Source organism: Arctopsyche grandis, chromosome 4, assembly GCF_051622035.1.
Source record: "Arctopsyche grandis isolate Sample6627 chromosome 4, ASM5162203v2, whole genome shotgun sequence".
Classification (NCBI taxonomy): Eukaryota; Metazoa; Arthropoda; class Insecta; order Trichoptera; family Hydropsychidae; genus Arctopsyche; species Arctopsyche grandis.
In genome coordinates this window covers 5,867,593-5,939,681 of record NC_135358.1, presented here as the reverse complement: position 1 = coordinate 5,939,681, position 72,089 = coordinate 5,867,593, and the positions used below count along the sequence as shown (strand labels likewise).

The following is a 72,089-nucleotide window of genomic DNA, read 5'->3' as shown; positions in this document are numbered from 1 at the left end:
ATGAAATTTTACCATCAAAATATCCGCAAGTCGTAGGTTGATTATTTTATTTTTATATTCATATATATATAACAGGAAGACCTAACAGGTAGACCCCAATGCGCCTTCCTGGCCAATTACAAAACAACTAAATACAACTTATATATTAATTTTAACAGAGCAACAAGATTAATTTTATCAGAGCAATAAGATTAATTTTAACAGAGCAACAAGATTAACTTTAACAGAGCAACAAGATTAGTTTTAACAGACCAATAAGATTCATTTTTAAGGATAAATTTTTGATACACTTTTGGAGCATCCTTTAAAAAACCCAAAGAAAGTGTACATATAATCTGGTGTAACCGTAACGACTCTTACGTTACGTTATCGTGGCTCTTACGCTATTTTAATTGATATAACTGTTTTTTTTTTGGATAGACATAAATCAGAATATTCTTAGTAAAAGTTTCCCTTCGACGGAACAACTGTACATAATGCGCCCCCAGCATCGCCCCCTGCGGCTGCGCCCGCGACGGCGCTCCCTGCGGGGAAAAGTCGAATCGGCGCCTATGAATTGAAAAAAAAAAAAATCTAATTTTGTGTTCCCACCCACCCAATATACCAGCAAACAACCAATGTTACATACAATGTACATGCAAAGTCTCTTTCCAAATTAAATATATTAGATTACAGAGTACATGTACTCTAAGTGACGCGTTAGAGTACTCTGTAACGTCACTGTGGATTATTTGTTAATACATGTAGTATTTTTTAATTTTAGGTAAAAGATTTTATGGGACTAGCCTATTCCTTCTAGTCCAATAACGGCACCTCACTGGTAGGTTCATATGTTAAGATATAAAAAACAACAACAACAAACAAAACAAAAAAATCCACTTTTGCTATTTTTATAAGAATTTATTAAAATAACAAAACGTAATCTCATTTATTATACTTACGTATGATTAAGAATCAAACACAATGGCTAAATAAGAATCATTTTAGTCTAAAAAACTAACTTTATTCAATCTAGTATACATATGTACATATGTATTATATGTTATCTAGTACGACGAGCCATACTAGCGTGCGTGTATAATCATACAATAAAATTTTTAATCACATCATTCGAGGCCGAAAGCAGATTTGTACACACGGAATATTACCAACTGCTAATATATTTAGTGGGCAATAATTTATTATACACAACAATTATACCCGCGCACTCGGTCTGAAAGCTCCGTGCGATTTTTCTCTGTAGATATCAATTTCCAAAGCTCTTCATAGCCGCTCCGGCTGAACTTCAGAAACAATAATAAACAGTTAGCTTTCGGATAAACCCTCCTTCGCCAACGAAGAAGGATGAGGGGTTAACAGCATCTTGCATGGCGGTAACTGAAGCCAGTCAATTGTTCGCACAGCAACGGTTATTATATTCGACTGCTCAAAGTAACTTTATTGTATTTGTTGAACTCGACACCTGAACAAAATTGAAAACATCTGAAGCGTAGAAGACATCGGCTCTAATGTCTTGTTCTAAGCAATCTGTATGAAGTTTCAAACTGAAATTGTAATATTTCAATACAACGCCACTGAAAATGGTTCGGTTAGTTGTGGGGGCTAAAATCGAGGGGGTGGAATTTTCCGGACATCTTTTCCGGGCGCAGGGATCAGTCTCGATTTTGTCTGAAATTGATGTGGCGCTTAGGACACAGCGAGCGTGGAATAATTGTTTCGTAAACAACATTAATCTGACTGATTGGAATTGCCGACATTTTGGGGTTTTCGCACAAATAAAAAATGAGCAAGTTTCGAACAAAACACAGCTCATTTTCTACGTTCAACCGTCTGTGAAATTAATGCGCGATGCCTACTATGGGTGTATAAACAAAACGAGATTGGAAACAACATGACTATTATTCATCGACTATATGCACGAGTATATTATATAAACTCGTGGAATGTATTATATAATATGTATTGGGTTAATGTTTTATTACACAGAATTGAGATTGGAACTAAGCTTATGCAATCATGTAAAGTGAACATTCATTGTAATATGAATAAGCTTCGAGAGCTCTATAATGCAAAAATCAACTCGACACAATGATCAAATTATTACATAATACAAAATTGTCCCAACTGATGTTTATTTTAAAATTCGCTAGATAATTGATTATAAGTATTTAAAAGTAATTAAAAATCACAATCAATGGAAAAAACATCCAACTATTGATAGAGATACTCATTTTTGGCACAGCAATACTATAATAGATTTTGAGTTTATGACTGCCAAAGCCAAAAAACAGTCAAAATTAGGTATTTTTAAGGTTATCTCTTAAACGAGAGCAAACCATCAAAAATCACTGTAATATTCGGATTCAGTGGGTAAAGATTCTTGGTCTACGTTTTTATTTTTACTTTATTTTTTTTGCTCAGTGGTATTGTTTAAAAATATTAACCTACACACAATTGAAACGTTGCTTAAATATTTAAAAGATGTATTCGATTACATATCGATGGCTTAGTGCACAGATATTGTATGTCAATTTTTGAATTTCTATCAAATTTTAAGTTGGTAATTTATGTGGTATACATGAATTTCTTTGAAAGGAAAAAGCTGAATTATTCCAGCATCTACAATCTTAAAATTCGATAAAAATATTTACTTTAATACTAAAATAAAATTCAAAAATAGAGATACAATATCTGTCGATATAAAAATAATATAAAAATTCTATTCTTATCAAAGTTTTTACTAAAAAGATATGTGAAATTGCTCTGTTCTTAATATTTTTTTATTATGAGTTACTTTTGTAAGTATTATACATTGTATATCTACGATACTGAAGTAGAAAACAAAATAAATTGCTTAAACTTCCCTAATTCGATCTTTCGAGAGACCTTAATTAAAATTTTAACAGAGGAATTCAATTATTTATTCTGATTAAAACATGCAACTCGAATAACGACTAGTCTGTTAAAAAAAACGCTTCCATTTTTTGTTAAAATAATTTAATTTTGTGAAATGTACAACTTGATTTCAAAATACAGATATTTTTGGGCCTTGCGAGGCTTAATAATACATATGTAAGTATATTGTTGATTTTTTTTTATTATTCCGAGAATACAATGGAACTATCATTATTAATATTTCCCTTATATTATATATTTTTAATAAGAGTATTTATTTAATAGTCTCGAAAATATATAAAACACATAAAAACATAATTATTCTGCTATACACTTTATAAATTGTATGGTAGTGTTACGTACGCCGCGGATTAAGCGAATAGAATCCCAGAGACTATGTGACCGTTCAAGGGTTATCTGTTATCGGACTAACTAAGTGCTTGCACTTAGACCAACGGATATCTGTTATCGGATTAACTAAGTGCTTGCACTTACTTCCAGGATTATATCCGGACTCTAAGTGCATTTAGGCTAAACAATGACCGTTATTAGGCCTTTCTCAGAATCGGTACGGGGAGACCCAATGTCGTGGAAATACATATCCGAATACGTGACTATACAACAGGTAAACAGATCAGACGTCCTGAATGATCTACCCTTTATAAGGCGGTACGTAGGCGATATCATGTAATTCTGGACTGAGCACTGACAGTGCGTGTATCTCCTTAATCATCAATAAACGCTGTGAAACGACTGTTGGCCTTTTACTTGGATCCTCCACCCACCCCTACGCAACAGTAGTAACACATAGATATTTAAAATGTATTTTGAATATTTTCTTTCCACATTATAATTTTATCTCCAAAATCATAGTAATTGATTCAGGCGAAAAAAAATCTTCAATTAATGTCTGGGTTATTCTTAATCTGAAGGTCACTTTTAATTATCTACCAAAAATAATAAATGAGATAATTTTGAATAATTTGAAAATCTAAGCATTTGAAAAGTACATTGAATGTATCTACTATACCTACATGTACATATATAAAAATACAACTTGTTCTGTTCAAAATAATTATTTAAATTGCAAAACAAAGTGGTCTAAAATAAGAATAAATTACAAAACGAATAAACAAACGTCTAATTTGACTTCGAAGGCAACTGGCCAATATTTATCAAGTATTTCGTCTATTCGCCGTTTCGCATTTACGTAACTTTTCGCTTCTACGGTTGCGCTGTAAATTATAAAGTTTGGCCTTTGCTCCATGTAGATCATCCGGGCGCGATATCCGTATTGCACAAACAAAACACTTAGTCCATATCCAAAACTTGAGGATAAATAATAAGGTAATCTTCTCCCCCCCCAGGTTATACTTCGCGCGAATTTATACGCCTCGCGGATTGAAGATCGGAGGGGGGGGGGAGGAAAACTGGGAGAACTAAACAAGATAAACATTAAAGGGATGCCAGCAGTTATATATCAAAAGGCAAGTTAAACAAAGAGGACGTCTAGATCGCCACCGCGAGCTTCTAATGGTCTTTATATGTCTGCTTTAAATCTTGCCCCGTTGAACGTGCGGACAGAGTTCATACTACGTGTTCGTGTTTTTTATGTCACATATGTCTGAGACAATGGCCGTGGAGGGATGCAAGACACTAAGAAAACCCCATAGGATAAAGTGTAGATAAACCGCCACAGTCTTGGGGTTCAGGGGTGAATTGGTGACAAGAATAAGTTTTAAATCCATTGTATGTACATGCAAGCTTAATGTGACTTAAAAGAATTTTAATTCAATATTTAATTTGCCATGTCTGCCATGAGTACATATGATATCTCGTGAATTATGTCTCATAGTAGATGTAACTATCAATCAAAAAACTAAATAATGTTCTTCTTTACAAGCTTTTTACTAGCTTCACTCTGTTAGTTCAGTGAAATTCCTGCCCGTCAAAAAATTGTGATCTGATTTTCTTCAGATCGCTTTAATATCTCACCGACATACGAGGGTTAACTAACATTGAAATAATCTAATATCTCCGACATGACATGATGATTTAACTCCTCTAGGGGTTAAATCATCAACGAACTCATTAAAATAAACATCGGAATCTTGTGTCAGATCGAAGCGATGACAGTTAGCAATCCAAACGCGGCTTTCTACCACTCCTTCACAATTCACAAGCTAAACAATTAAACAGTTATGACAGTTACTTTTGTCAATCTCATTTTTAACGATGTTTAAAATTACTTTTGACATAGAGCTAAAAGCGGCCATTGTCAAAATACATATATGACCGCTAATACAAAAATATATCCTTAAAATTTGCTATAAATCCAACATTATCTCTTATATACATAGCAATGGTTTGAATATCATTGAAAAATAGAACAAGAAGGTTGAGACACACTTGAGATTTCTTTAGATAGTTTTACACATATGTATAACAAAACGCTAGTACTTATAATCTATTCCATCACAATCCTTGGCAAAAATCACCCCCTAGAGTGTTTTCGGTTATATTTTATGTTTGTATTGACAATGATTTCTATATTTGAAGAAATGTAGGAGAAACTTGTTATAATTATAAGATCGTGCGAATTAATAATGACATGAAGATACGCCCATGTCAGGTAGAAACCACGAGCACGTCCCATGCCGCACTTTTCAGTGTGTTAACATAATATGTTAGAAAATTTCAGTACATATATTGTGTAGAGATTTATCGTATTTATCACAGTTCAGCAAAAATTTGATTAAAAATCTTATCTAAAATTGATAAATGTTTTTAAAATCGTGCCTTTTCCCAAGAAAATAGTAAACTACCCCGCTGGGATATTCCAGTGTCCAGCTTGTCTTATCCAACCCTGTGGAATGGGGATGCTTTCGTGGAGGTACGAATAAACTTTTACATTTCTTATCTAGAATGGTCACTCGCAGATTTGCGCGTTGTCTTCGCGCAAAATTTCAACCGATCGAACCGCCCCATTCTCCCACTGACGTTAATAACTAGCTACAGATGGTTCGGAACAAACAATTGACTGTGGGAAAGATGAAAAATTCCGAATTGTTCCAGCGGCAGGCAATTTAAATCTCCGATAGTGGCAGAGTTGAAGACAAGTGATACAAAATAGTTAAGGGGAAGGAGACTTTCCCGTTTATATTAATATGCCGTCGGCTTCTCCGGGAAGATTCTCAACATTCAGTGAGACCTTTATTGCAAAAGTTTCACCGCTCTGTGTGCTTATTAACTTGTGAAGAATTGCGAAAATAAACCGACTCCTTCGTCGGATGAACGCAATCCCCGGAAAATCTTATAGACGGGAGCCGAATGAGCTTTAGAAAATAGTCAATTAGCCGAAGTAAACACAATTCAGTTGAGTGAAATTGAAGATTCACTCTTGGATAATACGTCAAAATTGATATCGTGCTACGACTAATGATCAACACGTGTAAATATAATGAATTAATCGCATATACATATGTGAGGGTTTTATATAGCAATTTAATTTTAATTAATACGAAATTTGACATGAAACAATGCCAGATTAGTTTTGTTATATTCATATAACTTTTTAATTGGATGTAATCAAATTCTGAAAAAGATCACATAGATTTCTGAGAATTGTCTTTTGATAAAATCCAGGAACAAAAACAAATATTCGGCATTGTGAAATCCTTGAAAATTATCATATTAGGTATGTAAAAACGACACAAGGGAAAGTATCATATAATAATGTTTAATCAACTCTCTAGAAATGTTTTTCAAGGACTGAAAAATATTAATAGCATCAGCAGCAACAGGAAAAGGTGAACTGGCCATGCCCTTATTGCCGGGTAACCGTTCATTAGGGATTGGGATACACGCGAAGGTAGTCGTACATACTTTATCATCATTTGTAACTCTAATCCCGGAGCAAATAAATTTTCCCGCTGACCGAAAGATGCGGGCATTTTGTGGGCGTTTTCCCCGGAGGAAAATTCTACGCAATCGCATTTTACAATAAATAAATACATACAGCACGCATATATGTACCTCGTCTCGATCCAAATCTATACTTCTTAACTACACAAAGGTTCATATAGTACATAGTAAGATGTTACTAAGAACCTTATAAGAACCTCTCAATGTAGTATATTATACATCATATTCAAGATTTATCTATTTTTTTTACAATTTTTCAAAAAAAGACGGACAGTATTTTGCCGTATGTTTATTTATGTACATATTTTTGTTACAGTTACATTACAGAATACTCTAACGCGTCACTGTGACCAGAAATATAAGCATAATACAAATACTACATACATATATGTATATATAACCAGTAGCATGGACTATTGGTTAGCATATCTTGCTATGGTCAGTGTGGTTACGAATTTAAGTCACACTGATTGCTGCTGGCCAGACCTTGGTTTGTGACCAGATCGGTCGTTTCCTATCAGAGTTTGCCAATTTTGCCAATTTTCATTGAAACGATTCCTGCAAAATTGGCTTTCTCTCCCCATTTCTCACTCAAAATCTTGAGTTATTATGATATATCTCGAGGTTCGCCGGGTTTTTCCCCTTAGATGTCTCTGTGGATGATTATTATATAAAAATTCGTATTGTTGTATAACTGTTGTTTTTGTTTGCTTTGCTATGTTTGACCATAGATGTCATGCATAATTTTGAATTATGTAATAATTACACTGTTCGACAAATGACGACTTTTTTTGGTTCAGAGACAAGATATGACTTTTCTTATATATCTATTCTCAGAGATATTCTTCGGAGATATATGTGTTTTTTAAATCGCGCGATTTTTCTATATCTTGGTGTTGTTCGGTCGATGTCTCAAAATCTGTCAATTTCCTGTTCAAAATGAATATTTGAATCTACGTATATTGGGTTATTTATCTTTCATTTTGCAGTACTTTTCAGCTTTTAAATCTCTCTAAGTAGTCGTGCAGTTCAAATCAAAAGTCAAAAGTACGTATTTTTACTTGGGATTTTTTTCCACTGTTAATACTATTGTACATATATTGAGTATTTTCTATTGAAACATATTTATTGGGATAATGTTCTGGGCACACTATTTTTTGTTTTCGTTAAATGGGTTAGTTAGAAGTGTGCTGAATTTTAAATCTGTAAAATTTCGAGCTAAAAGCTCGTACTACTATTTAGTATTACCCGGCGACCTCTCGTTGCTTAATATCAACGCAAACACCGAGCAACGCTGCTGGCTAAATACATATGTATGTATGTATGTTATAAGTATTCGATACTGGTAATATTGATTGTTTACTGAATAGTATATAACTTTATGTGTAGATTAGCGCTTTCGCCGCAAATGTCGAGTTGAAATCTGCGAAAGTTCGACAGAATTTTAATCGAATTTCGCAATATCGAAAGTCCCACGGAAAAGCACATACACACACACACACAAAATAACGGTGTTTCGGATATATTTTATACGGGTTCAATAATTATTTTCGTATCACAAAGTCTTTAACACGTTCGCCTTTCGGCTCTTCCACGGCGAATCTTCCGCATTATAATCCAACGCGCGAAGATTCAACAACAAGCTTTTCCGCGATAAAGCACGAAACCTGTTTCCATTGACAGCGCAAAGGGAATCATAAACTTTTATTAAAGTTCAAAGTGTTGTCGACTTGCGAAAACGTTTATTTTTCATTTTACGACGATAGCTTTGCGCCAAGGCCGTATCATATCTGCGGATTGTATTCGCATTCGAATAAATTCGAATATCGAGTATACACTGTGGTTAGCAAAATATGTGTAAGGATATAGGAAAGATTTTTGAACGTGCAGAGCGAGCAGTTAGCAAACGTGCCTAGTGTGTATGGATGGAGTGTGTGCACTAGCTAGCGTGTAACTACATTTTGTTATGTACCTCGCTTATCAATGTAGTCGACAAACCAGTAGGGATAAGACACACCATTGATTTGTGGCACACCTATTTTAATAAGTAGCACCATTGATTTGTGGCACACCTAATTTAATAAGTAGCACCATTGATTTATAGCACACTTTAAACACTGACTAACCGAAATTGAACGACACATGTCTTCAATACTTTATTTGTTTTAAATAATAGTATATAAACTCATTACTGATAGAATTTAAGTTAGTCATCATCATCGAGACTTCAAGAGTAGCAGTCAACACATCAGCAGCAGAAAAAAATAAAATAGTGAAGCAATGTTAAAGTGAAACAGTTCTACGTATCTCATTTAAATTCTCCATTCCATAAGATAAATTAGACGCTTTAATAATAATAAAATTATCTTGGTTAGTTAACCAAGTAGTTTTAAAAAAGGAAAAATTATTTAACCTTTGAAGGACAGAACGTCGAGATCGAACGAGTGTCCCGAACCGGGGTCGAGTAAGACCCCAGAATTTTTTAATCAAAATACAGCTTTTCTCAATACAAATGGGTTCAATATATGTACATATATCTTATTAATTATTTTAGACATCAACATAAAAAAGTTTTCTTTATATAGAATGTTTTTGACTATTTTTGTATTAAAAAATAACGGCAAACATCTACGTGCGAACGTATATAGGTAAGGCCAACAGGCGACTGCATGACTCAATAGCTACGAACCAAAAGCGACGAAAAAAATAGCTTACGAAAATATAACTGTCTCTTTCTCTCGCATTGATTCATCGATCAACAAGAATATACAAGCGAACAGTCAAAAACATGACTTACCGCTACCGCCTTTAAATCATACTTTGGAACGTATAAATGTATAAATGTACTTTTTTACGATGTACCCCTTTTCTAAAACTTACAAAATCTATTAAAATAAATTTATTGTGGTTCATTCTAGGAATGAAAGAAATATAGGGTGTATAACTTTGAAAACCAAATAGTTATGACGAAAAATGTAAAAATTGGGGCACTTGCATACCTCACTTCAGTGAGGTATGCAAAATGGGAGGGTTATTCTTTCATTGGAACGTGACAATTTGTATAAGGCACTTGCTTTTTGCAAACCGTTTGATATAATCCACCTGCATCATTTAGAATCCCTCGTGATCCTACATCAATTATGAGTCAATAATCAATTATTTGCATAAATTTTGGTCAGCAAATTTTAAGAATGCCTACCACTGCGCATCTCAGCGTGTGCAAATCGGAAAGTCCATGTCCAACTTCCATATGGAATAAGAGCCGTTTCAATTGACTGACGTACCATAATCGAGTTAGGAACTCCCACTAGTACATAATAGCTGCTTAATAAGTACACTCTTCAAAGCGTACACTTTTCCTCGGGGATTTCATTACTCGTCGAGTTTTCGCCTCGTTAAAAAAAACTCTGTTAAGCACTCCTTATGCTATCGCATTAACGAAAGCGCGATTGGTTGCCGCAAACTCTTTTCCATTTAATAGCCAGATAAATATGATATAATATTTAATACTCAACGTTTTGCAAGTAATCGCCCACTGGCGAAATCGAGAGCTCTACGTATTACGTCCTTAGAGCACAATGATGATGTCGACTATTTAGCTAAATTGAATTATATCCGTTTGATATTCCCTCAGATATAGCAATCTGGTGACTTTTCAAAAACGTGGAATTACATACTTAGCCGACATATACATTACCTGGCATTGCTCAGGCATTATGAACATTGATTATTGTTTAGCATGTCTTGCTATGGTCAGTGTGGTTGTGAGTTTGAGTCACACTGGATGCTGCTAGCCAGACCTTGGTTTATAACCAGGTCAGTCGTTTCTTATCAGAGTTTGCCAATTTTTCTGATCCCCATTGAAACGATTCCTGCAAAATTGGCTTTGCATTCCCATTTATCTTGCGAAATCGTGAGTTATTGTTATATCTCAGGTTTCGCCAGATTTCTCACCATAGATGTCTCAGTGGTTGTTTATCGAATCTAAAAATTCGTATTGTTACATGAAAAATGTTATTAATCGTATTTATACGATGTTTGTAATATCTGACCATAGATGTCAGGTATTGTTTCGATTTACATGTGTATGTATGTATTAATTATGTATTTAGATGTCTCATTAATTATGAGTTTTCAATATCTTGTAATAAATTAGCCAAAGTGACGACCTGGAGCTAATCTGTAATGTCACTATGGTTAAATTGTAAAAAATAAATAAAATAAATAAATAAATAACCTCAAATTTGTAAATCGATCAGTTTCAATTATCTCCTGCACATTTACATTCCGCGTTGGCCCAAAATTAGTTTTAGAATCGAAGTATTTTTAGTATAAAGTTAAAAAACTGTATTTCACTACAGTTTTTTTAACTTTTTTAAAATGTTTTAACACAAAAAAAAAGGTTTTTTCATAAAAACTTTATATTATCAGCTTTCACGCTTTCTCGTGTACGTTTTTAATTCACTAACAGATTATTATATTCAATCCCCTTGATTTATAACACTCTTTAAAATATTCCTTGATTGAGTGGGTACATTTTGCTCTACATAATTGCGCCATATGTATGTACTCGTATGTGAAGCGAGTGTCTAACCAATATGCGTTTGAAATTTCAGCCATATTCATTTCGCACACAAAAGTTTTCCGAAGACGATGAAGCGAGGCTTTAATCCAAAGGCTGTCACGGTGGATTACATTCGTCGTTGGCGGATTATTCATCCGGGAGCTGCCCGAAGGGATTCTGCCAACGTCATACGTATGTACTCTCTGCCCTAACCGGTGTGTTCTTCTGACGGGGATTTTCCGGGAATTTTTCGAATGCGAGTAAAGTCATCTGTCGTCGGTTGGAATTTGATTTGAGTCGGGAATTTCCTCCCGGTTTTCCGCTTACGTATTGACGACTTTTCCGAACAATGTACGAGCCGAGAGATGTGATGCATTCCGTTGCTCTCGTTTCATTGCGATAACGAATATGACGGTGCATATCGAAAATTTTACGATGCAATTTACTAGATATATACATAAATACATACATACATATAATATATCATGGTTTTATTTTACAGCAAAAGGCAGTTTACTATTTACGCTCATTTTCCAAAACTGTTTGAACATTTTAACAAAAAATAATATAATTTCATGAAAAAGTGTAGTTGATAATATTTTGTAGCATCATCCAGCAGTATGGCTCGGTAGTTTTTAAGTTTTTACTAAACGCCGAGAGGTTAGCAGGTTAGATCCCATGCTAATATTTAATGCTGCTAGTCAGACTTGGATTTTTGTAACTCCAAGTCGATCGTTTCTTTTTAGAGTTTGCCTATTTATCTGATTTCATTGTTGAAACGGTTCCTCCATTAAATTGGCAAAATCCATTCTACCCTCTATGTCACCAATATCTGAATTTGATTTATTTACGGTATGATAAAATGTATTTACAAGTCTAAATCCATAGATGTCTCTATGGATTAATTCATTAGTTAATTAATAGTTAGTTTCGTGTTCTTCAGAATGTGAAAATTCAGCGATTTAGGTAATGAAAAATCCTGCAGTGTTATAATTAGCAACAATTAATTACAATAATTAGCTAGGAATGCTCATAAGGGTTTACCTGCTTAGCCATCCTGGTATATATGTATGTATCTTTGCAAAAATAAAATAAAATATTACATACATACATAAAATAATTAAATCATTATAACATTTTAAATATCTAAAAGAAAAATAATTATTTCCCATCAAAAATGCAAAGAGGAAGCTTTTTTTAATTCAACGTTTCAATTCATTCAAAATGTATTACAAAATACATGAAATAGATTCAGAGGTTATTTTTGCGATTAAATTTAAATTTTTGTTATGTGTTTTATAAATAGTTTGCCATCGTTCAAATAGCTTTTAAATAAGCTGAGAAATCTATAAATAAATTTAAATACTAGACTTTTCATAATATTTTATTTTTTCAATGAGTGTTCCAATTTAAATATTTATAGAAGCATCTGAACCGTATGAAAGTTAAAGAATAGCATTATAAAAGTTATTTCTGTATCACATCATATGAATTGCAAAAAAATTGTTCTCGCACGTCGCGATATCGTCCTTTTTCGCGACGAATTCCATGAAAATTTTCAGCTAAAAATGTTCGGTCACACCCAACTGTATAAATACTCGTTCTGTTTGTTTCTGTTGGTATTCATGAACTACTTTTTTCCGGTGGCACGTGTTCAGAGACGAGAAAACTACCCACTAGAATTGACTACGACAAATGGAAACTTCTAAATGTCTCCTCCTTACCTTACATTTATGTGAATAATGTAGTTTATGAGCTCTTCTCTTTACTACTTTTTGGCAATTTGGGTATATTCGGACCATGCCTCGTATATTTTACGACCCCCTCCCCATATAAAGCTATCTACCTACCCCTTAATTTTCAACGTGTTTCGCATGCGTGCATCTCGACAAAAAATGGGGATTTGTATAATCAATTAGACTATTTTCAAAAGAATATTTACGGGAAATTATTCGAAAGCTTTTTAATTTTTAAATATTCACGAGCTTATTATTAGCTTCTACCTGTTAGTGCAACAACACTCCTACCCGTCAAAAAATTATGATTTTATTTTGAACCGCTTCCACCCTTCAGGTCGCATTGATATCTTACCGGGGTCTGCTCTATGTAATTTAGTAATTGTTTAAGTTAATTAAGTAATTGTTTATGTAGGTTACTGGTAAGGCAGTTCGGTCCCAAGTAATTATGTATAACTAGTACTAGATAAATAATTACTTGAGATTGAACTTTATTACTCCTAACTACATGAATAATTACTTTCTAGCAATCGATCTCATGTTTTTAAACCAGCTAGCAAACGATCGACTTAACTCTAGAGCGAACCAATCTTACCGACACACAGTAGTTAGCTAAAATTGAAGTGAGCTAATGTCTCCGACATGAAGCTAGAGGAGTTTAATCATTAACGTACTCATTACTAATTACATCTGAATCTTGTTTATAAATATAACGGGAACTTTTTTAGCGCTTACATACTTTGTAAATGTGCATACAATATTTATGAACATGGTTCATTCGGATAGAGTATAATAATCGGAAAACGTACGATGTGTAAAGTTTCGAGGTGCTAATATGAACTTTTATTCCGTTGGAAAATTTCGGATCCTCTTCGGTAGCACAAGAAAATGAGAAATGTTAGATAATGTAAATTTTTATATCGCCTTTTTTTGTTTTTGTTTCTGAAACACTCATTTCTTATACTGTTGGGAGCTAAGGTCGGAGGGAGTCTATCAGGAGACTACTTTCCATTTTCCCTCGACGTTCCTAAAGATGAATTGCTCTGTTGCCATGGGGGAATATTTACATGCCCTTACTTTGTATAAAATAAAACACATACGATTTTCATTGATGAACATATACAGACACTAAAAATAAATTGACGCATAACGTTCGCCGGCATAACCGAAGTTTAATTGCCCCAATTTATATGCAAGTCTAATCGTATCGTTAGTTCAAACTATCGTTAGGTCTTAACGGCGTTATTATTAATTATCCAACAATGTTTGGCTTCCCCACTTACTAGCCCTCGAGCTCATTTATGAATTTTACAAAAGGAGAGCCGGTTATCTGCGACTCGGGATTAAACTTTCGTGGTTCGGAGCCCCACATATTATGTATTAAAAATTACCCAGTCCGCGATGACTTACAAAATAAAGCAGAGCTGATGTGCCCATTGTCGGTGCATGTTTGCTCCGTAACGTGAAAGCCTCCGGCGTTTCGGACAGAAAATCAATGATGAAAGATGATATGCATATTTTTCCGTCGGGAATCTGTTTTCATGTCAGTTATTAATGATTTTTCCTTCCCTTCCGACCCACTTATTACCTCTTATCGTTTTAACTACATCTACTTACCTTTGGAAACATAAAGCCGACAGCGGCGGGGGGAGTCGAAGGAATCGCTTATCCGCACAGCGACCTTTTTTTCCTCCTCCAGACAAGATGTTCTTGGTAATGTACCATGAAATATTTTGTACGATAAGAGACTCAATATATTTGCGACTGTGTCATCAATCTTGTCCTAATTTCTTGGCTTGCCGCAGAGGTTGAACATGTTTCGCTTAATTTTCACGTTGAAATCGCTCAGCCGTACGACGTATCTATCTATTCGGAGTCTTCACAATTTCATTCACCTTATAAGATATTTTTCAAACCTGATATGTACATATATACTTTGACATCTTAACTGAAGAAAATATATTTCGTAAATAAGATTACCTGTAGAACTTACATATACGACATATAAAATCTAATCATTTTTAAATTTATTATATGATTCATCATCAGATTTCGACACAACACTTTTACAAATTTCAAAATCATATATATTCGTAGATACCCCCCGACTTTGGCGCGAGAGACAAAACCGCTCCGACGTAACCGTCTGGACATAACCGCGGGACAAAACCGCGGGAGACAAAACTGCGAGAGACAAAACCTTTAATTTTACTTTATCTGTATATGTATTTGAGATAATTGAATCCAAAAACTTAACAAGGCAAGGTAAGAAGAGGTACGTAAAAAAAGGGGACACCTATAAGGGTAGATGCAATTTCCTGTCAACTTAAAAATTTGAAAAAATTTACGTCGTGTCGATAAAAATTTCAATCTCCGATACTAAATTTCAGTTCGATAGGACTAACGGTGTTCAAAAAATCCCCAAAATACACGAACACACAGACACACACGCATTTTTTCTAGATCATGAAAACGTGATCAGTAATCGATTCTGAGTTCCAATCAGTTAAAATTTCGAGTTCTAATTTTCGCATGATCACAAAACTTAATGTATTGTTACTACGTACATAGATAAAGTACAAATAGATGAAGTGTTGTCATCATGCGAGAATTCGAATTCTAGATTTTGAATGATTCAAACTCAGAATCGATCACTGATCACGTTTTCATGATCTAGAAAAAATGTGTATGTGTGGCTGTGTATTTTGGTGATTTTTTGAACATCGTTCGTCCTATCGAACTTAAATTTATATAGTATCGGTTTTTAAAAATTTTATCGAAACGACGTTAATTTTTTTAAAACTTTTAAGTTGACCGGAAATAGTATTTATATGTAAGTGTCCTCTTTTTATAAGTTTTTTAATTAAATTATTTCCCAAACCGCTAACCGAATCAGACAGATTTTTTTTACATGTAATAGAAATTAAAAACTTTATACGCTAATATTTTCCTCTAGAGAATCGAGGTTTGTTTACTTTTTTCTCAGAAACTTTTTAGTTTGTTGAACTGAAATTTCAGATCTAAAAGTTTAAGCTTAATACCAAGTTACATATAAAATTTGATGAGCGCCCGGCAACCGGAAGTGGCAGCTTACTCTTGTTCAATTTTTCTTCCAAAATTTTTTTCGACCCCTAAAACATGAATGCTTTTAATGAGAAAATTCAAGTATAATCCTTGTTTAATATATTCTGGCGCATTTTTGTCGCGAAGTATATTTTTCTGGGGTGGTTTTGTTTTAACGCCTCGCGTTTACGTCGGGGTGGTTACGTCGGGGCAGTTTTATATTGAGCGATTTTGACGCACCAAATATGTATTTATCCTCATCGATTAAATTTGGTGTGTTGAAAAACCTAACTATCCATGTGATGATACTGTTGCGTAGGGATGGGTGGAGGATCCAAGTAAAAGGCCAACAGTCGTATCACAGCATTTAGTGATGATTGAGGAGATACACGCACTGACAATGCTCAGTCCAGAAATGAAATGATATCGCCTAAGTATCGCCTTATAAGGTATAGATCTCTCAGGACATCTTCGACGTCTAATTTGTTTACCTATTGTTATGGTCACGTACGGATATGTCTTCCCACGACATTCGCTCTGGGAAGTGCAATCATTGTTTAGCTTTCATGCACTTAGCTTGTCGCTAATCCTTAAAACCACTTAAACCGGTCACACGGTTTAAGTGGTTTTAGGTCTCAGGACGCTACCCGGCCTAATCCGATCGCAATTACTCGGCGGCTCTTTTTAGTATACGTAACAATACTATTACCACATCACTGTGAAGCAGTTCCCAGTTGAAGTAATTATAATCATTTCTATCATAACTATGGATTTATTTATAACGATATTAGTGGTGAATTTTTTTCATTTTATGACCTCACCGTGGATAGAAATCACACTCTGTTTGTGCTGGGGTAGTTTGTTAGACCTAGAGTATTTGCAATGATTTAAAACGGTCGTAAAGTTGCGTCGAAAAGGAAAATTAGCTAATAGTGGCGATACGAAGGATTACGATAGTTGCACCTGGCGTTTACAAACGGTCCACGACCCGTTGTAGATTTAAGGACAAAGTAATTTGTTAGGCGACAAGGCAACTAGTACGTGCCGGATCCTTTGCCCAGCCACCCACTGCAGCAGGAAGCAATAAATAACGGATCTGAGTATTTTATTTGTGTCCACGACGAACGCGAGCCAGAGTTAAAAGTGACTCGCCTGTACAACTCGACTAATAAATGGCACCTTACCTGGAATCGATTACGAAAACCGTCTTATCGGAAGACTATTAATCTTACATTGTAAAAGTACGGTTCAACTTCCACCATCTTTACAAAATTAAATAAAAATCTGTATTCATACTACCCATAATAACTACCAATGCACACGTAAGGAATAATGCTGCTTTATTATTTATATCGTATATTGTACATATAAATATTATATATTATAGCCTAGAATGACTACACTTCCAGAATAGCATTCCGTCGTTTGTAGATGTCACTAATGAATTAATCGCGAGATTTAATCGACAGAATTTCTAATTAGCACGTTACTAAATTCATGGAAGATCTTAAGGATTACAGCAAGATGTCTCTACTTAATTGTTATAAATCTAGATTCAAATAATACAACACAATATGCCATATATCTCTGACTCCAAATAGCGAATACAGTTTATTATTAACATTGTATAAGAGTTGTATTTAGTGAATAATTAATATTAAAATAAAATAAAACCGCAGCTTAGATCAATGGTTATCACGTAATGTTCTCAATTGAATGATCACGGGTTATATACCCGGTGTGTGCTGCTAACCAGACCTTGAATATGTGACTCCAAGGTCGATCGTTTCCTATTAGAGTTTGCCAATTTATCTGATTTCATTGAAACGGTTTCAACAAATTGGCAACCCTATTATATCTCCAGCAAAAATTCTAGTTATTCAGCATCTCGATTTTCGCTGATATGTGAAGAAGCTGCAAATTTTCCGTAGATATCTCTTTGAATATGAATCGATGTTTGATAATACTTAGCCATATTGACGACTTGGAGTTGATCTGTAAAGTCAGTATGGCAAATTTGTAAATAAATAAATAACAATACTTATGTACAGTGTTAGACCATATATGTCGTGTTTAATGTAAATAAATGGGTGTATACCTGTATATGTATATGTATATATATATATATATATATATATATATATATATATATATATATATATATATATATATATATATAAATATGTAACTAATAATTCTTAATTATTAATATGTTAGATGAGTGTGCATGATTGATTGAATAAAATAAATAATATAATGAATTTAAAAAAAAGTAGTCAAATAGACAATAGTCACTGAATCAGTGACTACAATATATTAGAATACATCTTAATGTGAGCATTTACAGATTTGTTTGTAGATACATATGTACATATATGTACATACTTGCAACTTATAAATCTGCCAATAGATTAAGCTAACATACATAGGTGATCCTTGATCGCTATCTTTTAAGAACTAAAATATTATTAAACACACCAGGCATTGTAATATTGTAATCACTCGTAAGAATCGTTTTTTAAATGAGCTTTATGATTATTTTATGAATATTCATATAATGTATAATAACGAAGACTAGTCTTTTATCAATATAATACCAAAATGGCATTTAAACAAATATGTAGTTTTTTGTTCAAAACAAAATACTCTCAGAAATGAAATAGAGTGATTCATCTATCAATGTGTCTGTCGTAGTTTTGATAAATGTTTCAGACCCACGAAAGACTTATCTACTCTTGAAATTTTCCATGAATGCCCACTTTTAGTCGTTTTGTTAACACGCATACATATTGTTATGTACCTCACTTATCAATGTAGTTCCCACAATAACCAAATTCATTTTCTGACATTCATTACGTGAGTAACAAGTCCACTAATATTCCTGTAAAGGATAGTCAGATAAGACAGGAGTTTGCCCAACCCAGGAATGCCGGACTTTGCCCAACCCAAAAGATAAAAATCATTTATATAGATCACGATTCGATCACGTCAGTTAGTCATCACCATTAAGACTCCGAGAGTGGTAGTCATTAATATAGACCCCGCAAGTGATGGTCAACACAGCATCAGAACATAGTGAACCAAAGTTAATTAGCGAATAAAAGTTCTACGTATCTCATTTTAAATTCATCGTCGTTCCATAATTACATCTGCAGTTTTCGAATATATCTACCAATAAAATAAATGTAACGGTTTTATGATAATACAGAAATCTTCATTTGTTAACAAGTAATTTAAAAAATATATAAACGGCGTTTTGGAACATGACAATATGTATATATCTTATAAACAATAAAGAGACTTTAAATACAAATCACGGTCGGTTTTTCAATTCCGTTGGAAACTTTCATTAGTTCGACGCCGTAGTTTTCACCTATAGTAATGTCAGTTGCAACAAGAGTGTCCCACAGGAGCCATTCTCCGTGGCAAAGCAGGAACAGGAAGTAGCTGAATAAGACCACCGAACAAGCGTTGAAGTCCTGTTGTTTACCGACCAAGTAACAAGGAACAAGCCGGTCGACTGTCGGTGGGCAATTAACTATCCTAGACTCGCAAAACACACAAACGCCAGGAACGAGGACCACTATTGCCAGAAGGACACGTAAAGACACCTCAATTTCAAGATTTGAATATACTTCTCGAAGTAAAACGAAGACAATACTGGTGATTAAGGTGGTGTGAGAGATACTCCACCTTGGTTTTCTCTATATCTGCAGTTTCGTTGCGATCTCTTAGTTGGCTTGTTTTTGATGGAGCTACATATTCATAATGGGTATTGTGTTTGTATGAAGCGCTACGGTTCAAGCGTGTATGTAATACGTACATTTGTCTATGTATATGTAGGAATAATATAACCGTATATTCATAAATTCAGATAGGTGTATCGGATGAATATGAAAATATTGTTGGAGAAATGTGAAAATATTGCCGAACGAATGGGAATATATATTTCGTCGGTTTTTATTCGAAAAGAGTGGAATATTAAATTGGCTTGGTCAATAGATCCGTTTACTTGCGAAATAAAGTATGAAAAAAATTCTTCGCATAGGAATTTTCAAAAGCTTAACATTTTGAAATGAAAACACGTTTGAAATATAATGATATTTTTTTTTATTAAAATTTTTAAACTCTAACAACAATTATTTTATTCACATTTTGTGCTTATAAAATAAGTATTACACTGTGCATATATAATATAATTATATCAATACATTCATTTAGATTTGATTAATATTTTTTTTGTTCTTATTTTATTAATTTAATTTATTTTATTTTATTTAATATTTGAAACCAAATAGGTACATTCACTAATTATATAATATATGTGTTTGAAATGAAACGAAATCGATACTATTTATTATTTACAAACATATGAGAAATATAGACACCACGTCGACTTTAATTTTCACAGTTTTTGTTACCAAATACCATATCACAGCTATCTTTCGTTTTTATTTTAAATTTAATTCAAAATCTGCTCTTCAAACAGCGAAAAGACAGTTTGCATATGTCTTTTTCATTTAATTTTTAAACTCAAAAGCGTCTTTTGAAGACTTTCTTTAACGAACTTTAACCTAATATGTATGTCCAGACATAAAATAATAATAACTTTGAGAAAAAAATGTTTATTCACAGCGTGTTGAACACTTCCTCGTAATACAGTTTTGAATAATTGCCCATACACGTTGATGAACACAAATCTGTTCAAGTATGCAAAGTCAATCTGTTTACATGATGTTGCCAAATGAGAATTGAATAGATAATTTTCACAACTCAGACAACGATGCAAATTGCTCACCTTCCAACCCCTGAGATACGACCATCCAACGCAACCGTGTTGTAATTTGAAAAAAAAAACATACAGCTCACTGACTCTTCCGACGATCCTCTGGCCTAAAATTATTGAGCAACCTTCAGGTATGATAATCTTAATACATGATATTGGCACTTAATTCGTATAATAGTTAAATTTTAACATACTCGAAATATGCAGGTTGTCACAGTTCAAATCTCAAACGTTCACTCTACACTTTTCATATTTACATTTGGATATACTCTTTTACGTATGTACACGTTTAAATTTATTAAATTTTCAGATAATTTGACGATAATGTGTGTAAGCTCGATGATTCGGTCGTATCCCAGGCGGAGGGTTGAAAGCTCCCCGTCTGTTTGTTCTCGACGAACATGTCCAGAGGACAATGGAGGCTCTGGAGCTTTCAGACTCCCGTTGGAGGACCTCTTGCGGCATTTTGTGTGTCCCTAGTAGAGAATTCGTGGTCTCTGCTGAAACGCAGACTTCAGGAACATTAACGCTGCCACCATTAATAACGCTCCAGGACATCCGCAACTCGTCGTCCCCGCGCCTAAGAATAATCCAAAAAACACACAAGTGCACATATATTAGATACATAAAATGCTGTTTAATATTGAAACAATATAAATAACCTCCACTATCTAGACTACATATATTTTTATAGTAGTACAGTGAACCTGTACGTTGAAAAATCGATCGTGCGACAAAGCTCTGAAGACGGTCGCCAAAGCTCTCTTCTTTGTATTAACGACGCGATCCCTCGGGGACATATCTCATTAAAATCCATTGACAGTTTAAAACTCTCATCCACTTTAATCTCGAAAGCTTTGTCGATGCACTTTTACGATATTGAAATGAGCATTCCCTTCTGCGACATCCTGTCTGCATATCGGTTTCGAAAAATCATTATTATAACTAACTACATATGTATAACCTAGCCCCACAGTGCGCGCTGACTCATATATTAATCAAGCGCTTTTTTATTATTTGACAATTTTCGCGTTGATTCATATTCGAATCAACAAATCATAGGATTTGAGACGTTATTTGGTACATTTAAGCGCTGTTTTACCGTAAAATTTGGCAGTTAAAGCAAACTTTCGGCGTTCGAATTTAATACACGAGCAACATACAATTTGTTACAATTTTCAAGTTCAAGAAATTGTTATTAATAATCAAGGTAGGCGATAAAAAATTTCAAATGTGAAATATATATGGATATAAAGTTGGTTAAATATAAATGGATATAAAGTTTACAAAATATATAAAATAAATTAATTATTTATCAATTAAACCATTTTTTAAATAAAAATAGAATGAAAAATTACAAATGATTTTTTTAACTATTTTTACCGTGTGTCTGTACATATTTCACTCCTAAATTTATTAATATATCTTCATTCAAAAAAATCACGCACTGTAGAGCTAACGAATATTGGCAAAATTAATCTTTATTTACCTTAACATCATTAATAATCAATATGCTATCCTTTATGTATAGACTTATTATATCAGAAGCAATTGGAATTTTTATTTAAATATAGTTAAAAAAAAAATATTTCCGGATTCAAACGATTCGGCTTTTCATTTTTGCTTAGTGAAAATTTAATTAATCGTAATAATTATTCGTTATATGAGCCGTTATATTTGAAAGTGGCTGAAGACCAATTTTCAGTTCCAAAAACAATATTTCGTTTGACTTCATTTACAAATTGCTATCACTTCTTTTAATTCGATATGTATAGTAAAGCACAATAAACGTATTACAGGCCACCAATATTTTTAAAAATTGCTAAACGCAAAACATTATATTTAATATTTTGCGAAATATTTCTCGAAATGAAGAATAGTGTACTTTTTCCACTTTCAAATATTACGGCTCATATGTATATGTATTTAAAACAGCAGTAGTGAATCTAAGACATGTTTAAATTTTTTAGACTTTATATAACTTTACATATTTACATATTTTATATAACTTTATATAATTTTACAGGGATGTTTTGTATTTGTAGTTGTTTCTTACATATTTATTGAAACTGGCTGTAGGTGCAAGGCATTCCTTATGCTATATTTAATTTGATATTTTTACTTTATCTGTTATTATTAAATGCTATTTTTTATGTTTATGTATGGATGTATTTATGTTTATGTTCAAATGTATTTTTTTTATGGATAATTGATGAGTATATTATTTTCGTTATGTATTAATTTATGTTTAATTGTTATTTTGTTTTTTTTTGTGTTATATTTTTTTGACCATTGTGGCGCTTTAGGAATTCCTGTTATGCCACAATAGTCTGTTTAGAATAAATAAATAAATAAATAAAATTTAATGAAAATTGTCGATTAATATTTTCATACAAATGAAAATTCTATTTTAAAACGATTCAATAAATAAATTTTTATTTGTTAAAATTAAAATTTCATTTGACATAATATTATGTTTTGTTTATAAAGTATATTGGGGAGAATCGTGTAAAGCAATCCCTTAGAAAACTTCTCCTTTCGTACAAAATTTATGACCCTCGAAAATCATTATAATTCAATTATCATTATAATACAATTCAATCCATGGCAGTAATAGGTTAGATATTCTTGATTTTTTTTTTCATAGAGTTCTATAAATTTTCTTTTTAGAATGGAAAAAAGTTGACCACCGCTAATATCATATACATATAGTCCAATATTCCATCTTTGAAAGTGGCTTCTACAATTTCATAAATGCAATTAAAATACGTTTTAAAAATAAAGCAAGACAGAGCTTACGTTTTACATTAAGGAAGTGCACCGTCATATAACAAAATTACATAAAACGCAGAACAAAATGGAATCTTTCCATCTTCTTATAAATTTAGAGTGTGCGTTGTTTAAAAATAACAAAAAAAATATGCAATACTCACTTCCAAGCAATCCCAATTTTCCGTTGTGCGCGTCTAGCCTAAGTTTAGCAGTGATGGTAAACTGTCGACGATGGGGTCCACCCGGAAGCCAAGCTGGCATTGCCGACACACACCTCAACTTCAGCAGACCATTCGAATCGACAATAGCTGAGGAGCCCTTACTGACGAAAAGGGACCTGTCGGCTCTTAGCCTGAGGCTGAGGGATCTAGTAGAAAGCCCTCTAGAATCGGGCGCACTCTCTGAATTTCCATCGACGTTCGGATACGACGCCTGCAACAATACCGAATCCAAAATACACACACATATAGATTTTCAATGGGTTATTTGTACTTACATATAATACAATTTCTAAATGTTAGTAAATTTGTAATTGAATCGGTGACTTCAATCATATTGAATTTCAGAAATGTATACGTTACAGTGAAATTATAATTTCATTACATACTATCCCTAAAAATAATTTCATTTGTTATATTATGATTTCTCTAACAATAAGTGAGTACGGATATAACAATAAAATTACAAATTTACTTCTCAATATCAGTGATTTTCTAATTCGAATTACGTACAACATACTACCAACCCTGACAACCTAATCTTAAATAAATAAAATAAAACCCTAACTTAACCTAACTAGTTAAGTTAGGTTAAGCTAAACCTAACCTTAAATATATTGTATATTGTATAATATAAAACATAGTCCAACTTGGTTTAAGAATATGAAAAATAGTTTTTATAAATATTTAACAAAGGGATATTGTATCTATATGCTTAAGTGAAACTGTTATTGTCATTGAAATTATAATTTCACTGACTCAAGCAGTGAGTACGGATATAACAATAGAATTATAAATTCACTTTTCAATGTCAGTGAACCAACCCTAACAAACTAATTTTAAATGAATAAAACCAACCCTAACTTAACCTTAAATAAATATGTGTTGGCTGCTAAGATATTATGACGTGTTCGCTTCCAGTCCCACACATGCGGCATAAGAAAAATCCAAATTGAACCAGATAGTTGACCATGAGGAGAGTGGGAATGGACAGGAGCGGGGTTGCGGGGAGGGCGTGTGAGCGCGCGTTCGGCATTGGAGTGGGAATGCAGAGAAGTGGGGCTGTGACGTGGGGTGGCGCGATTCGTGTCGGCGACGCACTATCATCCATTTGTCAAAAGTTATAATATCACTAACGGGGGCAAGTGAAAATTTAATTGGATATGATTTCACTGATCTCTATCCAATGAAAATGTAGCTGGTTATGAATTCACTGAAACATCAGTTAAATTATAAATTCACTGCTGTTATAATTTCACTATGACATAAATATAAACTGTATGTTTATATATTTGAACGTTGATTTAAAAGTTCTGTAACACTATTTGAACTTAATCCTTCAACTTTTCCGATTATGCTTTAAATATACTAGCGGTATCGGTTAAATGCATTCAAAACCTAACGAAAACCTAACCTCTCTATCGAACTTGTACCAACTAGTAGCTAAACTGTATTTGAGTTGTAATATATTTTGACCAGTTGGGATATATTTCGCCATATGAACTTACAACTTACATATGTAGGTTGGACGGAATATATCCTAACTAGTTAAAATATATTACAACTGAAAATGCACTTGAAATATAATGGTAGTTGGTAATAGGTTAGATGGAATATATTCCAACTAGTTAAAATATATTACGACTGGAAAATATATTTCAACTGCAAATACATATAGTAGTTAATAGGGGTTGAAATTTGAAATTGTATAATATATTCTGAAATTCTGTAAAAAATTTAATCAAGGAAAGTTACAGGGGTGGCTAAATTTGTTATGTAATAATTAGATATTGCACATTCAAGAAACGCGTAAATTTGTTTAATGATTTCTAAAAGGAACAGAAAAATGTAAAATTTCGCACGCGGGTTGAGAAATAGAGGTCGATAATAAAAATAATAAGTTAAGAATTTTACTTTACGAGTTAAATTAAAAAAAAATATATTGTATTGTTCGGCTTAAAATTAATCAAATAAAAAAATCACATTAATTTATTTGAAGGAACGTGTGAATGTTTTTTACTGAAATTATTTTAATTTAACATAAATGGATAAAAAATATTATTTATTGAATATTCTACTTTACAAAATTTATATTTGCCATAACGATGCCAATACGGGTCACCCCTGCGTGACACATGTGTTATTAAACTTGTATATATATATAAATTTGATATCATATTCAAATAGTGGTGGCATAGTGGGTATGATGGGTTTTGCCAATTTGACGGAGCAACTACTTCGACAATGAAATCAGCTATTACTATTACTATAGTATTTTCTATTGAAAAATGCTTATTGGAATAGTGTTCTGGCCACACTATTTTTTGTTTTCGTTTAAAAGGGTGAATTAGAAGTGTGCCGAATTTCGTGTTCACTGGGCATATATCATAATTAAAGTCATATCTCGTCTCTGAACCAAAAAAAAATGTCATTTGTCAAAAAGTGTAATTAATTAACTTTCCGAGATCAATTAATTGATCATCTAACCCACCTGGATTTGTCCTGATTTCCATCTGGCTCCATCCAACCGTGGTTTTGCATTGAAATACACAGTTATATAATATATGACAATGCTCTCATCTAAACTACAAGGTGTAGCCAATAATTCCTGAAACAATGCTACGAGAGAGAACAACGCTTTCCACAGTCGTGAATTATTTCCACGACCGTTTGTTCCCTGGCATTGCGATTTATTAAAGTTTCTAATTATTAATATGCATAGATTTCACTCTAAACTTTATTGATACATTATACGTCTAAGAACTTGGGTAATTTTGAGAATGAAGTTTACCCGAGCGTACCGAATACATGTATGTATGTATGTAAATAAATATGTTCACACGCATCTTCTTTGGGTCTAGTCAAAACCATTAAACCTCAAAACTATTGCGAGTATTTTGCTCTTGGCAAACTTTCGAAAATTGCAGTTTCAAGTTCAATATCGTCATTAGCGAGCTTCGTGTTTAATTTCCCGTTGGATGAACGGAGTGAAAGTGCTACATTTCCAGACAGTTATTTCAATCGAAAATTTAGTTGTTTCAATTTATTGTGTATTATTTACTAAATTTTAATATCGTAACATATCAAAAGTTAATATATGAAAAAAAAATTATGTAATATGAACTGTTTATTTTGACAAATTTAAATATGGAAATAACCATAAATATTTCATTATATTTTTACATAGATATATACCAGGAAGGCCTGACAGGTAGACCCCAATGCACCTTCCAAGACAATTAATTACAAACATTGCAGCATTTTTTTTATTACATGCATAAATCACAATTTCGAGAGACGGAAGAGCACGAAATTAACAAATAATTTATCCATTGACACATACATATTGTACATAAATCAAATTCAGATATTTGTGGCAGTGGGTAGGATGATTTTTGTCAATTTGAGGAACCGTTTCAACAGTGAAAATCAGATAAATTATCAAACTATGATAAGAAACGATCGACTTGGAGTCATACATATCCAAGTCTAACCAGCAGTATTAAAGATTAGCACGGAATCGAACTCAGTAATCTCTAGGTGCTAAACATGAACGCAACCACCGAGCCATACTGATGGCTATATACATATATACAAATAAATAAAACCATAGAAACCATCAAATAACCGTGGACTAGTTGTTAGCATATATGCTTTCGAACATAGTGGTCATGTGTTCAATTCGTACTAGTTGCTGCTGGCCAAATCTTAGTTTGTGACTCCAGGTTGATTGCTTCTTATCAGAGTTTGCCAATTTAACTGATTTTCATTGAAATGGTTTCAAAAAATTGGAAACTTACCGATTTCCCGCAATTTTCGAGTTCTTAGCATCTCAAATCTCGCTGATTTGTATAGAAAAATGCTGAAAATTTGTCCATAAATGTATCGAAAATTTCTAGTTTTTTTTAGATAAGAAAAAAATTATTTAAGAAAATATCTTATAAAAGAAAAACATGCTCCGAAAACTTTATCCAAAATTTGTCAAAATGTATCCATAGATGTATGTATTTATGATTCTTTGTTAAAATTTTTCTAAATATTATATATCGATGTTTGTAATTGGCCAGAAAGGCGCATTGTTAGGACTTCTGGTATATATACATATGTATGTATGTATATACATACCTTATGTACATAATACGTAAAATTAAAATAAAATAAATTGCCATAAGATTAACATTGAGATCAACAAATTTCCGATATAAACCGTATCCGAAGTACGAGAGTCAGCTCTTTATAAGAATTCTGTCAAGTCAGAACATCCGACCAATTCAGTACAGTGCGAGCGAATTCTCTTAATTTATAAACAGTTCTACGCGTCTCTCAAGTTCATAGTTCCAATATTAACTTCAATTTTCAGCTCAAGTTCAAAAGTGCTTTTCCAATATACCTACTAGAGGTAGTAAAAAGTTAACCATATGAAATATAAGTGATTCAGTGGTAAAATAATCTCTTACTTTATTACTTGTATCATACCATTAAAATTATAAATAAAATAAAATGACAACACATTGATTGACATATCGTAATCATATCGAAATGAAACGATTACGAAAACATATCGTAATCATTCTAATCAACATTTATAAAAAATAAAAAATCCCTGGAACTTGACAGTACATACATTGATTATTCATGTAACTAAACTCCCTAAAAATAGTTTATAATACACCCATATACACTGACTTGAAAAAACTGCATTCCGTATATAATATTCTGTTTGTTACAGACATTACTAACAAACTAACCTGTGGATTTTATGACAGAATCACTAATAACCATACTAACACACATTGTACAACCATTGTGAAGAGTCTCGGTGATTACAACAAAATGTCTATACCCTTCAGGTACATACATATATACACAGATTACCCAAACATAATCTGCTTTAGGTTATCGACTTTAGAGAGTCTTTAATTAATATTATGTATTAGATGTATCATGAGCATTTATAAGAATTGTAAATAGATTTTTGAGCTCTTTTTCCTATTATGCTGTACATTAACATTATAATAATATAATACTATGATTACTAACCAAATTAAATTAAAATTGTAAAATAGAAAATGATCAGTAGATCAGTAGCTATTAAAATATATATAAGATGTATTGTGAACATAATTTCGTAATAATAAAAAGCATTTAAAAATTAAAAAAACAATATTTAGTACAAATTACCTTTAATAAACATATTCATCATAATGTACTACATCAAATAAAATAATAGTGTGAAATAAAAACTTTTGTTATTATAATATTTCCAAATACTATCAACTGGATGTGCTAACGAAAACAAAGTTTAATTTTCATACATTATATAGATAAAATTTTCACCATTTCACTGAACCGTCGCAGCTCGCGTAGTAAACACTACATTTTATTACTCAATTATTAAATTATGAAGTTTATTATGCAAACGGGAATAGGTACTCAAACAGTGCACGTGAAACAAAACTCACGCAAACACAAACACAGAGAACTGTATGTAGGATTATATAATAGTTCTACACTTAAATCACACGCGAGCACACTCCAAACTGCTACCACCGCTTTAACCGAAGTACACTGTTTATGTTAATGGACGACGAAAAATATGAACCCTTTACGACTAAGTACATACTACATATGTACATTCATCAGTGATGTCCAACTGGTAACTAGGGATCAAAAAAACAAGCTGCTATACACTAATGTCTACATATTTTGCCGTATATGTACATACATACATAGCATATAACCTGAGTAAGAAAATTTTGGAACAATGTAGGTCTTATAACTTGGACATTGATTGCATAAGCTATTAAACTCGGGGAAGAATGGAAATTGGAGAGAGGTGGAAGCGAAACTATGACTTGAGCCTTTGGCATAATGGAAAATTAGGATTTATCGAAACTGCACCACTATTCAGTGCAATTAAGTACATTCTTCTGGGAACCGTCAATACGATAGAAGATGAAAAGTGCTTGAAGGCTACTTAAAAAAAAAAAAAAAAAAAATATATATATATATATATATATATATATATATATATATATATATATATATATATAACTATGTGTGTACATAGTTTCAGAGAAGAAAACTGGAGAATACGAAACCTCGATTTTGTCGATTTAAAATAGGTATTATCTGGTCGAGGCGCAACTGTCGCATTCACTCAATATATATATATATATATATATATATATATATATATATATATATATATATATATATATATATATATATATATATATATATATATATATATATATATATATATATATATATATATATATATATATATATATATATATATATATATATATATATATATATACACATATATATATATATATATATATATATATATATATATATATATATATATAAATATATATATATTTATATATATATATATATATATATATATATATATATATATATATTTATTTTTTTTTTTATTTTTATTTATTTATTTTTTTAAAAATCAACCGATAAATAAGCACGCCGGACTCTTTTCGTAGGTGTAAAAAAGAGGCGATTTTATAGATGTTTGGCGGCTCCTAACTCCTATAAAAAAAATAACTAATCAAAAAAATAAAACCACAGAAACATGCCAATGGTAGATATCCTTAGCATATTAAAAAATAATTTCTCTAGTGCTATTATTGAGGAAGGAATGGCGCTGGTGTCCAGCCCTCTTAATGAAGTTTCATAGTCCATTTTTACTTTATCTACATATGTACGTAGTAACAATAGATGAAGTTTTGTGATCATGCAAAAATTCGAACTCGAGATTTTGACTGATTCGAACTCAGAATCGATTACTGATCACGTTTTCATGATCTAGAAAAAATGTGTGTTTGTGTGTGACTGTGTGTCTGTGTATTTTGGGAATTTTTTGAACAATGTTAGTCCTATTGAACTGAAACGTATTTTACTATTTAAAACGAATTTACATATAAACGTGTAGAATAAATGCAAAAAAGTTCAAGTTTTGTGAGTTCTTGAACTTATTAGAAAACTCCAAAAGATAAAAATCATTCGTGATAACTTTAAGTTGATCTATGTTCAAAAGAAAGTCGTTTGAAAAGTCACATTAAATACTAAAAAGTGTCATTTGTACGTATGTATGTATGTATGTATGTGTATCAAAATGGACACTTGGCCGATGGACATTAGGACTACGTAAGCTTGCCCAAATGGACATTTAACAATAACTGTGATTCCTGCGGATTGTTATGTTCTCTTCTATATTTTTACATATTTATGTATTTATTTACATAAATTATAATGTCATTAAAATAATGTATTTTTTCTTTATTTCTTCCTTATTTTTTGATCTGCAATTTTGGAAATCTGGCAACCCTGCTTCAACACCACATTTCAAATGCATCTAGGAAGTACCTTTCTCTCTTTTTAAGGTTCCATGTCTCGAAGTTATATAATTCAATGTATAGATTTTTGTTCTTCTCATAATAGATTAGTTCTTCCATAGTTTTACAAGCCTCTTCTATGTTTGCCATTGTTCGTTAGTCTGACAAAATTTCGATTTGATATCCTACTTCGTTCATTTAAAACATTGCCATTTTGTGCAGTTTGGTCAGCAATATATATTCAAATCACATCCGCCAGTACAATGTAGAAAAATAATCGTAATAGACAAGTTTAAAAAATGCTACAATTTTGACCATCTTTATGACTAGTGGTAAGTTGCCGTATTTATTATCCTTTCCGCTACCGCTCTCGCTTTGTCAAATTTTAATTGCTTAAACGCATATTATTTTTTTCTTTTTCACGCTATATCTTATAAAATTTGCATTATAGGTTCTCATTATCTCTCATATATTTATATATATGTGAGATAATGATAAAAAGTTTATATTGATGATTCGATATGCATGTCATGGCCAAATACGTCAGGCTCAGCTGTCATTATGACATATGTAACACTGTGACATCTCGCTGTGCAAATCGGTCGATCTTTTTGTTTTATTTTCAACTCGTTGGCATGGGAAGTTTTTGGTTAAAGTATGCACACTACATATTACTAGACTGACCATCACCGTTTTCGCCATTCCTAATATTCTGCAGATTTCCAATTGGCATTCTCCTTCCCTTCAGATCAAAGCACCTAAGTCGATACATTTTGTCAACGTCCTCGCAGTTTTAATATTTTTGATTTGAAGTTTAAACAATTAAAAATTTCATTCGGCCAAATTTCCGTCCGTTCGGCCTAGTGTCCGTTTGGTCAAGCGTCCGTTGGCCTAGTGTCCGTCAGCCAAGTGTGCATTCGACCAATAGTCCATCAAATCATCCGATCATTAGTATGACTTGAAATCCATCTATTTTAAATCGTAGGGATTATGTTTTTAAATTCGTTCATTAAAGCTTCGGATCCACCCAAGATTGGACACCACTGCACCAAATTTTCCAACCGAAGAATTAATTCGAGTGGCAGAATGACACAATGACAGTGCTCACCGACCCCAGACATCCTTTTCAGTACAGTGGGGGGGGGGGGGGGGGTGTCCGTAATGTATGCGTTTGGGATATCCCAAAGGCGACAAGTGTGGGGGGTTGTATGGGAATTTTCGGGATCGGAGATTAGGTCCTGGGACGTTGGTAGGCCCTCTAAGTTTAATGCTGAATTAATTCGGACGCGCCATTGTTGTTTGGCGCTTATCGGGCGCGCGGCAATTGTCATTAACTGTCGTGAGATTAATACGGCTAGATAAAAGTTCGGCGACACAGACAGACACACTTAAATTACTCGCCGGGATGAGTTGGAAGCACTTATCTCGCGATGCTGATCGCATTCGCTTTAAATTAGCTCAATTAATTTTAAAACAAAGCGAAAGTTTGTATTAAAGTAGTTCAAAAGTTCGCGCGAGTGTACGAATCTACCCGAGAGGAATTATCCGCGTACACTCAGCGGCCGAACCCTTTGAACTGGAGCTTGAATTTCAATTGATAATTGTTGTGTTGATATAATATTTTAATGCTTATTGTAAGCATGATGTCATTCCAAACAATTTTTTATCATTTGCGAACAATAAGTAATTAGACTTGTGCTGACAATTTTCCAATTGAAATATTCCCACATATCAAATTTGACAATCGAGCTGAATTTCTGTTAGTAATTTTGTTGACAGATCATTTCATTCAAATAAATATAAATCTATAGAAAAAAAATAAAACGAAAATTTGTTTCAATTCTCTAATTGGGTTTAACTTTTCAGCCAAAGTAGTGCTGTTGCATACAAGTAGAGAGGTCATGGTTTCAAGTCCCGGCCAAATACGCTACTGAGTTCTTGTGTTTATTAAAAAAAAAACAGTTCGACTATTTCCTACTAAAAAAACTAGAATTTTCCGATTTTAAAGCATTTTTATTGTGACGGATCCATTAAATCAGTATCCTCCTCGTCAATTTCACATGAATTCGGGTTGTATATTTGCATCTCGAATTCTTTGAATCTTATAAAATGCTAGTGTATTCCTTGAAAATGTTTTTAAACTGTCCACAGATGTCTCTATTGTATTCTATATATATATTCTATTATGTTTCAAAAATAGGTCTTGAATATAGATATCCTAGAACGATTCCAGTCCAAAGTTCTAAGGATGCTGGTAAGCGCCCCCATGGTTCGTTCCAAACGATGAAATAAAAAAAAGACCTAAAAATGGAATCTGTTAAGGCATAAATCGCCAAAAGAACCTCACAGTACATGGAAGGACTAATTAAACAACGGAATAGGCTGGTGATCGACCTATGTACTAGGCGAGCAGATGGATGGCTCTAGACTAAAAAGGCTCAGAACATCAAATATACCAAAAGAATTTATTTAGTAAAAAAAAAATGTTTGAAAAATTGTCTAACCATATGTGTTGTGCCTTGAGGGTATTTTTGTCATGGCAAATATGATGTATGTATGTATGTAATAAAGTAAATGTCGAAGAGCGCAATTTCCCGGAAAAAATCAGAATTTTTAGTATTCAGATACAGCTACAGACTCTTCGATATATGTACTCAATATTATGTTACAATTTTTTATTAAAATTCGAGTATTCTAAGAAAATTGTCTGCCCTATTATTTGAACTCTGACTCTATTGTACGCACTCAGCAATGTAAAAAAAAAGTGCTTTTCTGAAAACAATATGCTTGTACATAATAATTCTTTGTTTATTATTTTATAGACGTACATATATATACATAGATAAGCAGTATTATGATTATCAATTTTATTGCATAATATACTTTCAATATTTGTATTATGTAAATGTATCAATCGGATAACAACTAAAAATATAATATAATGGGAAAAATACCAAGAACGAAGTAGATTTATATGAATAATAGAGCTACAAACCTTAGCTTAAGATTTCTTGAGGATATAATAATACCAAAGATGATGTTTTAAAAAGATTCAGTCAATTGATCGTCATCACACAATATTGCTTGTAAATTTTTACATAAATTGACGCAAAATATGTAACAGACCGAATATAAATATAATCAAAATCATTATTAAGCATTATTCTTATTCAGTTAAATTTGTACTGTTATTCAGGAGATAATTATGATAATTTCAGATTTACGACCATTTTAATGGCGATAATTTTGCATGTCAAGACTACTGCTTGCAGATTTTTTACAGTTGCATTTCTGCAGTTTATTTATTTATTTTTACATATGTAGATATATACAAGGAAGACCTAACAAATAAACCCCAATGCGCTTTCTTACCCAATTACAAACATTGCAGCATTTTTTATTACATGAATCGTTGAATTTCGAGATTCTGAATTCTGGATAACGCGAAATTAGTTATTAATTAATTAATGAATTAATCCATAGTAACATATTAACATTGTTTTAATCTTGTTCACATTTTTTTTATATACTACACATATGTATATCAAATTAAGATATTGGTGACATAGTGGGTGGGGTATTTTTTGCCAATTTCATGGAGGAACCATTTCAACAATTAAATCAGATAAATTGGCAAACTCTGAAAGGAAACGATCGACTTGGATTCACAAATATCCAAGTCTGGCCAGCAGCATTAAAGATTAGCAAAGGATCAAACCTAGGAACCACTCGGTTCATAACATAAACGCAACCATAGAGCCATACTGCTGGCTTATTACAGTTGTGATATGATTTTCCATATTTTATCGTCTTCTTTCAATTACAAGAAGACAGTTCTACGTCAAAGAAAACCAAACGCTTTCGTCCCTTTTAAAAAAATTTCGTCCCTTTTAACAATAAAACTAAGTTAATAGTTTTTTCCAGTTAATGGATGTATCATGTATTATTTTTTTTTTATATTTTGTAAATACATAATTAATTTTTTTAGTAATAAAAAATATATTGAATTGAAAAAAAAAATGTTTTTTTACATGTGTCGATAAATGAATTTTTCATTAATTTGAAACTGAAACATTCATTTCGATAAATGAATGTTTCAGTTTCAAATTAATCTAATATATAATTTGGAAACAGACTTTGTATATATGTATGTATCAGTGGCGTGCGGTCCATGGATGCGGTGGATGCGGCGCATCCCCTATAACTTTAAAAAGCCAAGAGTATTTTTAATAAATATTTGAATTTCGCTTCGATGTATTCTTAGTGATGTACGTGATTATGATGTAGTATATGATATATATTTCACATATCACGTGTTTTTTGTTACATGATGCATTATATAGGATCTTTTGATAATTTTTATTAAGGATTCGCATAGGCCGCATTCGCATAGGCCGGCCACAGGCGAGTGACGCTGGCGAGTAGACGCTGAGTGAAGTGCGCGCGCGTCATGGATTCGGAGTCGCGACCGATCCCATTTGCGCATGCGCACTATGAGGCTGTCTTATTCGCGCGGACGCGTTGACACTTGTTTAACCTCTACGGTGGATTCGGTTTCTCTGTTTGCTTATCTATTGAGTTTCACTTGGAAGCCGCTGTTGATCGATATTTCCGCACGCTACGCCCCAAGTTATTTATCAAAAAGCTAGCCGATTCATTTCTTTAGACGAAGTTAATCATTTATACTGTAAGTTGGTTATTTTTTACTTTTGAATTAAGTTTTCATTTTAATTAGTTTCGTCTAACTTTATTTTTAGTTTACTGTTCCACTACTTACGAGTTTTCATTATTGCCTTTAATATGGATATCGAAAATAACAATGAGAGTGGACTTGTCGTCGAGATCAATAATAATTGCAATTGTTTAATTGAAAATGTGCTGAAAATAAGATTTGCTTCTCTCCCATTTAATGAAAAGGAGATTATTGTTAAGAGCCCCAAACCCACACCAATATTAAATATTCAGTCTAAAACAAAAACATTTAAAAGGTATTTTAACACAGAAACATACGAAAAAATTTCATGGATTTGTGGATGTGCTCACTTAACGAAATTATTCTGTTGGCCATGTATTTTATTTTCTCAAGAAGTGAATGTCTGGAGTAAATTTGGATTTTCTGACCTAAACAATTTAAGTAAATCGCGCAAGAGACATGAATGTTCTCAAGCTCACATATGTTCTGCTGCTCAATTTAAAAAATTTGGAAAGGGACCTCGTATAGAAAATTTTTTAAGTGCTCAATTTAAAGCAAATATTGAAATGCACAACAAAGAAGTTACTGCAAATAGATACATTTTGTCGAAATTAATAAGCGCGATCTGTTTTTTAGCAAAACAAGAACAACCTTTACGAGGACATTTTGAGCACCAGGAATCGGAAAATAGAGGGAATTATATTGAATTGCTGTATCTGTTGAGTGAATCAGACATAAAATTGAAAACTCATTTAGATAACTCTACGGTGTTTACTGGACTATCGAACTATATACAAAATGACTTGGTATCCGCAATATCAAAAGTCTTGCTAGATGAGATTAAAACTGAAATACGTGCATCAAAATTTGTTTCCATAATTGTGGACGAATCTACAGATATCAGTCGCAAAGCTCAGCTATCTACTATTTTTAGATATGTAGATGAAAATAATGAAATTCAGGAGAGATTTGTTGGATTTGTCGATGTTAGTCCCAATAGAACAGCTAATGCTCTTTTTCAGCACATACGTGAGACCTTGGAAGAATTTGGTTGTTTGGACAAATTAATTGCACAAACGTACGATGGAGCGGCTGTAATGTCCGGGGAGCATAATGGAGTGCAACGAAAAATTCGAGATATTTGTCCTAATTCTTTATTTGTCCATTGTTACGCTCACAGATTGAATTTAGTTTTGTCGCAACTGTCGGAACTACAATAGCAAAATTTTAAATATGATATTAGAATATCAAACAGAATTAATGGAAATATTTAATCAAATAATTAATGATGAAGACGAATGGGATACTGATGCTGTCATAAATGCTGAAGTCCTTCATCGTTATTTAAAAGAGTTTGAATTCAATTTCAATTTGCATTTATTTTCTGCAATATTTAATTCGGCAGATTTTTTATTTGAAATTTTACAAAAAAAAACCTTTGACATATCGTATTGCGTAAGTGAAATTAAAAAATTTGTAAAATATTTAGATAACAAAAAAGACGATTTTGATTCATTGTGGAACAAAGTAATAACTAAAAATTTTAATAGAAAAAGAAAATATGCTGAATGTGAAGAAGATGTGAAAACAACGTATAAACTTCACTATTCTGAAATTTTAGAAACTCTTTCAGTAAATACAACCAATCGATTTCGAGATATCGAAAATTTAAAATTTCTCGAATTTTTTAACGTCAAAAAATTTAAAGAATATGAAAATAATTTTCCAGATTTCCTATTTAAATCACTCCACCTAACTTATGGAAAATACTTTGATTTTATGAAATTAAAAAGCGAATTAATTTACATGTACTCAACGCAAGATTTTCATTTGAAATCTATAAATGACGTAAAGGAATTAATTGTGAAAGATGATCTAATAGACGTTTTGGAACAAGTATTTAGTTTAATACAATTAATTTGTACGATACCTTCCACGAGCGCATCGGCTGAACGATCATTTTCGACTATGAAAAGAATTAAAACGTTCACCAGAAGTAGTCAAAGTGAAGAAAGACTCTCTGGTCTTGCTTTAATTGCAATCGAAAAGAAAATAATGTCAAATTTAAAAAACAATAAAAAATTCTATGATGCGGTTATCGATGAATTTTGTAAAAAGGAACGAAGAATAAAATTAAATTTTAAAAAATAAATTGGTCGGTTTTTTTTTTCAAACAAGGGACAGCATCCCTTGTTTGAAAAGTCACCGCCCGCCACTGGTATGTATGTATGTATCCTTGGTTCGTTCGTCGTCCGTAGATCGGTGACGTCATCGAACACGTGATTCGATTTATTATTTTTTTCGATTCATAGGCGTCGATTTGATTTTTTTCGATTCAATGGATTCACCACCGCGGGGGCGCAAGGGATGTAGTCCCATTTTTTTTTTTTGATTTTTTTTTTATTTTTCTTTTTTTTTTTTTTTTTTATTATTATTTTTTTTTTTAATAAAATGTTTACTATTAGATTAGTCATCTTTAAGCGGTTTATATTATAAATACTGAGCGAAGTCGGGTAATACAGCTAGTAATTAATAATCAAATAAAATTATAGCAAAGCATAGGAACGCATACTTGACAGACAGAGAAACATTGATTTATATACATATGTAGGATTATTATGAGTGGTACGTAATGTCAGGTTGGTATGAGTGGTACGTAATGTATGTGTACGTTGGCATGCGTGCGCGCAAGTCGGTTACCAACGTAAACATTTCCTTAACTACACACTGGCGCTTCATACTTTCGCGTCGATAAAATCATAATTACGAATATTATTACTAAGAGGTTTTATCCCATTGTTTGAGTTTTCGTTTCAGAATACACCACTGGTTGTACCCTGCATCCTTAGATGCGCTGTAAACCCAAAAGGTCCAAGAAGACACTTTATTTTACAGAATGCTTCGGGGACCAAGAAGTAAGTACATAGTAGGCATTGCAATATCCGCCCACTCGACTGACTATACTCGCGGAACCACTCCAAGCACCATTGAGTTTTATGGGTCTCCAAGTGTCTGGCTTGCTTTGCCGACTCCCAAATAAAAAAGTCCCAAACAAGGCTCTAGTGGATAAAAGCCTCATACAAATCCCGATTCCGTTCACCTTTCATCGGGCATTTTTTTCCAGAACGGACGCATTTTAATCAGCGCCGGACAAAAAGTGTCAGATATGAAGTCTCGGCTAAAGGAGCTCGTACCAAATGCAAATTGGCGTCTTACAACTTAGCGAGAGCAGGGATCGTTTAAATATTCATTCGAAAGACACTCTGCACTCCGATTATCCCCCTTCCCTCCAAGAAGTGGTTGTTGAATATATTCCGAAGTGGGATATATACCAGTGGGACTACGTAAATTCTTAATTATTCGTATCTCTGCAGCGCCGTGCACTTTGCAAACACACCTGCATACCTTAAAAATGTCTGCACGACCCGACCCGCATTGAGAATTTTAGATGAGTTGTGGAATGTGTTTCTGGACTGGGAAACTTCAATCAATGTCAAACGGGAAAATTATGTGAATTTTTATGCAAAAAATTTCCAATCACAATGGCATGTTCGAACGGATCGAACGAACGGTCACGCATGGAAGACTTTCCCGAATAAAGTTTTTCGTGTTTTCCTACCATTATACGTCGATGCTATTACCATAAAATAATACAAATTGATCTGCATATATTATTTTCGCGTTTCGATTAAACAACATTATAATAAAAACTATGTTTGAATAATCTTGAATTTGATCAAATCTCTTTCTCCGCATAATCTACTCACATATTACATGTTATTATATTTTAAATTGTAATAAAGTGTAACTTGTAATTATGCGAAAAAATTTTCCTTTCGCAATTTTATTTCAACGAATAACAATTTAATTTATTTAAATCGGACGTAATATTTTACATACTTATGTAATTTCGAAACGATACGATGGAATGAGTCATTGAAAATCATATAAAACTTTATGTACGTACATATATTACATTAAAATAATACGTATATTTATTGGATCAATATTTGATATGAAAATAATGGTTTGTATTCGTAAATATGATTATCTACTATCATAAAGCTAAAGGCCTCGGGTCATAAAATAAAATATATTATCAATTTATAACAGGAAATCCAATATTTCCGTACCCTTTCGTAAATTTAAAAATCCTTCATTCTGTCTGGTATGTTTTTCTGAGGAGAAAACTTTAATTTAGCGAATGTATCAAGTAAATCAGTAATGACTAATTTGAGAAACCCTGACTCATCACACACAAATATGTTAATCTATTATGAATACATATAATATTGTATATAAATATGAACATATGAAGACTTTTGAAGATACTGTTCTTCGAACAGTGGCTCATTGAGCTCATATTCTTCCCCCGGGCTTTCTAAAATATTCGAAAAACATTTTCATGTGCTTGCTTTTTTAATGGGACATACTGAATAAGGATAATATATTATTTCTGATATAATTCTAATTGAAAATAAAAAATAGAAATAAATAGGGGCGCAATTTTTTTCTTTAACTCGGGTGAAAAAATGTTTAGTAACATATAATATATTATAAAGGGGACAATAAAAAAATCTCAATCATGTTTTAAAATTATCGATCGCTCCCATTCGTAAAAATTTCCATTTCGAACCCTGATTTATGATCACAGTGAATCATAATTTGACATATAAAAGTCTATTTTAAACGGATTTTGATAGCCCAACTGATTAATTAAATGACCGAATTCATACATATTTAGTTATGGTCCATTTGTAATTAATTACAGATCAAAAATTTAATTGCAGGCATTTATTTATGACACTTTACCGAAACGTGATCTAATTATAATTATATCTTGACATTGATGTATCAAATCCATACATTCGATTAAAACACACGCAATATTTCAGTGCTAATTTTAGCACAAACATCCATATTAATGCATTTTACGTACATATTAGCATTTAGTAAAGAAACATTATTCATTTTTTAACAAACCGTATCGGTAAAAGTGAAACGAATTTCAACTTTAAAATTCGACCAGTTATACGCAAAATTGAACTTTGTAGGCTTTCCGTAAAACTTTTCACATAAATCGTCTAAGTTTAATGTATACTTGAGTTTAAAATTTAAATATTCAATAAAGATTTCGAAAGCGCTTTATTTATTTCTTTGTATACGTACGAGATATTGTGGGATACTCTTCTTCCCTTCATCCTTCAAACTATTTTATAATCGATGTAAATTTTCTGAACTTATAAAACAATTCTGAATATCTTAATATTTACACAAATTTTATTAAGAAAAGTTTATACAGAATACGATTAAAAACAAATGTTTCAAATCATTAGTCGGAACATTAACTTTAATTTAACAAAATTAGCAAAATTCACTTTACCTCCATGTCGTTCATATACCAGGTGACTTCAGCAGGTGGTAAAGATGGATCTGAAGTGCAATTCACCCGAATGTCATCACCCAATGAGTAAGCAGTTGCTGCTCCTTCAACTAACGGATCTCGCAAAGGCAGTGCTAAAACATCAAACCAATTCTATATTACATAAAAAGTTACATATGAATTAAAATGTATCATATTTTTTAAATAAAATCTCACCGGCTACAATCATGCTCGCATTTCTGTGGACTAATCTAAACGTAGGCGCTTCAGTTACCACTTCGCAACGATAAACTCCAGCAGAACTAGGCTGAAGTTCCATCAACTCAAGATCGCAGGCCACTTGTGAACATTTTGGAGTTCCTGCCAACTTAATTCCATGCACTGGAAACGGCAAACCTGGTGGCTGTCAAAAAAGAAAGAGTTCAATAAAATCAACACATTAAATTTTCAACCGAACTAGTTAATGCACTAGTTTGACATTAAAATATCGTAGCGAGCGTTTCTCGAATGTATTATTTGAACAGAACGTAGTTTATAACTCCTAAGAGAGCTATGCATTACTCGAAACTACTATCCTTATAAGAGAATTACTTTCTAAATCTTTCCCCTTTGTAGGAATAGTTTAAATTTAGCCGCATTTGTGTAGCTAAATCTTACTAGATATATATACTTCATATATATGTATATGTATATATATAAAGAGAGTTCCTTGAATCTATTTAATTCTAGCAGAACTTACAAAAGCTACACATGTACATACATAAATCCATATAGTACGTATAAAGCATAGAGTGAAACATCGTTATAGATTTACAAAAGTTCATATGTAGGTCTAAATTTAAACTCACCTTCTGAGCTGGCATATATCGAAATAGTTCCTGTTCGTCTTTGAACCATTTAGCAGAATAGAGATGATCCTTTCCCATGTCATATCGACAGCTGAGTATAGCATTTTCTCTGGGATCTGCTATAGCCGGTACAACCAGTTCTACTATCTCGTGAGCATTACTCCAACCTAAATAAATAAAAAATCAATAAGTAAACATTGAAAGTTTCTATACAAAAAAGGAGAATATTCAATTATAAATTCAAAAAAAATAGAAGCAGGCGAGTGAAACGTTATTAATAGCGTTTAATACTAAATGTAAAACGTTGAACGCTAAAAACGCAAATTTTTAACGTAAATACGAATATTAAAACCTCTCGGGAAATTCTTTCACTTTGCTCACCGACCTTTATATTTTATATTGTTGGTATATTATTAATATAACGCACAAATGAAAATGTTGGCCAACCGCGATGAAAATATTTAGATATACATACATGCATACATATATTTGGGGTGGCATAAAATTTATAATATAATAGACGGTGAAGAAAGGTCGTCGCCATTATAAATTTTAAGTTTATTTTGCATTATTACATTCAAGCACAAAATTTGAATCACAATACTCTCCTTGAAATAAATGTGAAATATTCCAGAAGGAAACTTGAGTAATTAAGGCGACTTTTTGTTAAGCTTTTACTATTTTGTAATTAAATACTGAGAGGAAAATCGAATATTGTATGAATAATGAAATGTCGCATCTAATTGACTGAATTTCGCTCATTTGTACTTTGAATAACTTTATAGAATACTAATGATTAACACAATGCAAATCTGAATGAATATTTTTAACATCGTTTAAATTGTTGAATTGTATTCTAAAAAGAAAAATACAAACATGTTATTAATATGCATATGAATCATATATATTAACATATTAAACAAATGGGTATTCACGGAAATATTAAATAAATTAACTTCGAAAACTCATAATGGTGTGTATATAATCCTTTCAAAGCAAAGGAGCAACTGCTATTATTTCCAATTGAAATACATAATCGAATATATGTATGTATTTCACTTTTCTATCATTGTTTTGATTGATAATATTTGCCTCTCTTTAAATAGATTATATGAAATGTGGAAATAAGATTATTGAAAAATAATTTCAAAAATGACGCAGATACGAAGATGTAATCATGCTATATTATAATTTGCATTTGGTTTCAATCGAACTTGAAAAAATATATAAAGTTCTTTGAACAACCACGTACCGACAAAAATAAACCAAAACACATTTTCCAAATGACATTCATGATATTTACAATGATAAATAAATAAAGCAAGATACACAGGATGCTGCTCTCATTCCAAAAATAAACACAGCAACTGACGTTCCAGTCTTTACTTTTATTATTTTAAATAAATTATTCAAATTTATTTAAATTTCAAGCAATTCATACAATTTCCGAATACTCAATGATATAATTAACAACATTGAAAACTCGCAATGCTGCCAATATATGTACATACAAATGTACATATGTGGATGCAAACATTCCGCTAATGATCAACATTTTCATAATAAAAGAACATCCCTTTCCGAGTGTTTTTCGCCAAGGATAAATTCCCGTTGTAAATCTGCGTTCATTAAAATTCCACGAAACGTATAACCCTTATTTTTTTATTACCATAACAAAACGAGCATAAAAACTCCCTTTGTTTTTATTCACTCTCCGCGCAAGCCCGAATACAATATTTCACATTTTTTCCTACACCTAAGATATAATAACATAATATAAGGAAATGTGAAAAAGCGAGCGCTTTTGCATGTTTTCTTCGAATTAATATATTATTATTACAAAACGCACGCCTTAATACGACGGTAGACACTCTTCGTCCTTTAATTAATGTCTTGAGGAAGAGTCAAGTTTTCGCGAAATTATAATATGACAGTTTCTACGGTTGAACAAGTTGCGGCTCAGAATATTATTAAACGCTCGGCTCTGGATTGGGGAATTTATTGCGACACTGAGAGAGCTTTGCGAGAGGAGAGCGTTAGTGTTGTAAAAGTTTCACCGAGAACACTTACCACCATTTAATGACCACCTGTTTCGCGTTGAGGTTGCCACTTACCACCCCCCTAAGTAACTATAGACTCAAATTTTACTTGTATAGTAATAATAAAATAAAAAAGCCGTAGAATGGCCGAATCGGTGGAGCGTTGGACCCTTGAAATGAAGGTTGCCGACATGGGTGAAACATTTATGCGATTTTATCGATGGTTTCGAGTATTGCTTCAACCTTTTGGTTGGATTATGATAGTGCTAAAATGGGTATTGGCCATTTCCCTATCGAGATTTTACTAAAATAACTTATTTAAAATAAAAAGCAAGGCTCGTTTCCCGTCCAATAGACACCTCCAATATACATAAATACAATAATGTAAATGTAAGAATGTTAAAAAATCGTCGTTTATATTATATCTTATAATGTAATAGAATACTTTTATAAACTGTACATGTTTTATTTTATTTTTGTAGGGTCTGGACTAAGTATACGTGCTCGTTTACATTCAACGTTGGTTTAAATATTAGTAAGTCATCTAAGTTATATATGTACATAGTTCAGTTTTCTGGAGTGCAATTTCAAACATATGAAAAAAAAGGTTTATAAAACTCTGATGTATTACGATATTTTGATTTTTATATTATATTTTTCTACATTGACTTACATACATACATACATATCTATATTGTCATTTTCAATATACATATTTACATGCATTCGTTTTACATATACATACATTTGTATTTAAAATAAATATATATATATATATATATATATATATATATATATATATATATATATATATATATATATATATATATATATATATATATATATATATATATATATATACATAAATTGCCATGGTATTTTAAATTAAGAATAAAACATGAAACCAATGTTTCATCTATTCATTTGGTTGCTAAGCAACCAAATGAATAGATGAAACATTAATCTATGACATTTTTTTCTATGACTCCCAAATGTATGGAAATATTTTTATACGAATTTTAATAGTATTTTAATTAAATCCATTTTAGAAAGTATAGGATTAATATTTTTCAGATATATTTTTAATCTGAATCTCCGATAAAAATAAAATATACCGTTATAAATATACCGTATAACAAAATTGATAATACTGACATCTTAATCATATATCGCTTTCCATACCCTTTAGATACCCTAGATTCCCCTTAACTAAAACCTTCCATATCCCTGTCTGTAATACTAATCTCGGATTAAATGCACCTATTGCAAGATTATGTAGAACCTATAATGAAGTAAACTCTGAAAGATGTAATATAGATATTTTTAGTGATTCCATTATAATGCTTAGGAATAAATTATTATTATTATTGTAATCGAATTATTATTATTACTATTATTATTATTGTTGTCTTAATTGTTCTACTGTCTTCTAGATTAATTGTTTAACATTTAAAAATAATTTGTAATATACTTAAATAATGTTGTGCACACCTATAAGTGATGTACATATATACCAGAATCATAAATATGTAAAGAATATATTGCGTAATGTATGTACATTGTTAGTGAGCCTTTTTAAATTAAATAAAATAATCACTCTGGTACCCCAAAGTTATTTATCACACCAAAAAAATCAAATTTATCTTACAAAAATTTTGATTTTTTTCTATATATGTATATAAAAAAAAATAAGAACTGCAATACATTAATATGTACATATATAGCCTCGCTTTGGACAGAAGAATCGTAAAAGTTGGACTTTCTGAAACATTTCTCGTACATTCATGATTGCACATTGCACTGCTTGGAAGATCTTCGTGTTATCCATTTTAATCTTCGAATGGAAAACGAAAAGGCATTAAACAGTTCTTTGCCAGGTACCTACTTCACTTTGAAACTTTTGCCTTAAAGCGGCAAAGTTTAAAATGATATCCTAAGATATTTTGAAAATAGCGATAATCATAAAGAAAGATGCATTCATCGGTGTAAAATTGTCGTCCCTATTTTGTTATGTTAAATATAAATTTTTTCCTTAAATAAAAGCAACTCATTTAGACTGAGGACGTTTCCTGAATACAGAGGGCAAATATTCGTCGTGGATGTTTCAAGTTTGCCAAGTGGAACAGGAGGGGGAGTTGCTGAGGAGAAGTTTGAATGGTTAATTAATGAATTCAGAGCCAAATGAGATGTTGAATAAAGATAAACAAAAAGTCAACGTCGGTCGAGGTTCGCGAGAAGAAAAAAATTAATATTGATAAGACGTCGTCGTCTCATTCCGGATCTGTGTGCTTATGTACTCGAAAGATCCTCTGTAATCACGCCGAAGCTTTTCCGGAACTGCTTATCCGAACACAATCCCAAATGCACATTTTTATTTTTTTCAAATTTCAACGAGACTACAGCGCGTGAATTTTAATTGAAAATTTTCCTCCCGAAACTCTCCAAGTTATTAATACGTTAATTAAGCCGAACTGGAGTCAATTTTGTAAAGTTTCCAGACATAAATTTGCAAGAAGGAGATACTATATAACACTAGAATGGATGATTTCTAGCAAAACGTAACACCCACATAAGTTTCCAAAGCCTTGTCGGTGAGCTCTTTGTGAATAAATTTCAATTAAAGGGCGATCCCTGACATAGAAACCTCACTATGCTCACATTGACTTCTAGAGTTCGCTTTGCAAATTTTACCGTATTGTAAAATAAAATAAATTATAACAATATATGCATTATCTGAATTTATATAAACATTATATAACCTCATATAAATATAATACATATCATTTCCAAAATCTTGAAATTTATTGAACTACTCTTATAAACAGTATAATATTATATAAAGTAAAGATTCTGCATAGCTCATCGATATTAAGAACTGTTGTGATATTCTCATAGTGAAAAGGAATTATGTATGACATGCTAAGACGAATACACATAAATCGATAAAACATTAACCTAAATATATGAAAATTAGCTCTAAAGAGAAAATTGTTAATTAGAATACTTCATCCGAGTTTCCCGATGATTTTAAAGTACTATATATGCAAGATAGGTATTTATTTTCTCTTTAAACAAGCTCAGATTTAAACAATTTGAGTACTTTTATATACATATGTATATATGTATGTATGTATTTATGTACAAAAATATCTCAAAGACTTAAACATTTAAGAAATACTTATGTATATCGAAATGTGATAACGTTGAATTATTTTATGGAGATTGACACACAAAGCTTTGAAAGTTAATGCGTACATCTCTTTTGTATATTACAAACATATAAATGTAGCAATTAATAATACTTAAAATTGAAATGTATATAATTGTCTCTATATACATATGTACATAAAAACATACAATAATAAATTGCAACATTTTTTTATCTATGGTTCTATTTTATTGGCCATACAAAATAGAACTACATTTTAGCCTTAATTTGGAAACTTCCAAGTATCCATTGTTTCCAAACTATGTATGTATATACATACATATGTACATACATACATATGTACATACATACATATTGCGTATTTATAATTTTATATATACCTAAATAATTTCAAAATATGTACACATGTGTGTATACATAAGTATGTTTGCATGAATGTAATCAATTTGGGAACGATTCGACTCAAGTTGAATTCATACGTAACGGTCGGATCTATGTTTATACTGCCCAATATTTGACATTTACGACTCGTAAAACTCCACTTGAAATTTACAAATATCGTAAAATATTAATAAACCTAGTATATCTGCATCGTATAAACTTTTATCACTGTGTGCCACTAAATTCCCACAAAATTTAATAGTACGAAAAAAAACTCGATAGATTTTCGATTAACGCTTTACGTTTGTTGACTTTCTATGTCGCGCAACTCGGAATCGAGCCGTTGAAATTTTATCGAAAATGACGTAAAAGCTCTTGCGAATTCCTCCGTGTAATTTCACGCTAAATACCTCATTGTCAATTAAAATTTCTCGAGTTGCTCCTTTACACAAACATTATCGGCCAAATTGGCCCCTCGCTTGTCCCTCAGCCTCCCCGGGTCCCCGTTCCCACTTCTCGCTCTCGTTCAAGGCTTGTTTTCTCCGATGTCTTAATTATCGAGGGTCTAATTATGAAAATGAAAGCCTTTTCGCAATTTATGAACGCGAAACTTAAGTACTGCTGATATTCATTAGCCTGCTCAATCGTGCCCTTTTCGAAACACTCTCAAATGCGAGCCCGCTTTAAATTAGCATTTGATACGTAAAAATGCGCTCTAATTTGAATTTTTGTGTGAATAATGAGCGGGAAATTACGGGCCGTTTACGCGATTTCCTTTCACGTTTAAGGTATTTTAAAGATAATTAATACAAACATAAATATTTACACGTATTTATTCCGAGCAAAGGCGGCGTGTATTCGCAATGGGGATTATACCTTGTATTATGCTTTATTTCTAAACTCGCTTTTTACAGCTATGTACATATTACGCTTACTATGCAAAAGAAAACGAAATGTAGGCATTTATTTTATTATTATATTCATTGATATAATAGAATTTTAAGCAGGGAAATTTAATGTTTCCTATACAACATTGTACTTAAATGGAACAAAAGTGGTTCTATTAATATCAATTTTTATATTGTGTGTACATATCTAATTTCCTGCACTATTTCAATTCCCAGGACACGGGACAGAGCTGGAGATCATTCTCTTCATAATCTATTTTTTATTCATATATAAAATTTATTTATTTAAAAATATGATACTAAATAAAATTGTATCTTTTAACTGGAAAAAGTGAAATTATAAATGCAAATTTATTTGAAATTGCTTCTTAAGAGTACTAAAATATTTAAATGAAAATTTGAAAGCCCATTTCTAGATTTGACACAAATATTTCCAGCAATGGAAAAAACTCTTTCAGTTTCGGTATAAATTGGTTTTATATAATAGTTCAAAGGGACGAAAATAATTATTTTAAATTACCTGTTTTTTTTCTCCTGTCGCATTTTTTCATTTCCTTTCAAGTCAAGGTTTCTTAAAATAAGTTCGATAAGATCATTATCAAAAAACATTAGAACGAAAACGACATAATGTTCTAATTCTTACATACGTACATATGTATGTTCTCATGAAAATACGAATATGTACATTGAATGTTGAACATTTTTTAATATTTTATTTTATTTCAATCTAACATGTACAATCGCCTTTACTGATACAAGGGTATATGGTGCCCCTAGGCAGATTGGTTTCAGCACCCCTCCCCCCCCCTCTCCATAAATAAATGTCATGAAAGTTCTTGAAATTTTATGTTGAAGAAAAATATATTAGGACAAAAACAAAAAAATAAATTTAAAATTTGTAATCAAAATACGCACGTTTTATGTATAAAAATGAATAAAATACGGATAAGTATGAATAAATTCGATAATGAAGACAATATATTATATTCAACAATGAATTGAAGAATTTCATGGAGTGACATTTCTTCTTTCGAATATTAATGGGTTAAGATATTTAATTTGGTGAAGCAAATCCATCCCTGATATATATCTACAATATATACATACATACACATGTTTCAGCGGTATTTTATATATAATATAATTCCAAATTACTATTTGTACCAACGACAGTTTTATGTTTTACAAGTTTTATTCGTGAGTCATTGATATTTGACAGTCAACCTCCTGCGTTCCTCGTACATTATAATATTATACAATCACTACTGTTACTTCGAGTAGAAAAATTAAGTTGAATATAGAATATGGTTCAAAGAAAGCCAAACTTTTTTTTCTATTTAATAATTAAAAAAGAAAAATTGGGGTGCCCTGCAGCGCCCCTTGTTTATGGCGCCCTAGGCACGTGCCTAGTCTGCTGCACCTTTTAACCGGCTCTGCTAACTATTAATCTACGCTGCTGGTTAATGTAAAAATTATCGCACACAAACTACAAATCAAAGTCCAACCGATGATTATAAAACTTATATTAGTTTAAGATCTAAAATGATTCCTTAAACAACAACGTTTGCCATCAGTCAATTAAATTGCTATCTCACACCTTCCAGACTACTCGATTGAAACGTGTTTCAAAAATAATTCATTTTACTTTCACATACTTTATACCAGACAGACGTATGTACGTACATAAGCTTAACCAATCTGACTCGTGAGCACGATACAAACGTCTTTAAACAGCATTTATCGTGATCAGACTGCGAACGAATAAGATGCTGTATCTTTGACTCGACGAGACCACGTACATACGTACTAGAGCAAGCAGTTGAACGAAACAAATTAACGGAGGGGTTGGGTTGCGTCTGCCGAAATGTCGCCAATCCACTGTCTGCTGCTTAATGAACCCATAAATGAAACAGAAGCAATAAACCCCCGTTAAGCACGTCATAAATGGCTGCTTATCTTGACGCGAACGACATCTGCAACCGACGACGAAAACCCCATCCCAAAACGACCGACATACACACACACACACACACACACACACAAAACACATACCATTTTTCTTGTAAATTGCGCTTCCAGCAATCGAGCTTTGATTGGATTTCATTTTTACCCGTTTCATTTGCAGTACGTTACGCTGGCGAATCCCAAAGTATAGTCCGCCACCCATTCGGTAACTGTAATGTGAGATGTCTTCATCGGTAAATATTTATTTTTAAATCATTTCAAATGTTCGAGATGGCCTATTTAGAGGAAAGTGCTCTCGTCGTTTTCCCCTCGTACGAATTTCAATATGTGAAATCAATAGCTTTACGGTTACCAATTCAAATATGATATTTATTTGATATTACTTTCATTTCAAAGCTCAAAATACATACATATATTATACATACCTACATGAATTTGTAAAGTTTCATACGATATGATGTAATTATAATAAATTTATTTACATGAAAAAACTGATTTCAATAAATCATATAATATAAAAATATTTCATACTACTTTTGGTCGGTTTATAAGATCCATTCAAAATATTGTTTTTCCATAATATAATATTATGATTTTACTATTTTTTTTTTCATTTATATGTCTATGTTTTTTGTCATATAAGTATGTCATATAATAAACCGCATATTATTTTTGTTCAAGACTTTTTCTATTGATTTTGTTTTCTTTTATTATCAATTTTTATATTATACGATTTACATTATATGTTTTATATTATATGATTTACTTAAATGAGTTTTTACCTATACAAATAAATAAATAAACAATAATAACAAAAGAAAACTATTATTCTATTTAGTTATATTTTAGTTTGTATTCTTTTCTTTCTCATTTTTTTGTCTATGTATATATACATACATATGTACTAGATATATTATGTATTTTGTAAAAATCTATAATTGGGCTCAGATGTTATTTTGTTATATTTATTCTTTGTTTTTATGAATTTCTACATCTGAGGCCTGTTCATTTTTCAATAAATAAAACAATATCAATAGATAATAGTAATAAAAATAATAATATACCGTTAATCATATGACATATAATATATGACAAAAAACATAGCAAAATAGAAATTAAAAAGTATTAAAAACATAATAGATAAAATAAAAGAAGAGGGCACTCTTAAAATTAATAAAAAACAATATTTGATCATATTTGTCGTGTTTAATGTTAATATATGGATGTATACCTGTATATATAATTTATAATTCTTAATCTTCATACCACACTTGTTGCTTTGGAGCAATTTTGTTAAGACGAGTGTGCATGATAAGCGTGGTTCAATAATATTCATTATCATGTCTACATTCTCATATAAATAAATTTTAAATTTTGTATTACCTTTATTATTAAATAAATTTTGTATTTACCTTTTTCATTTGTTTTTTATATTTGTAAATTTCAATTTCTTCTTATATTCTATCTTATTACCTTTTCCAAATATTTTAATACTATAGTTTAATTATGCAATGTACTACATATTTTGTCATGCCTTTATTCTTTACTTTTTAATTTGTTTTCCTTATATTTATCTTTTTCATTTTTGTAAAAATCTATTATTGGACTCGGATGCTACATATATTATTTATTTACTTTTTGTTTTTTTTATACCTATCTCTGTACATCCTGTCTGTTGATTTTTCAATTAATAAAATAAAATAAATAAAATAAAATAAAAAATATATTTTAATGAAAATGAAATGCAATTATATTTCCTTTTCAAGTAAATGTAATGTAGCATATTTTAAATTAAACCATCGCAATTCGTTTCCATTTCACATATTATGTTCATTTAAAATACTTTTCGGTAACTTTAAAACTGCTGAAATCAAATCAAAAACTCAATGAGATTGAATCAGTCGATGGGGTCGATGAAGTTTTTCAATAAAATCCAAATCTCATCATCAAATACAGATCTTCTTGAAATGTATACATATATATAGATCTTCTTGAAATGTTAAACCAAGTCAACTACGAGTCTTCAATGCTAACACTTTACCGTTATTTTAATTATAAATATGTACTTGAGTCAGAAAGGTCATATTAAAAGCTCGCATCGCGACGTACACAACAAAAGCACCACAATTTTTTCACACAGACGTGTTGCAGCTTCAAAAGCGTCATTGTTTCCGCTCCTTTCCTTTTTGATATCTGTCTCATAATCTAAGCAAGTGGGAGAAGAATACCACCCGCAGAATTTTCCTCGGAGCCAACATCTCATATTTCAACAGAACATTCTCTCTCTTTGTTATCCAACTGTGTTCGTGCCATATGCTCGGCCACCAATAACGCAATATCTTTTTCATTGAATCCATACCAGTAATTTTCACTCGAACGACTCCATTATCCGCGAATATCACACGCCCGAGCTTTTATACTGTGCGAAATGTGGTGCCGTTAATTTTGGATCAACTCAATAATATCAAAGATATATATGTAGAGGTACATAAGTATTTATGTATTATTATTACCATATTAAGGTAAATTGTGTACATATTAAGCTTAATTAACGTCCGACTGTCGTCTGTGGGGACGAACGGTTGAGATTCTAATCAAAATATATATGTACATATGTCCAGGAAAATGACATATTTACTTATTACATAAGTTATGGGTTTGTACCTTTACATGTACTATATGACATCAAATGAAAGCGTATCAGAAATAAATGTAGAAACATTGGGGAAAATACGTATTCATGTTCTATATATTGTTTAAAGATAAATGTTTGTTTTTCCACTATTCAAAGCTAATTTTTTCAACTTTTTTATACCGTTCGCGGCATTCTCAACTTGGACCATATAATACAAAATTTTCTGAAAAAGTTCAATTTTTTTACAATCTTTTTCCCAGCTTCATCCACTCGAGTAACGCTAAGCAATTCAGATATTCTATTTTTTCTGCTTCTCTCTAAAGATGAGTTACATAATTTGTGGGTGTGTTAATTACAATTACAATTTCTTTATTGGATATAAATATGTACATACAATCTACAGTAGATTTTCATATTTTTGTTAACTGAAAACCACTTAAAAGCTTCGCTAAAACAGCACCAGGAAATAAAAACAAGTTTTTAATAACAATATCTCATCATTTTAATCAGTTACATCAATATGATTTTGAAAACAGGATATATTTTTGTTCTGTCTACATTTAGAATTAACAATAAAATGTTCTATGGGACAACTATAATACTTTTATACGATAGAAAACTAAGAAATATAAAAAATTTGGCAAATTGGGGACCATTCTAATATACGAGTACTTACATTTATTTATTTAAGTTTATTTTTAGAATATTATGACATTATAGGGGTCCCTAATGCGCCAAAATAGTCGAAAAAATACAGAGAGATGAGATAAAAAAATATATGTATATACAGACAAAAAAAACCTTTATAATAGTAGCAGATGAAGTTAAAATATCAAATAATAAAATAAAAAGTAGGGAATATATTGCACTTATAGCCAGCCCCAATATATAAAACCATCCGCAAATATTATAAAAAAAAACATCCCTGCGAGGCCCAAATGGAAAGAAAAGATCAAAATTCCACTCATACATCACAATACATCACGTTAATAAAGCTTTGTACAATATACTGGTATTGTAACTATAATGTTATAATTTTAGCATGTGTACAGCACGATAAGTAGACATTAAACGTATCGTTGGAATAAATTGAAGAGACTGTCTGATAATTAAGAAGTCGCGTTCTCCCGCATACGAGGATTACCGCACACATTGACCCCATCAATTGAAGTTGAATTAGTATCTCTCTCTTGGTCGGTTTATTCGTGTATGTATGTATGTTTTTATATACTACATATATACATATATGTATGTATATTATTCACAATTGCTCCTCATATTCGAGGGGACAACACTTCAATTATTATTAAACAAAGAATGCGAACCGCCATTGTCACAATACGATCGACACGCTTTAATGACTATCGCATTGTACATATGGAGCGTTAATTAGAACATGCGATGTTCAATATTATGCTACATATTGATAAAAATATATGAATGTATTTGGTAAAATTGTGAACTGGTTATAAAATTGCGTACTAAAAGAGTATTTTTGAATGAGTCGAGTCCTATTCAAACGGATTTAATATTTAATATTTTTCAAACGGATTGTATATCTATACGGTCTCGTTTGTACCGAAAAAAAGATTTTTAATATTTTATTGCAAGCGTTGTATAAAAAATCTCGTAGAAATATTTTTTTTATTTTAAGTGTGGAATGAATATAAAAAAATGCAAAATTATTTCTCGAGCGCAATTTTATAAATTTCGGAAACATTGACGTAAAATTGCGCCGTTTTAGATTTGAGACGCGTTTTTTTTACTTTTAAAACATATTATTAAGCTTTTGAATGTGAAATCATATTTTGAGGCATTTACTTTAGCAATAAATAAATCCTTATATACATACATATGTGAAATAAATCCTTATACACATACATATGTATATTCAAAAGAAAAATTGAATATATAAGGACAACTTTAATTTACATATAATCTAGTAAGGACAACTACATATGAACACTAATCCATAATTAAATAGTTCATAAGCACACATACACATAAACAATAGTATATACATACATATATATTTGTATGTATATATAATACAAATAATACATTGTTGATTACAATTTTATGGCGCAAAAAAAAAATTTATAATTTCTATTATAAATGTTGAGCGCTTTGGGAGATAATTGAATTCAAAAACTTAAAAAAGAGTACACCTACTCGGTGCGGTGCAAGCGCTCGACAATCAACAGACAGACTGAACGACAGATAAACTGGATGGCAGCTTTAAACGCAATTCTCGTCTTCTCGAGTGATAGATTGCACATCAGATGACGAGTAACCTTTCGATGTGCACAGATGCAATTATTAAAATTGAATTGGATCTTTCTGGCGAATTTAATAGGGCAAGATTCGGAACTAATCGAATCTTGCCTTATTAAACTCGCCCGAACATCGAACATGTGCATCTGTGAACATCGAAACGTTACTCGTCATCTGATGTGCAATCTATCATTCGAGAAGAGGAGAATTGCGTTTAAAGCTGCCATCCAGTTTATCTGTCGTTCAGTCTGTCTGGTGATTGTCGAGCGCTTGCACCAAACCCCACCTACTATAACGGAAGGCACCATTTCCAGTCATCTTAAAAATTTGAAAAAAAAAATGTCGTATTGATAAGCGTTTTAGTAACCTATACTAAGTTTCTGTTCGATAGGACTAACGGTGTTAAAAAAAATCCTCAAAATACACTCGTACTAACACATACACATTTTTCTAGATCATGAAAGCGTGATCAGTGATCGATTTTGGGTTCGAATCAGTGAAAATCTCGTGTTCGAGTTTTCGCATGATCACAAAACTTTATATATTATTATTACGTACATAAATATAGAAATTACATCGTAGTGGTAAGCATTTCAGTTACTAATATCAAGTTTCAATTTGATATTATGAGTTGGGTTTTAATTGTCTCCAATAAACACACCCACAATAAAAATACATGAAAACAAGATTAGAGATCGGTTCTGATCAGTCGAAATCTCGGGGTTGAATTTTTACATCATCACAAAGCTACGTATATTGTTACTACGTACATGTATAGTAGGTAGGTAAAGGAATGATGATATATTTTAATTGCAATGAATCTTATATGAACAATTGATTTACAATAAAATTTTGTAATGTACTTGATTAATTATTATAATGAAAATCATATAATTTTAAATTTACCACAACAAAATCTTCAAATATCAATCATCTTTACAAGCATTAAATAATCAAATTAATCTTTATTGCGAAATAAAACAACAATGCGACATTTATAGTCGTTGTGTAATTTGCCATGAATTTTCACACAACGGAAAATCGTCCTTTTTATACCGTTAACGTTTTATATGCTTTTTAATATCACACTCGTACAACGTATACGTTTCCATCTACCGGCAATATAGTGAAGCTTTCAATATTATATATTTTATATTACATTTCGTCCGTAACGTTCACAGTGCGTTATTGTGATATTTGGACGTTTGCCACATATCCTGAATTAGTTGTTTTTGTGTGTTTTATTGCTTGTCATACGTTTCATTTGCTCTGAAAACTATTTATTACATACAAAGAAAATAATGCCTATATACACAAACGAAAAAAACATCTAAACAAAAAAAAATAAAAAAAATAAATACGTTTCGTATACTTTTTCGGAAGCATTTCTTTTAGCGAATCTTTTCGTGCAGAATAAGCTGTATGCATGTTTAAACTGAAATTGTATTTTTATTCGAACGTATCTCAAAATTGCTTCACGTCAAAGAGTGAATCTTTTCAGCGGTCTTATTTTCTAACGAAGGAGAAAATCATATATCAGATGTATATATGTATGTATTTGTTTCTATTCACATAAGCGGAGTACATAAAATACATCTCAAAGGTCTTAAAACACGCTAGATTTTCTCGTGGTAGAATTTAATACGAAAAATATGCAACTTTGAACATCAAATTAATGATAAATATAAAATGTAAATTATCATCGAGGTCGACGTTGGCTGGGAAATCCGCCCATAAAAGTAATTTATTCGATTCTCAGAAGCTATCCAATGATTATTTCCATTCATATTCGAATTGATGCGATTCGTATTTAAATTTATCTGCGACTAAATTAATTATTAAAATATTACTTAAGTTTATATACACATGTTCAATTAATATATTTAATCTAAAGCATAAACCATCTACGTACATATCTGACATTCAATCGAATGCAATATCTGTAATTCAACGTGTTCTATGTACATACATACACACAATCATACATGGCATTAGAATAGTAGAATATATTCAATACATACGAGGATATTACATTCGGTAAGTGTAATTTAATACGCATTCTCGCAACGTTGAATATTAATTCGATATTAAGATACGGCGATTCAATTTTGTGGACATAACTACATATTACATGAAGCTCGTTGATTAAATTGTTAATAACGGGAAATTCTTACACAGCAGTATTATATTTCACAATAAAACACATTATAATACAGTGGAGGTAATTTTAAAAAGCGCGGGATACATTTCCACCTAATAAAAAAATTATATTTATTTTCATTCGCATTTTTCCCCGTGCGAAATTTATCTCTCGCGAAGGGAGAGAATCCCGGAAAAGTAGATTCGGAGCCCTGTGAGCTATTTTTCTCTCTTCCATCGATCATTTTTTCTACTTAGTCGGCAATATGATTTGAGGATGATATATGTGGTGAACTTTCAACCGTGTATATTTTCCGCGAAAAAGGGGAAAAGCGTGCACCCAACGGCTCACATCAACAACAATAGAAAAGAAAACTTAACCGATTTCCAAAACAAAAATAAACCCTTATCAAAAAAAAAGAACAATAAGCCGTCCGTGTAAAAATGCACCCGTTACATGAAATATCGATTTTACAACAGCGCAACGTACTCAGATGCACTGGTTTGCTTAATCACCCAACCTTACATAACTTTCACAATAATAATTAAAAAATAATTACCTGATATAATCACAAACGACGTCACAGCAAATATCCAACACGATACAATCTGCTTCATTTTATATAATATATATTTAAAACTATTATTACATACGAAACGAAAAAAATCACAAAATCATCTAAAAAATTTTAATTGAACATAACTATCTAAAAGTCATAGTTGAATACTTATCTGTAGGTGACAGATTCGCGATATTATAACGCATACAAACTGCACTTTATCATGAGTGCATCGTTAAGTTTTATACGAGCGAAATGTAGGAAATGTCACATATGGCGTTTCGTATCACTCACTTCAAATACAAATTTAGATCATTTAAAGGCTTTGGATTTTTGCATTCAATTCTTTAAATGAGAGCCAATACTGTCGAGTGATTTTATCCTGTGTCAAAAGTGTGTTGTGTGGTAAGTTTTTGCGGTAAAATTAAGTTGTGTGGTGGGCGTGCCTGTGCGCGTAGTAGGCGCGAGAGAACGACCGTTCCACGTGGATTTCGATAGGCGACTGAAGATACGAAAGCTCCGGGAGCTTTTGATCGCGCAGCATCAGTTGGAAAGCGCTCATGCGCGCCATACGGGTACCTGTCTTATTTCGCAACGAACTTTTAAAAACTTGCCCCCCCGAATAATATATCGAACCGTGAAATTTCCCCGGTGATATTAATGCGTGTTAATAAAACAAAGCGACAGTGAACAAATCGACGATCGAATTTCGCGCCCTATCGTTGCTTCGTTTATTAATTGGTTTGTTACGTTTACTCTATCGATGCAGTTAATTTTAACTTGTGTCCGTTGATATACAAGTTAATTTATTTATTTATTTAACATACTTAACATATATCAAAAGATAGGGTTTGATTTATTCATATACATATGTAAATTAAATGAGAAAAAAGTAAAATACATTCAAAATAACAATATTAAAATAAAAATAAGAGAGAAAAAAGGAAACAAGAAACATAGATTAGATATTAATAATAATAATAATAACTTTTTATTCCAGACGATAGGGAAAATAGTGCAATCCCCACCAATATAAATCTAATATATCTAATCTATAATTTGGAAAGAGACTTTGTATGTATGTAAATATGTAAATATCCTTGGTCGTCGTCGTCTTCGTCGTCCGTAGATCGGTGACGTCATCGAACACGTGATTCGATTTTTTTTTTTTTTTCGATTCATGGGCGCCGATTTGTTTTTTTCGTTTCAATGGATTCACCCCCGCGGGGGCGCAAAGCGAGTAGTTTCATGGGGCCCCGCCAGGGGCGCCACAAGGGGCGCAGCCCCGTGGGGCTCAAAAGGGGGCGCCACAAGGGGCGCAGCCCAGTGGGGCCCCGAAGGGGGCCCGGGGGGCCCAGCCTCATGGGGCGCAGCCCCATGGGGCTCAAAAGGGGGCGCCACAAGGGGCGCAGCCCCGTGGGGCCCAGCCTCATGGGGCGCAGCCCCATGGGGCTCAAAAGGGGGCGCCACGAGGGGCGCAGCCCCGTGGGGCCCCGGGGGGGCCCAGCCTCATGGGGCGCAGCCCCATGGGGCTCAAAAGGGGGCGCCACAAGGGGCGCAGCCCAGTGGGGCCCCGAAGGGGGCCCGGGGGGGCCCAGCCTCATGGGGCGCAGCCCCATGGGGCTCAAAAGGGGGCGCCACAAGGGGCGCAGCCCCGTGGGGCCCAGCCTCATGGGGCGCAGCCCCATGGGGCTCAAAAGGGGGCGCCACGAGGGGCGCAGCCCCGTGGGGCCCCGGGGGGGCCCAGCCTCATGGGGCGCAGCCCCATGGGGCTCAAAAGGGGGCGCCACAAGGGGCGCAGCCCAGTGGGGCCCCGAAGGGGGCCCGGGGGGCCCAGCCTCATGGGGCGCAGCCCCATGGGGCTCAAAAGGGGGCGCCACAAGGGGCGCAGCCCCGTGGGGCCCAGCCTCATGGGGCGCAGCCCCATGGGGCTCAAAAGGGGGCGCCACGAGGGGCGCAGCCCCGTGGGGCCCCGGGGGGGCCCAGCCTCATGGGGCGCAGCCCCATGGGGCTCAAAAGGGGGCGCCACAAGGGGCGCAGCCCCGTGGGGCCCCGAAGGGGGCCCGGGGGGCCCAGCCTCATGGGGCGCAGCCCCATGGGGCTCAAAAGGGGGCGCCACAAGGGGCGCAGCCCCGTGGGGGCCCGGGGGGCCTAGCCTCATGGGGCGCAGCCCCATGGGGCTCAAAAGGGGGTGCCACAAGGGGCGCAGCCCCGTGAAGCCCCGAAGGGGGCGCGGGGGGCCCAGCCTCATGGGGCGTAGCCCCATGGGGCTCAAAAGGGGGCGCCACAAGGGGCGCAGCCCCGTGGGGCCCCGAAGGGGGCCCGGGGGGCCCAGCCTCATGGGGCGCAGCCCCATGGGGCTCAAAAGGGGGCGCCACAAGGGGCGCAGCCCCGTGGGGCCCCGTAGGGGGCCCGGGGGGCCCAGCCTCATGGGGCGCAAGCCCTAATAGGCATTAACTAAGGGGGGCGAAGCCCTAGACGGCAATTAATCATGGGGGCGCGGAGGGGCGAAGCCCTAAAAGGCAACTGATCATGGGGGCGAAGCCTTAGACGGCATTTAATCATGGGGGCGCGGAGGGGCGAAGCCCTAAAAGGCATTAACTAAGGGGGGCGAAGCCCTAAACGGCAATTAATCTTGGGGGCGCGGGGGGCGAAGCCCTAAAAGGCAACTGATCATGGGGGCGAAGCCTTAGACGGCATTTAATCATGGGGGCGCGGAGGGGCGAAGCCCTAAAAGGCATTAACTAAGGGGGGCGAAGCCCTAAACGGCAATTAATCTTGGGGGCGCGGGGGGCGAAGCCCTAAAAGGCAACTGATCATGGGGGCGAAGCCTTAGACGGCATTTAATCATGGGGGCGCGGAGGGGCGAAGCCCTAAAAGGCATTAACTAAGGGGGGCGAAGCCCTAAACGGCAATTAATCTTGGGGGCGTGGGGGGCGAAGCCCTAAAAGGCAACTGATCATGGGAGCGAAGCCTTAGACGGCATTTAATCATGGGGGCGCGGAGGGGCGAAGCCCTAAAAGGCATTAACTAAGGGGGGCGAAGCCCTAAACGGCAATTAATCTTGGGGGCGCGGGGGGCGAAGCCCTAAAAGGCATTAACTAAGGGGGGCGAAGCCCTAGACGGCATTTAATCATGGGGGTGCGGAGGGGCGAAGCCCTAAAAGGCATTAACTAAGGGGGGCGAAGCCCTAAACGGCAATTGCTCATGGGGCGTGGAGGGGCGAAGCCCTAGAAGGCAAAGGCTCAGGGGGGCGCCGAGGGCGAAGCCCTAGAAGGCAAAAAAAAATTTTGATTTTTTTTTTTTGATTTTTTAAAAAAAAATTTTTAAATTTTTTTTTTATTTTTTTTTTATTTTTTTTTTAATTTTTTTTTTTGATTTTTTTTTTTTTTTTTTTTATTTTTTTTTTTAATTTTTAAATTTTTTTTTAATTTTTTTTTTTTTTTAATTAAATTAGCTTAGTCATGTTTAAGCGGTTTATATTATAAACACTGAGCGAAGCCGGGTAATACAGCTAGTGTATGTATAATTTGGAAAGAGACTTTATATGTAACCTTTATTCGTTGGGTCGTAAATCCGTGACGTCGTCGAACACATAATTCAATTACTTTCGATTCAAAGGATTTGAAGTCCCCGGGGGCAAAGGAGCCGAGGGTGAAACCGCCTTCGCGCCCGGGGCGAAGCCCTAGAGGGCGGAGCCGTATGGGGCGCTGCCGTTGAGGCACAGGCACCGGATTCTGTTATACATATAATTTCGTATACATATAATTTTTATAAGAGACTTACTATATATGTTTGTTTGTTCGTGACAGTCAATTTAATAAAAAAAAAACAAATGAATATTCAAATAAATTTATATAAAATAAAACTATTCAAATAAATTTAATAAAATGTTTCCTATTAGATTAGACATGTTTAAGCGGTTTAAATTAAAAATACCGAGCGAAGCCGGTTAACACAGCTAGTATATATATATATATATATATATATATATATATATATATATATATATATATATATATATATATATATATATATATATATATCATCATCATCATTTACAGCCATTCGCCATCCACTGCTGGATGAAGGCCTCTCCAACACGCTTCCACTCGTCTCTGTTTTGCGCAACACTCATCCATCTCATTCCGCACATTTTCCTAATTTCGTTCACCCATCTTCCTTGCGGTCTTCCTTTTACTCTTTTGCCTTCTCTCGGGTACCATTCAAGCACTTATTTTGTCCACCTTTCGTCCATCCTCCTAGCTACGTGACCCGCCCATTGCCATTTCAATCTCTTCACTCTATCCACTATGTCCACTACCCTTGTCATATTTCTCACCCACGTGTTCCGCTTCCTGTCTTTCCTCGTTATGCCAAGCATACAGCGTTCCATACTTCTTTGAGTGCATTGGATTTTATTTTGCATCTTGGCGTTCAGTGTCCAAGTTTCACATCCATACGTCATCACTGGCAAAACGCATTGATCAAAGATCCTTTTCTTCAGGCAGAGTGGCATTTTTGATTTAAAAACAGCATTCATCCGTCCAAATGCACTCCACCCTAATTTCATACGTCTCTTTATCTCTTCATTTTTACTACCAGACATGTCAATTATTTGACCTAAATATAAATAATTATTTACTACTTCTACTGGTTTATCATCTAAGGGGATGCTATCAGGCATGCAATAACTATTGAACATTAGTTTAGTCTTATCTACGTTAATTTTTAATCCTACTTTTCTACTTTCCCTGTCCAGCTGTGTTAGTCTGATAAGTAGGTCAGCTGAATCACGAGCTACTAAAACTATATCGTCTGCGAACCGAAGGTGACTCAAAAAGCGACCATTGATGCTTACTCCGGCTGTATCCCAATCCAATTTCCTGAAAACTCCCTCAAGCACCGCATTGAATAACTTGGGCGAGATTGTATCTCCTTGTCTTACTCCTTTTCCTATGCTAAATCTATCTGTACCTGAAAAATTTTTAACCGAAGCTGTGGCATTCTTATATATTGCAGCTAACAGTCCCACATAGGGTTCCGGCACTCCCTGTGTTTTTAGAGCGTTAAGTACTGCATTATGACTAACTGTATCGAAGGCTTTCTCATAATCGACGAAACCTAGGCACAATGGCCGTTGATATTCGTTGGCGCGCTCGATTAGTTCGCCAACTACTTGGAGGTGGTCCATTGTGCTGAAATTTGCCCTAAACCCTGCCTGCTCTACAGGTTGGTTCTCGTCGAGGATATTCTTCAGCCTTTCTGTAATAACCTTCGTGAAGAGCTTGTAGACCGCTGAAAGTAGACTAATGGGTCGGTAGTTCTTGATATCGCTTTTGTCGCCTTTTTTGTGTATTAAAATGATAGTTGCGTTATTCCATCCTTCTGGTATAGCTTGGTTCTGGATGCATTTGCTGAAAAGCCTAGCTAAGATATTAATTAGGGGGGGGCCGCCACATTTTAGTAAGTCAATGGGAATATTATCTTCCCCTGGGGATTTACCGTTCTTTGCAGTTTTTAGCGCGGCCTCTACTTCGCTAGGCAATACTGCAGGAACCCTTTGGCCGTGTGTCGATTCCAGAGCGGGGAATTGGCCGTTGTCGTTCTCGTATAGTTTTGCATAGAACGTGTAAACTCTGTCTATGATTTCTTCTCTATTCCTAATTATTACTCCGCTCTCTGATCTGATTGCGATCATTTGGTTTTTGCCTAAGAAAAGATCCTGTTTGCACTTTTTCAGGCTACGGTTATTCTTAATGGTATTTTCTATTAGCTTGCTGTTAAAATCCCTGACATCCCTGACTATTCTCTTTTTAATTTCCTTATTTACTAGATTGTATTCTTGCTTATTATTATCCCTATCTAAATTCCTTTTATGCTTAATTAGGTTTTTTGTTTCCGCTGAAATTTTGCTTAATTTAATCTGTTTCCTGAATCCACCTAATTTCTTACCTGTTGAGGTTAGAACCGAACTAATTACAGTGTTCAATTCCTCGATGTCTGCTTCTGGGTTTAATTTCCCGTATCGATTTCCAAGTTCGAGTTCGAATTCCTTTTTCCTAGACCTTAGTTGAGCGAAATCTGGAGAGTTACTGCATCCTTTTATTAATTTCCTACGTTCGCAATTTATATTAATGGCCATCTTGGCACGGACTAATCTGTGATCGCTACCTATATCTACTTTACTTAAAACACTAACGTCTTTAACGGAGTGCAGGGCATTTGTTAGGATGAAATCGATCTCGTTTCTGTCTCCTTTAGGACTCTCCCAAGTCCACTTATTGTTGGTGTTTTTCCTGAAAAATGAATTAGTGATAAAGAGCCTGTTGTGTTCTGCGAATTCTATGAGGCGATCGCCTCTGTCGTTTCTTTGGCCGGTACCAAAATTGCCTACTGCTCTTTCAGTATTTGCCTTTTGTCCTATTTTTGCGTTAAAGTCGCCCATGATTATTTTAAAGTGGTGACGGCTATTATCGTATGCGTCCTGTATTTTTTCGTAGAAGTCTTCTATTTCCTCGTCTGGGTGGCTAGATGTGGGGGCGTACACTTGGAAGATTTGACAAGTGTACCTGCTCGAGATTTTTAATACTATATAGCATATACGTTCCGATATGTCGCTTATTTCTATAATATTTCTTTCTATTCTCTTATTGATAAGAAACCCTACTCCTCCTATTCTACCATTTGGTAGCCCTCTCCAGTAGAGACAGTTACCACTTTTTAGGATTATTTGGTTTTGCTGTTTTCGTCTTACTTCACTAAGTCCTATTATATCCCATTTGATATTTTCTAATTCATTCTCTAATGCAAGCACACTTCCTTCACTCGATAACGTTCTTACATTGTACGTGGCTAAATACAGGTTTCTATTAGCTAAGCTATCATCCATCGTCACTCTTACCTTGTTGGAGGTTTGGATATTATTTTTCTCGCATTTATCCAAGATGTGTTGAGAAAAAGGCGGTACTTGAGAGAGATTTCCATTCAAGGAGTGAGTTCTTACCGCCATAGACTCTTCTCTGTGGTCAGCTTTGACAGATAGTCATCCTAGGTATCACTTGGATCACTTATGAGTTATTACATGCCATTTAACAGGGTTACTTTGTAAGTGAAAGTAGTTAGTTATGATAATAATAGATTAGCAATTGTTATACTACTTTTTTACAGATCTTTATCGTGAGACGCCTCTTTGGAGACAACGGATTTATATATGTGAGTGCGGTTTGCAATTTAATATTTTAATAATAAATTTAGTAAAGAATATAAAATTACACGAATTACTTTAATATAAATTAAATATGAAAAAGAACTATTAGACAGTTGGGAAACACCGTTTCTGTTTGCTATTATTCTATTAAGTAAAGTTCGTTAAAAATTTTTGTCTGAAAGCAATTATGTGGAAGATTTATTGCTTCTGTGGGACCGAATTTTGACTGGCGAGCAGGGACCCTTATTTTTTTTGTATTCAGGTAGGGAGATGTATCTCGTTCGTATACGCTTTTGTAACTGACACAAAATTAACACAAAATTTTTCGCAATCACTGATATTAGAAACGCTGTTAACGGCCGATCGTCTGTTTATTTTTACACTTAAATTATACTAGGATGCAATTAGTAAAATAAGTGATTAGATGGTTAAATTTTTAGATTAAATTTCGTGCAATAGCCGGGTTTAAGCGAGTAATAGCGGGAAGAACGCAGAAGCACGTCTTCCCCGCATGACACGAAAGACCGAATATATATATATAAACGTGCTAAATCAAACGTGCTCATGAACTCCCCCCTCTCGAGAGCTGTTCGACTCCTCAACTTACTGGCACATTACTTGGACCTATTCGATGCCAGTTATGTTGAGTTGGTGGAACACATCCTAAATAGCACGATATAAATTTTTCAATCTTATTTCTTTGTTTTTATTTTGTGTACATATTTTTTACTTGATTTTTATTATTTTTTTATGATGTTTTTTTTTATTTATGATTTTTATTATTTTCTTATGTTTTTTTTTTATTTATGATTTTTATTATTTTTTTTATGGTGTTTTTTTTGTAATTTTTATGATTTTTATTATTTGTATTAAAATCACATTGACGCTTTGGGGCAACCTGTCAAGTCTCTGTGGTATTGATTTTTTAAAATAAAATAAAATAAAATAAATAAAATATATATATATATATATATATATATATATATATATATATATATATATATATATATATATATATATATATATATATATATATATATATATATATATATATATATATATATATATATATATATATATATATATATATATATATATAGATAATAAAAACATTATTGAAAAATAGAAAGAAAAATAAATAAATAAATATATAAATAATAATAATAATAATAATAATAATAAAAAAAATAAATGATAAAAATAATAAATGATAATAATAATAATAAATAATAGTAATAATAATAAATGATAAAAATAATAAATGATAATAATAATAATAAATAATAATAATAAATAATAATAATAATAATAAGAGCAATCAATTATCAATCAACTCAATGTCCATTTAAGGCGGTCGGTGTAGTAGCTCCATCCATCGAACATATGTACAGTGAAGAATTTTGATGAGAAAATGCAGCAGCAAGAAAAAAATTAGGAGACAAAAATATACAAAAACGTAGAGAGGCCGCTCTCATCCTGAGAATGGCCTCAAAGTGAGGCACATGCCCGTCCACAAACATTTGCGACGCGCTGCATCCCCTAGGTAGCCTGAAAAGAGCACGGTAGCAGTTGTGTATTGGGAACGAATAATTACAGAAATCCTTTAAGTTTAAGAAATACATCAAGCTTATTCTTATATGTACATATTAAGTTTATCGGAATTATTCATATACATATTAAGGTTATCAGTATGTAATTTTTTAACTAAGCAGAAGATGCAATTGAACAGATACATATTGTATACTTAAATCAATGGTTATATGTTAGCTAAAGTGTATATACATATACATTAATAAATAAACCCTACATAGTAATTAATAGATGTTAATTAATTAACTCGATGGAAAAAATCAAAATCATAATCTGTGGTTCCAATTTAGTGAACGCTTGAGGTTTTTCTTGGAAAGTTCAATCGATGTATAATTATAACATTATGTTATATTTATATATTAATGACAAATTTATCTTAAATAGATCAATTTGGACTTTTATACATACAATACTAGTACGATTCCTAATCGACCCCAATTAAAATATCCGAATTAAAAGCAATGAACTATCAAAGCCTTTTCTAGACTGTCAATACATCCAATTTATCTAAATTTATATTATCTAAATATACGTATTCATACATGCATAATTCAGCAAGAAAATCGCGCAGTATCATCATCAGCGCTCCGACAATAAACATAAAGCAAAAACAACGCGTTAAATGCACATTTGCATTTGCCAGAGATAAAGATAGGAATCGCGCATACCGGTTTTTTATTTCTTGGAATAGTAGTGGGAAAAACAAAAAAAGGAAAAACTTTCCGCGATTTATTCGCGAAAGCTCCGGCTCGTAAAGCACTAAATCACCGGGCCTCGAGCCAAGACGCAACAAACATTGCCGAGTTGCATCAATTTTAATACAAGCTCCAGTCGCAATTACCAGCGGACAAATGCAACCATTACTTACTATTTTTTTTCGTCATATCTTCAAAGGTTATCCGACAGAACAAATTCCAAAAAAAAACGTATAGGTAAATGTAAACGTAGATGCAAATGCGAAGGGTATACCTTTTAGGACGCTTTTATCGTAAAACGTGCATCGAACGACGCGTTTTTACGTTTACGGTACGATACGTTCGAGTTACGTAATATGAGTATTGCCGGTGATACGTAGTACCCGTCTGTCTGTTGGCGAACTCGCAATAATGGAAAAAGCGTTTACTGCGAAAAAGGAATGCCATTTTTTATCCGGCGACTATCCATCGCCACAGATGAACGAATACCTGTACGTATGTAATATGTACATGTGTATATAATACGTTCATTGAAACGATATTTATTAAAAATTCACGCTTTCCCCGGCGAAATTGTATAAAAGGGATAAAAAGTGGGAACGTACCGTCTTTTGTGGCGATGCTTCTTCATTGAAATATGATTTAATAGAAGATGGGGAATAATAGTGATAAAATCATGTGTAGTTGACACACAACTTTCAGCACATTGAATTTCGGTGGATTGAACGGAATTCACAGTTTAGTCTGTTTCAACGACAAGCCAAAAATATGTATATAAATATATATTAAGCGGATCATACCAGAATGATATTATAATTCACAGAAATCTGAACATAAATGACATAGAAAATAATATAACACACACAATATTTTAGTGAGGAAAGATAACTACATATATTTATGTTTTTTGAATTTTAAATGCTTTTTATTATTACAAAATTATGTTCACGATACAGTTTATATCTATTTTAATAGCTACTGATCTACTGATCATTTTCTATTTTACAATTTTCATTTAATTTTGTTAGTAATATATAATATATTATATTATTCTAATGTTAATATACAGCATAATAGGTAAAAGAGCTCAAAAACTTGTTTACAATTCTTATAAATGCTCATAATACATAATATTAATTAAAGACTCTCTAAAGTTGATGACCTAAAGCATATTATAAAATTCAGCCCATTCATAAAAGTGGCTCTAAAAATGAGGTTGAAAATTACAGACCTATTGCTATCATCTCGGCTATTCCCAAAATTTTCGATAATATCCTTCACCGTTTGATTCTTTTTCAGTTCAAAAGATTGTTGTGTGATGAGCAGCATGGTTTTTCACCATGTCGTTCCACTACCACTAATCTTGCCTGCTTTTCATATTATACCATGTCTAAAGTTGACCGTGGACAACAAGTTGATGTAGCCTACTTTGACTTTCGAAAAGCATTTGATCTTGTCAACAATGACGCTCTTATGATCAGATTAGCTGAAGTGGGCTTTTCTCCACGTCTTCTTAAACTCTTTGCTTCTTATCTTAGTGATAGGAAGCAATTTGTTAGATATGGTATTTATGAATCTCCTTCATTTTTTACGCGATCTGGTGTAACTCAGGGGTCCACCTTAGGCCCTTTACTATTTACAATAGTCATTAATAACCTCCCAAAAGTACTACGCAATGCTTCATGTCTCTTGTTTGCTGACGACGTTAAACTATTCTTTGCTGTTAAGGATGAGAGGCAAGCCTCTCTCCTTCAAGCTGATATTAACGCTGTTTTAGAGTTCAGTTCCAGTTTAGGGCTTGAACTGAATACTAGTAAATGTGCTATTATGAGTTATGGACGTGCGAATTCGCTCTATTGTCACGGATATTCCATTGGATCCGTATTGTTGAAGCGTGTGGAATCAATGGTCGACTTGGGTATCACTTTTGATCCTCAATTCACCTTTCACAACCACATCAAGACAATCGCTGACGTTTCCTTTCGTCGACTTGGATTTGTCTTGAGATATGCTAGATTATTCTCCAACCCCTTGTCTTCTCGCTTGCTTTTCAACTCGCTTGTTAGAAGTAAGCTAGAGTATAATGCAATTGTGTGGAATCCGCATGAAGCAAACTACTCTCTTATTATAGAAAAAGTGCAAAAATCATTTCTTCGTTTTCTTTATAAGAAAGAGTATGGGTACTACCCATATCTCTATCCTACTCCTTTCCTCTTGGGCATGCTTGGGTATAATTCCCTTGAACTTCGGAGAAACTTCTCGTTAATTCGTTTCGTTCTCCAGCTATTGCGTGGTAATACGTCATGCCCGTTGTTGCTGGAACAGTTGGGACTTTATGTCCCTAATAATTATGTGCGTGGTAGACATCATCATTTAATGGTTGTACCTGCTGCTCGCACAGTTCTTTTTCGAATGGCTCCTATTCCAAGAGCTATTCGACTTCTCAATGAAATCGTTGCTGCTGTCCCTGAATGTGATATTTTCCACCTTGGGGAGCGTAGATTGTCGGATATTATCTTAACATATTTATCTGGTAACCTGCGCTCATCATTACTTTCTTAATTTGAATGTGATGAATGAGTGGAATCTTAATCTACTCTCTTCCATTTGGGCCTCGCTGTGATTTTATTTTTTATTCATATTTTGTTTTATTTTATTTTATTTTTTCTTTCTCTTTTGTACATTTTTATATACTATTTTAATTTTGCTCAGTGTAAACAAAGAATGGGATTTATGGATTTTATTTTTAATTTTTACACTTTTGTTATTTTTTTTTTTCTCTCTGAATGATGTATTATTTTCCTTTTGTTACTTTTTTTATTATTTTATTTTACCATGTTTTCTGCTTTTGCTTTTTTCCTTTATTTACAGTTTACTTGTTTTTATATCATGTTTTTATATCTTTTTCAAATGTAGGCCATTGTGGCGCATTAGGTTCTTCCTGTAATGCCACAATGGTCCAAAACTATTAAATAAAAAAATAAAAAAAATAAAAAATAAAAATATTATGTTTAGGTAATCTGTGTTTATACCTGAGGGGTATAGACATTTTGTTGTAATCACCGAGACTCTTCACAAATGTGTTAGTATGGTTATTAGTAGAGCCCGAAATCTGAAGGGGCTGGAAACATGCCGTCTATTGTTCAATTGTTGTAAATGCTTTATAAAAAAGGTTCGGCAAACCTTTAACAATGGATTTACAATCTTTGAACAATAAACAGCCCCTTCAGATTCCGGGCTCTAGTTATTAGTGATTCTGTCATAGAATCTACTTGTTAGTTTGTTAGTAATGTCTGTAACAAATGATATATTTATGTAAGAAACACAAAATATATTAATAAAATGTACATATCTATCGGTATAAAACATTTTTTAAATCAAATCCAAATGAAAATACTGTAACTTAGCGATACTAATGATAATCTCACTCGAAAAATTATAAAATATTAATAAATTTGAACTTTATACCAAGTTGCATAATTCAATGCTAACATTGCTGTGTTGACTACGAAATGTAAATAAGTTCTTTAATTGAGATTTGCGAGTTTATAATTTCAAATTAACTCTGTTTTAATTTGAACGGGAGAAAATGAATACAAATATTTGTGTTTACAGAAAAGGGTTTAATATGTTCAACTGTACCTTATACCAGCTCAATATTATGTTTTTAAAATTGGGACAAAATAAAAGCGCGGCGATCAACCTTTAAATAAAACAAATATTTAAATTTAATCGCATCGACATCGTAAAAGGAATACATATTTGTCATTCGTAAAACTATGCAATTTGCAATTGCAATAACGCATACAAATATCGGCATCGTATAACATATAGTACCTACAACTTGTATTTATTTCAAACTTTCTGTACAAAAATCAGTGCTTTTTACTATACATATGTATGTACATATATCTACATACGTAAAAGATTGGTTCGATCCCTTTAATATCAAACGACAGATTCTTTTTTATAAATTTTACGGTCTCAAAGATTTTAATGAAATAAGATGAATCTTATGTTTCCGGGTATAAGAAAGCGATTCGTTGGGGTTATATTAGGGGCTGTTTTATGTAAAATAATATCTTATACAAATTATAGACCATATGATTGACCATTTTATTTTGAAAATGTGTTTAATTAGTTTATATAGTATATATATATATCATCATCATCATCATCATTTACAGCCATTCGCCATCCACTGCTGGATGAAGGCCTCTCCAACACGCTTCCACTCGTCTCTGTTTTGCGCAACACTCATCCATCTCATTCCGCACATTT

At 33.0% G+C, this 72,089-nt stretch overlaps 2 protein-coding genes across 2 annotated transcripts; both read right to left on the bottom strand.

Moving 5' to 3' along the window:
• Positions 1-21,422: 21,422 nt before the first annotated feature.
• On the bottom strand, positions 21,423-41,433 carry LOC143911224 (uncharacterized). Its single transcript, XM_077430018.1, has 3 exons — positions 41,396-41,433; positions 23,902-24,172; positions 21,423-21,548 (listed from the first exon to the last, which is right to left on the bottom strand). Exons 1-3 carry the CDS (start codon positions 41,408-41,410, stop codon positions 21,445-21,447), a joined length of 390 nt encoding a protein of 129 aa, XP_077286144.1. The 5' UTR covers positions 41,411-41,433; the 3' UTR covers positions 21,423-21,444.
• A 104-nt stretch (positions 41,434-41,537) lies between these two features.
• Positions 41,538-52,047, bottom strand: LOC143910409 (uncharacterized). The gene is made up of 4 exons (XM_077428859.1): positions 51,972-52,047; positions 42,244-42,410; positions 41,612-41,798; positions 41,538-41,548 (listed from the first exon to the last, which is right to left on the bottom strand). The coding sequence occupies exons 1-4, from the start codon at positions 52,045-52,047 to the stop codon at positions 41,538-41,540; spliced, it is 441 nt and encodes a 146-aa protein (XP_077284985.1).
• Positions 52,048-72,089: the final 20,042 nt, after the last annotated feature.

Bases quoted from the DNA above. Each gene is read 5' to 3' on its own strand.
- LOC143911224 (XM_077430018.1), bottom strand. The intron at 21,549-23,901 runs GTGAGTATTGCA...GATTATTCTTAG, and splicing joins AAAATTGGGATTGCTTGGAA to GCGCGGGGACGACGAGTTGC.
- LOC143910409 (XM_077428859.1), bottom strand. From the start codon at position 52,047: ATGATAATGAATATTATTGAACCACGCTTATCATGCACACTCGTCTTA. The intron at 42,411-51,971 runs GTATGAAGATTA...TTATTTATTTAG, and splicing joins GCTCCAAAGCAACAAGTGTG to GTTGGAGTAATGCTCACGAG. The intron at 41,799-42,243 runs GTGAGTTTAAAT...CTTTTTTGACAG, and splicing joins GATATATGCCAGCTCAGAAG to CCACCAGGTTTGCCGTTTCC.